At 44.2% G+C, this 71,565-nt stretch overlaps 2 protein-coding genes across 3 annotated transcripts; one reads left to right on the plus strand and one right to left on the minus strand.

Annotated features, from left to right (window-relative positions):
* Window positions 1–1,958: 1,958 nt before the first annotated feature.
* USO1 (USO1 vesicle transport factor) lies at window positions 1,959–27,820 on the minus strand (the record flags this gene model as incomplete). Its single annotated transcript, XM_079534913.1, has 26 exons — window positions 1,959–2,160; window positions 2,525–2,740; window positions 2,914–3,012; window positions 3,692–3,778; window positions 4,302–4,388; window positions 4,681–4,844; window positions 5,131–5,269; window positions 5,850–5,971; window positions 6,240–6,421; window positions 6,912–7,030; window positions 7,248–7,358; window positions 9,416–9,436; window positions 9,734–9,945; window positions 10,203–10,357; window positions 10,609–10,697; window positions 10,833–10,973; window positions 11,412–11,590; window positions 12,525–12,645; window positions 12,860–12,915; window positions 13,067–13,169; window positions 18,513–18,613; window positions 21,263–21,274; window positions 22,302–22,381; window positions 27,279–27,343; window positions 27,588–27,674; window positions 27,755–27,820. 26 exons carry the CDS (start codon window positions 27,818–27,820, stop codon window positions 2,083–2,085), a joined length of 2,892 nt encoding a protein of 963 aa, XP_079391039.1. The 3' UTR covers window positions 1,959–2,082.
* Window positions 27,821–35,315: 7,495 nt separating this feature from the next.
* Window positions 35,316–50,251, plus strand: G3BP2 (G3BP stress granule assembly factor 2; the record flags this gene model as incomplete). Of its 2 annotated transcripts, XM_079534336.1 has the most annotated exons (11): window positions 35,316–35,422; window positions 39,258–39,339; window positions 39,791–39,964; window positions 40,086–40,176; window positions 41,068–41,170; window positions 41,973–42,153; window positions 43,090–43,188; window positions 46,944–47,046; window positions 48,673–48,801; window positions 48,967–49,085; window positions 49,979–50,251. In XM_079534336.1, 11 exons carry the CDS (start codon window positions 35,328–35,330, stop codon window positions 50,249–50,251), a joined length of 1,449 nt encoding a protein of 482 aa, XP_079390462.1. The 2 variants fall into 2 exon arrangements, with proteins under 2 accessions (XP_079390462.1, XP_079390461.1); XM_079534335.1 differs by lacking the exon at window positions 43,090–43,188 and having other exon boundaries at window positions 35,328–35,422.
* Between the last annotated feature and the right edge of the window lie 21,314 nt (window positions 50,252–71,565).

Genomic DNA, 71,565 nt, shown 5'->3' on the forward strand with positions numbered 1-71,565 from the left:
ACAGCAATAAATGTTAATTAGAGACAGATTAAAGGTGCAGTCATAGATATATGTATCCACACACACACAAAATCATCTCTGAGGTGCAGTGTTTTAGTCACATCCCATAAATGTCGTAAGCGCATCTCCAGGACACAGCACACACTGCAGCTCTTTGCTATAAAAATACAGTTCTACCTGGACTTATGTAAGGCCTTTGATGCAGTCCTGCATGACACTGTGTTCTCAGAGCCGCCAGTAGTGCCTCTATTGGAGCAACAGCAGAGATCTCCGTCCCATAGGATTTGAAGCTCTCCCTTTCCCGGCCAGAAGCATAGCTCATCCAAATGAGAGCCCTGTAAGATGTGAGTGGAGCTGCACCCAGTGCTGTGCTCAGGGACTGCCTCACTGCAGTCTGTGCTGCAAACAGAGCAGACACTTCTGAGCTCCTCCATATGCACTGGAACCCAGAGATGCCCAAGGTCAGCTGTGCATGCTCCTTATCCTGCCTTGGTCTCAGTTAACAAATCTAGGGTTTAAGTTTGGGATTTTGAGTTGCTTTTGCAGCCAGGCTCTGTTTAAATCTGAAAGTCGACATCGAGCAAGCTCTGGAGTGCTGACATTCATGGAATATTTGGAGCTTCATCTCAGGAGTTCTCAGCCCCAACAGGGGACTCCTCCAGCTGCAGGCATTGCGTTGTGTGCGGGAACACCGAGACCTCTGGTGGCCACGCTGGGTAAACGTTCACCTTTGTGCTACGTACCAGCAGGACTTCGGGGAGCAGCAGCCCCATTCAGAACTCTCAACAGACAGCGGGGATATTGGCCCATCCCCAAGCACACTGCTGGGCCGTAGCTCCTTCAGCATCACTGCTCCCAGAACACTGTCCCACACTGAGCTGCAGCATTGCAGCACCTCCACTGCGGTCCTTCTGCAGCTGTGACGTCTTATGTCACACAAACAGGATGTATTCATAGCAAGTCACACATCTGTCTGTCTCTGTTCTACATCAAATCATCCTATGCTTAAGGAACTGCTGAGTTTCCCAAACAGATGCATGTTTGGCAGCTGCTGAAGTCCACATGGCTGGAAAAAGCCAAAGCTGAGCCATTGCCACTGGGTGCTCATTTGCTGAGAGATACCTCCAGTTCAGTGTATTTTATTACTTTCATGTTAATGCCTGACTGCATCTTAGACTATTTTTATATACATATTACAATATATTTTATTAAAACAGGACAAGAGCATTCAGTGAGCTCCAAGTGGCCATACTGATTGTTGTTACCAAAAATGAAACTCATACGTTTAGTCTATTCAGTATTTTCTTTTTAAATTTCATCTTTTATTCACTCTTGAAGAGTCCGTGAGTTATAGCAATCACAGCATTTCTCATCTCCTTCCTGAAGCAGCCTACTGATGGTTATGCAGATATGGCAGCATATCAGGTCATTAGACAAGTATATTGCTCTTGGTTTTTCCAGAGATTCTCCTTACCAATGCTACTACCTTTCTGGTGTGGATTTCCTCTCCCATACAGGTACCAAACATAGCCATGCCATGTGCCAAGGCACCACACTGTGAGCATTCGTTTGGAGCCACAACCCCGGATCTGCAGGCCCAATCCTGGGGACAGCTGTGGGCAATGTATATTGCAGCTGCCTGATCCTTCCACCTCTTCGAAGGAAGCCATGAACTACTCTGGAACTCCATGCTAAGGGCAGAGGCAATGACTCCAGGGGACAGCAGTTAAACCAAACACTTCTGTATTTAATTAACAGTTCCAGAAGCTCAGAACGCAGACAAACGCACAGAGCTCTGCCCATGACAACTCACTGTGCAGCACCATCGCCATCCCATGCCTCAAGTGCTGCCCACAGCAACTCCTAAACAGGAACAACATGGGGTGCTCATGTAGAACTGAACAGCGGTGTCTATTTGCTTCACTCCGCAGAGGTTCCCAACACCTCGGTAACATCGCTCAGCCCAGCAGTTGCCACTTTCCCTCTGCTCCCTGCATGTAGATTTTTTGCTCTGTACATCAATAACAGATTTCCCCCCACTAATAAAGCCATCCTATGTCCATGGTGACACACACCAGAACATCAGTCCTGCTCCTCTTCATCCCCATCCTCATCTTCATCCGCTTGATCTCCAGATTCAATGTCATCTTCATCCTCCACCTGAAATTAAGGTGATGTGTAGTGAGCAGTGACATCCCCCCTTCTACCCTTCACATGTAACAATGAGCGCCACGAGCACCTCAGCTTTCCATGCAGTTCTGTGCAGTGCTTTGCAATGCCACCAATGGAAGTGTTCAGTGTTTGCTGGGGTGGCTTTCCTCTGTCTGTCCTACATCTGGAAAAATTCCTCAGCTACAGTGATAGCTCTGCACTTGCCACAGATATTCCCCAGACTGACACCTCATTCATACAGCTGGAGACAAAGCAGATCAACTGCTACCTCCCAAAAAGCAAAAGGCACCAAAAAGGACTGGTTAAAGTATTAGGCTGTCTGAGACCTTACTCAACTCTTTGGTTTGCTCACCGGCATCCCCAGGTCCTTCAGCTTGCTCCTGAGGGCAGACAGCTTCTGGTCCTGGTCAGCGAGCAGCACCAGCAGGTCATCCTGTTCCTTCTTGGCCTCAGCCACTTCCTGCTGCAGTTTGCTCTTCTCATCCTGAAGGATGGCCACTGTGCTGCTAGAGGAGTCCAACTGCTGCTGCAGTGACACTTTTTCCTCTGAAAGGGCTTTGACTTCACTCTGGCAATAGGAGAACCCCCATGTTGAAATTTTCCAGAGAGGAGAGGAGTACACCTCCCGTGCATAGCCCTAAGCTTACACAATGGTGGTAGTACAACCCACCAGCCCCCCCTTCTGCATGGCCATGGCTGTGGGCTGAGGCCCAAGGATGGCTCTGTGCTCACATGACTGACCTGCAGCTCCCCCAGCTCTTGCAGCAGCCGGCCCTCCTTCTCTGAGCTCCTTGATGCCACTGCACCACTCGCACCCAATGCAGGATCTACAGCTGTGTTCTGCAGAAAGGAAGATGGGATCAGAAGAACCCTCACATTGTGCTTGAGCACAACCACCACACAATGCTGTCCTTCCAGTTGTGCACATGCCCATGGATCTGCAGCTGATCTGCTGAGAACCATGGCAGCAGTGTGTTCATGCAGTGTGCTAATGAGTGTTCAGCTTGAACACTGACCTTCTAATGCCATGAGCTGGTGCTAAGGACACAGCCACTTTGTTCTAAGTTACTCTCAAAGGCTTTAGTGGGAAATCTTTTCAATAAATGAACAACTAAAGAAGTTCTGAAGCAGTTGCAGGTTAGCACAGACAGATTTAGCTGCTGTTGGCCAAACTGTCGTGTGTCCATTTCCAAACTCATATTCTCAGATATTTGAGAGAATAACCATACGAAAATGTAATGGGAGAATTTTGGTGTTTTGGTCATGGTATAAGCTCAAAGCACAGAATAATAGATACCTGTGTTAAAACCACTATGAGCAATGTCCTCACAGAGCACTGACTGAAGTCAGATCTCCTCCTGCCTTAGAAAGGATTTCTCTAGATCACCCCTTGTTTCATTTAACGCTGCTGAAATGCCTTGCTGATGTGTGTTGTCTCAAGTCTGATATAGGAAGAGAGCTACCAAGAGCTCAGCAAGAAGGTTTTGTCCCCAAAGGAAAGATAAGGTGTCACCAGTACCATGGTTTGCAGCTTCTGGTTCTCAGCCTGAAGCTTCGAGATCTCTGCTGCCTGCAATTGGATCTGAGTCCTAAGCAGCTCCAATTCCTTTGGGAAACAAAAAGAAATGCATGTTTCATTTGAGACAGTAGTTCTTCACACTGGGCTCCTGTTAATTTAAATCTACCAGGCCATTTGCTTCCCAGCCTGTTTCCCAATCACAATGTCCAGTCTGCTTTTGAAACACTGCCAGGTATTTGTTGAGGAGCAGCCACCTGAAATCATGGAGCCCACAGGCATGCAGGCACTTACTCTGTACTGTGAATCTCTCACTTGGAAACTTTCCTATAAATACTTGACAATATTTTGCAATAGAAAATGAAAGATTCCCCTGAGTCCTGTGTGCAAGCTGAATTTCTGTTGTTGGCATGAAGCTGCTTGGCAAAGGTAGCTGATTTGTTTTTAGGTACACCATCTCAATGCTCTGAGATTGGCATCACCACCAAAACCAGGGCCATCAGTGAGACTACGGTGCTCAGCACTCCATCCTCAGCTCTGTAGCCAGACACAACTTCTGTCCAATCCTGAACTACTGCTGCTCATATAGCTCTGCTGAAAGCATATTGCTCACCTTTTGCAGTTCAGCACTGTGTTCCATGCCTCCAGAGCTGCTCTGCTGTGAGGATTGTTCTGTCCCCGTTTCCAACTGCAAGGACTTCTGTAATAGCAACAGGAATATTAAACATTAAGCTATCCAGAGTAAACACAGCTCTGTGGTATGAAAACAAAGTGACATCCTACAGCACCACAGCTCACAGCTACACAGGCTACTCCCAGGAACAGTGTGAAGCAAAAAAGAAGTCTCTGCTTAAGCCATCCCTCACCATTTTTGTTATCATCAGCTATGGCTGCATGATGCCATTACAGGGATGACCTTCACTGTATAAGGCAAAAAAAAAAAAAAAGAGATGGAAAAAACATCAACATCTGGACAGCTTTTTGGCTCTCACCAGGTTCTCAATCACAGCATCCTTCTCCTTGAGCTGCCCCTGCAGCTGCTCATGCCTGTTCCTCCAGTCCTCCAGCTCCTCTCGCAGTTTGCTCACTTCTTCCACCTGAATGCCATTCACCTGCAGTGTGTCACCATGGGAATTGTGGTGTTGCGTGTCTTTTCCTAGCAGACAGTTTATAACAAAGGTCAGTGACGTCATTTAAACTGTTTATCCCAAAAATGAATGGACTCATTTCCCTCTTCTTTCCCCTTCACAGAGCCATACAAGCCATTCTAACTATAGAACCCAGCTACAGGGAATTGTTCAGTGCTTCCAGAAGCCCTGTACAGAGCTCTCACTTGTCACTGTTAACCCTTGATGGATGTATTTCTTCCATAGCTTGCCACAACCTACACAAGATCTCCAGTACCACTGAGGCCACTGTTCATTATTCCTCCTGAAGCATACCTAGCTGCACTTTAAGGAGGTTGTATTGATCCTTATGCTGCTGGATCTGCGACACTTGCTGTGTGACTGTCACCTGAAGCTGCTCGTTTTGAGATTTTAATGTGCTAACTTGTTGTTTTAACTCCTCAAGCTCCTGATCCTGGAAAAGAAAAAGAGAGCACTTGCAGTAATACTAGAACTGTAGGAAGGAAAAGAAGAGCAAACCCTTTCCCAGAATGCAAAACACTGTTCAGTGAGGCTGTCAGTGCTGCCTGCGATGAAAAGGAGGACTCCATACCAATATAGACAAGATTCTTGGGTCAAAGGGCTGGGGGGAGACACAGCAGTTTGGTACAGAGCCCAACTTCTTCCAGACCTTTGGAAGAGAGTTCCAGCATCCCCACACCAGGGACAGGGAGAGAAGGAGATAGGAAATCTTTCCCTTGGGTTTTTCTTTGCACCCACAGCAGCCTACACACGTGTTTGGCTCACAAAGCCTTGGAAGCAGCAGAGGTATCTGCAGTTAGAACACACTCAATAAACCTCACTGGAGGTCTGAAGGTGTTACTTAACCGCACTGGTTTGTAGCCATGTCAGACCCCTGAGCTATGGGGTGCTATTGCATTCCCCATTAGAGAAGTCACTCAGCTCTACTTCTCCACTATTTCCTCTTTCAGGCACATCTCAGCCATCACCTTTCAAAAGGTGAGAGCAGAGAGCATGGTGCCACTGCTCCTCACCTGTTCTCTGATGACCTTTTTGTAGTGAGTCACTATGTTGTCATGTTGCTCCAGGGTCTTCTTGACCTCCTCCTCTTTTTTATCTTCTTCACTGGACTTGTAGATAGCTTTACTTATGACACCTGCCAACAACAGCTGCTGTCAGCCACAGCCTGCTTCATTCATCTGTTCTGTCCTCATAGCAGTTCCATCCTCCCCCCAGTGTAACTCAGTGCAGGAAACGATAAACACAGTATGTACTTTGGAGAAAATACAGTGGTCACACACAGTCTTAAAAAACAGAAGAGAAGGTACTGCATTTTAACTCCATCACACCGCTGTTAATGGGACATTCAGCAGTTCAGCCATCAGCTCATAACAAGGAATATAAAAATAAGCAACGTCTCTCACCCTCCAGTTCCTTCACCAGCTTAGTGAATTCATGATCAAACATCATGTGCTCAGGGCTGGAAAAGCCAGGCTGTGGCTTCTGTGCAGCTCTGGAATACAGTTCGTGCTTGCTGATGAAGCCAAGCTTCTCAACAAAGTTCTCCCGCCCAATCCTCTTCTCAATGAGCTGCTTCAGCTTCTCTCTGAAAGGAGGAGATACATCACAGTGATGAGGCATTGGCACAGGCTGCACAGGGAGGTGGTGCATCACTGTCCCTGGAGGTGTTCAAGAACCATGGAGATGTGTACTGAGGGACATGGTTAGTAGGCAAGGTGGGGATGGGTTGGTGATTGGACTTGATGATCTTAGAGGTCTTTTCAAACCTTTTTATGGAGTCTATGATTCTATTCTATAATGCCATGCTTGAGAGAAACAATAGAACAGTTGCTTCCCCAGTTCAACTGTGATTGTCCACAGTAGCATTCAACAGCCAATATCACTCAGTGTGCCATTTGCTCACAGCTGAAGAGCACACAGCTATGAGGCAGAGCAGTGATCTCTCCCCAGTTGTGCCCACTAATTTGCACTCTGGAAGGAATGCACATGGCAAACAGTCACTCAAACATTCCCAACCCTTAAAGCCCCATCTGCCCCTCACTGACAGCTCACTCTTATTCTCACATCACACTCACTTCCTGTAGTTTTCCAGAGAGTTGTCGTTGTAGTAGATGGAGATGCCAAGCAACAGTGCGCAGAGGCCCTGAACCAGCTGTTCCTCCTCTCCCAGGTTCTCAGCAATCTGTCCTGTCAGCTGCAGCTCTCGTTAAGGACACTGGAGATATTCCATAAGCACAGTGCATACGCAGTCCTTTGTTCCGAAGTTTTCTTTTATTTCCTGCCCCAGTGTGTTTGCTTTTATATCGACAAGTATCCCTGCAAACTGACTGACTTAAACATTTGATTTCAACAGGAATAATTCAAGTGACTTCCAGGCAAGTGATGTTAACCTGCAAACAGGTCAAGGATACAAAGGGCACATTGGCTGGGTTGTGCAGGAAGTGTGTGACAGCAATGGAGCAGTTGCTTAGCCACGTGCAGAGCAGCATCAGCAGTCCAACTCGGGTCTGCACTTTGCTGCCCTGAAAGAAACAAAATCCCCATCACTCTCTTCCCACAACGAAAGGCTTTCATAGCCCAAAGAGTTGCACCAATTCACAACTCACCTTTTCACTCGTGTAAAAAAACACAAGTCACACCTTTGACAATCCCCATTTGTTAGTTCTGCTGAGCACAGCTCTACGACACAAGTAGGAACCCATTCATTTTAGCTGTTCTCAGTGCAAACCAACAAGCAACACAGATGTCAAATGTGACTCAATGCAAATTAGCATCAATAGAAAACCATAACCAATTAGTTCTGTATTTATATTAATATCAGAGTAACATGAAGGAACACACACACAGCTCTGTAAGAAAGGAACAAGGTGCAAAACCTCAGCTGAGGATTCCCTTTAAGAAGCACACTGTTATAACACCTCCATGTACTGCTGCCTAAGAACTGTCATGCATTCCTAATGCTCTGTACTAGGTAAATAAACACTGAAATACCTTTCTATTCAGACAAAATAACGTTTACATTACACCAGAAAAGGGAGTGCTAATTGCAGTGTTGAGTGCCAACTATTGAAACTTGCAGCATGTCATGAGCACTTGGAAAAACAATATTTTCCAAGAAGGCAAAAAATAATCCACCACTGAATTACACTCAGACTGTCACACTAACCCTAACACTGTGTACGAGGGCAGGAGAGCATTTGGAGCTGTCTTCATCATCTTCCCACTGACTTCCAGAGGTACAGGTGAGCCACATCAGAACAGCACAGAATGCAGCCACTGACACTGCAGCATTGCACAGCACTCGCCTGCTTGCTTGGTGTGCAGAATAAGCACTGCATACTGTGTTAGCAATTATTGCTCAGGGTTTGTCCACAGCTTTCCTGCAATCCATTTTCCTCATCCACTTGACTACTGCATTCTAAATATTTATAAACAGCAAAAAGATCCCCTCTCAGTTTTCTCCAGGCTGAACAGCCACAGGTCTCTCAGCCTTTCCTCATAAGAGTGATGCTCCAGGCCCCTAACCATCTTTGTGGCCCTCTGCTCAAGCAGTTCTTTCTTTCTAGAACTAGGGAACCCATAACTGGACACAATATTCCAGCTTTAGCCTCACAGAGCAGTGCAGAGGGGGAAGATCACCTCCCTCAACCCACTGGCAACTCTTTGCAATGTGTCCCAGGGTCTCATTGGCTTTCTTGGCCGCAAGGGCACACTGCTGGCTCATGGTAAACTGCTGGTCAGCTGTCAGTCAACCAAGATACTACTGGCATTGTTGGCCACAAGGCCATACTGTTGGCTCATGGTCACCCTGTTGGCCATCAGGACCCCAAGGTCCTTCTCCACAGAGCTCCTTTTCATCATCTCAGCCCCCAGCCTGTACTGATACATACCGATTAGATGCATAACAGCCCCATGGCACAGCCAACTGTGTAACTCAGCATGGTACAGAAACCCCTGTGAAGAACATGCCCTGATGCTCTCAACCTGCAAGTGCCACCAACTAACGGAGATGCAGACTGCTCTTTTTTCCCGATTAAGTTTCTTTACATCTCAGACTGGCCCTAAACCACTGGTAACCCCCCTCCCCAGAGCTCCTGCCCTACAGACAACACTACAGCATATATGTATGTACAACATAGGAATTGGATTCAGTGCAGGTTCAACACAAGTTTGCTTCAGAAGCCCAGAGATTAGCAGCACATTTCCAATTTGGATGGCACTAACTGTTGGCTGCAGGCAGCCTGAGCACACAGCATTTCTGACTGTAATTTGTGTAATAGCTGCAATTTGTCTTACATGTCCATCTATGAGGTGGATAGGTGGTGAATGAGTACGCCCCATGGAAAGAAAGCACCCGTGTATCCCAAGATCCTTATCCCAGAGTGTTGTGGAGCACCCCCAGAAGACACAGAAAGAAGTGGTTATGGCTGTGCCAGGAAAAACCAAATCCAACTGCAACACAGAGCTGTGAGTGGGAACACATGGAGGAGCAGTTAGGGAAACCTCCCAGCAAACCCAAGGCAAAAGAAAAGGCCACTTTGGGCAAGGAAGTGCCGCAGTTGTGCCAACAGATACATACCCGTCTGTCGATCTTATCGCCCTGCAAGTTACACATGTGTTACTCAGGAACTAGGAGCAGAACACATTGCAGAAACATTCCCCAAAGTCTGAATCCCCTGCACCACCAACCAGGCTCTGCTGATGGAAAAGCAGAATACGCCTCTTCTCCCCACCCACGAGAGTAGGGGGCTTTAAGCAAGTCCTAAAATCAGAAGGAGAGAGCCCTCCCTCTCATCAGGCTGACACTAATCCTTCCTGCAATGCACCTGCTCAGGAAGAATGCTTTTCCCGAACACGTGGATTTTCAGCCCGAGGCCAGGCTGGAGAGTTGCTGTACCTGTGAGAGTATGTTGGTGCACTGTTGCAGCAGTGACACGGGTGGGTTGCCAATGCTCGTCGCCAGCTGCACCCGCAGGAGCTGCTCCTTCAGAGCGGCATTCTCCTGCAGTGCGTGGGCCAGGGCCACAGCAGCACACCAGTTGGAGAGCGAGTCCGTGGAGAAGAGGCCCCCGCAGAGCAGTTGCCCGGCCGACACAGAGCTCCCTGTGGCTGCCAGAGAGGCCAAAGGCACACAGCAGATTAGGACAAGACAGACAATCAGCTAAATATGTACGAAGTAAGCCTATGGTTTACTTTTAATTTACTGAAGACCATCTATTTCAAGTTTTAGAGAAATCATAACCCAATCATTGCACTTGGATCTGACACTCAATTGCAGGGAAATAATTCTGCACAACATAACAGCTGATGCAGTAAGAAATTCTTCTAGATCAGAGCTCTCACTGCAGAGGTGATTGTCTGCATACCGTCAATGGTCGATGGCAGAAGTGTTGAGACAATTTCCCCTTGTCCTTTGTGGTTTTTGTACAAAAAGCACTGGAAGCAATAGAGCACGGCACAGCGGAGCACAAAGGGCTGCCTCTCGTTCACCATAGACATCAGCAGCACCACGATGGCAGGCCTGTTGGTAAGGGAAAAGAAAACCATCAGGACAGAACTGTGTGTGGAAACAATGGCTGATAAAAAACAAGTATCTTAGAATTATAGAACAGCTCAAGTTGGAAGTTGGAAGTGACCTTAAAGATTATCCAGTTCTAGCCCCCAAACGACCTGGCTATTGTCTTGTCTTGAATGTACAAGTCCTTTACAGGACACTGCCTCTGCCTGTGCAACACATCATTACCCAACAGTTATACACTTCTACTCCCCTACCTCGGTGGATTTGAAGGTGCATTCACAGAAGCAAAGTAATCCTGGTTCATCTGGCACCCTCGGATGACCTCTGACACAGTGTTAATGGTCTGCAAAGAGGACAGAGAAAAAAATGCAACAAGTCAATAGCTATACATTTTGCAGTTCAGTAAGAGCAATGATCTACACACCACACAATTATTCAGTCTGACATTTTGATATGGGAAAAATTTGCTCCCTGCTACCTCTGTCAGGATATCAGCAGGAACTCCGGTTGCCATCAGGATGGTACAGAGTTGTTGTAGCAACCCACAGTGAAACATGGCCTTCTGGCAGCTGGTGGTAGCACCTGGGGGGTTCGTGGGGGACACAAGCACTCGGACAAGCTGGGGGGAAAAAGAAAGGTGCATATGTGAGGAGAACCCAAGAGCTTCCAAAACACAGAACTAAATTCACCCATCTGATTCTGAGTTTGGTGTAGCTCTCCAAAATTCTGAAGTATGTGACCCCAGTGCTGATGCTGCAACTCAGTAATAAGAAATGAGGCTGTAACTCTTTTACTACTTAGCTCACCATAATTGCATACAAACTCATAAAGGCAGATTCTGTATAAAACATCCCTGGTGATATACTTAATTCCAATCACTGTTATATTGTAAGTTACAGGTAATGAAGTTGTTTGACATGCCACCCACTGCAAGGTCACAATTTGGAAACAGCTCCTGCAGCAGGAGGGGTATCTCACTGATACGGGTACACTGTCATTGAAATGCAGAGAAGACACCTACTGATATTGTTAACAGAAGTGAGGTGCCATGTTTTACCTGCAGCATGAGATGGAGATTTGTTACTTTCTGTGCAGACCAGCCGCAGTTGTCATCCCCAACTTCAAACCATGGCTTCATGCGCTGAATGTAGGAACCTTCTTTAAAAAAATTCTGATTGGAATTGTTATTCTTCAGCAAGTTTTGTAGGAGGAGGAGACAGTCTTCCACCACTATTCCTGGTGAGACAACAAAGGAAAACATTAATCCGAAATGAAGCAGAGCAATGACTTGTTTCTCTACTTGTTGGTATGTTTCAGAAGGAACAGAGCCCACACTTCTGAACTTTTCATTCTCAGGAGCATCATATTTTGATTAAGAACTGAATCTCATGCATGAACAAATAATCAAAGATCACTAACTGAAATACATCAACGTTGATCTGGCATATTTCACACGAAACCATAACTACGGCTCTTCCACAAGTCTGAAGCAAAAAATTGTTTTTCCAAAGAGCATACATTGTCAGAGACAAGCCTCAGATAATTGTGTCTGGAAGACAACACTAATAGAGGCAGTCCGCTGCTAGGATGCCTTCCAGTCTGGACTTTATAGAAAGGACAAAGGTTTGGCCTTCGCACGTATTAGAGCACATGGCAGTATCAGACCTAAGAGAGGGTGACAAAGAGCAGCTGCCACATTCCCCCATCCCACTGCTGTCACAGAGCACAGCTGGGAATCTGCTCTCAGCAAGGCACAGGCAGCAGGAACACACGTGGGAGGGGGAAAGCAGCAAGCTCTCAGCACACAGGAGTTGACATACCAAGTTTCTTACAATTAGCTGCCCAGAAATAGCAACTTTGATTTGTTCAATCCTTCCTTGCCAACATAGCTGTGATACTTCAGACGGGAGAGAAGAGGTATACTAACTTCTCCTGCAGAGTATCAATGAGCAGACATATAGCTTTGTAATGAAATAGATCCTGCAGCAAATTACAATCTGTGGCAAACTCACACATTAAGAAAAACAAAGCAGTACCCATGTGCTGCATCTCTGCTGCTCATTCTTCTAATCCTTTTTTTCTCTCCCCCTACACCAACATGTAATAGATTTGGCTGTGAACTCAGGCACAGAAACACAGGCCTGTGGAAAAGCTTCAGATATTTCTATACCTCCATCACTGTTTCCTTCTTCCGTTACAATATCCAGGAGTCTCTCAAAGGCATTTTCAAAGGCAACAATCTTCTGTATGGCCGCATTGCTCTTTGTCAGCTGCTGTAACAACAAGACTCCCTTGGCGGGCAGAGGGGAGAAGTGATTACACTGAAGTTTTACCAAGTTTACTATAGAACATCACTTTTTATAAGTCACAGCTCTCAGAAGAATGCTAAACAAGCAGCCTAAGCCTTGGCCAGAATCACAAGAGACAACTGCATCCCACCCACCATGGCCATCCAATTGACAGTCTCTGATGATAAAGGCTAAATGACTGCTGCTCTGTACTTACATCATTACGTATAACCTCCCTGGAGTCTGCTAGTAAATCCATCAGTCTGGACACACCTGCAAGAAACACATTAGAAATGAGTGCAAAAGATGCAGATTTTTCTTGCTAAAGGTCTTTAGCACACCATGCTCCAGATTCCTCCAACCCTTTACCACATTTACTGAGTTTTCAGCTTAAAGCTCAGCAATAGAACGCTGCAGCACTCACCCATGGGACTGACGAGGATGATCTGCTGTACCTGAGGCCCTTGCTGCTTTAGGAGAGATGTGAGGAGCTTCACTCCAGGCCAACGGACATGGAAATCAAATTCCTTTGCAGATTGAGAAGAGTACATTATGTCAAAGCTGGGTCTAATCAAAACAAGAAAGCTCAAGAACTAAGGAGTGCTCTAACCACCACCACAACGCTGGCCTCCCCAGGTCAACTCACACCACCACAGCCAGTGACCAGCCCTACACTCCAATGGGTCACCCCACTGAGCCTGTTGTGCTTCTCTGCTAGTGTTACAACTTCAACTTATGGTCAGGCACTGGATCACTAATTGAGACAAGCCTTATTTTGTCAGCACAACACTGCTAATAAAGAGGATGCTCAACAACAACAACAGCTACAGAGAAATACAATTGTTTACTGAAACCTAATGCCAATTTCCAGATCTCCACCATCATACTATGTATTTTTACCATGCCATAGCTGTATGTGTCATTGTAAACCACGCTAATCGAAACAGGCACAGCTCTATCTATAACCTTTATCTATGTGGTTTTATTTCTCTTTTTTTTGAACAGCAGTCCTGGTCAACCAGAGAGGTTCCAGACAACTAGAGACTTGCTAATGTGATGCCCATCTATAAGAAGGTCAGAAGGAGGATCTGGGAATCTACAGGCCTGTTCACCTGACCTCAGTACTGGGAAAGGTCACAGAAAAGATCGTCTTGAGTGCAACCATGCAGCATATGCAGGACAGCGAGGGGGTCATAAAGGGCAAGTCCTGCTTGACCAGCCCCATCTCTTTCCATGAACAGGTGACTCGCTTGGTGGATGAGGGAAAGGCTGTTGAAATAGTCTACCTAGACTTCAGCAAAGCCTTTGACACTGACTCCCACAGCATTCTTCTGGAGAAACTGGCAGCCTACGGCTTGGACAGGTACACTCTTTGCTGGATACAAAACTGGCTGGAAGGCTAGGCCCAGAGAGCGGTGGTGAAACAGATTTAAATCCAGCTGGCATTAGTGGTGTTCTCTGGGAATCAGTATTGAGCCTCGTACTTTATTAATGATCTGGACTGGGGGATCGAGTGCACCCTCATAAATTCGCAGATACCAAACTAGGATTGTTCAGTCTGTAGAAGACGGAGCTCAGGGGAGACGTTATTGCTCTCTACAGCTCTCCAAAAGGAGGCTGTAGCAAGGTGGAAGTCAGCCTCTTCTCTCAAACAACAGCAATCAGACAAGAGGTGATGACTTTAAGTTATGCCAGGGGAGGCTGAGTTGGTGAATTATAAAAAAATTTTTCTCAGAAAGTGGTGAAACATTGGAATGGGCTTCCCAGGGAGGTGATGGAGTCACAATCCCTGGATGTAACAGAAATGCTAAGTCACAGACTAAAGCAGTGATTGAGCACCTGGTGGGAAGGCAGGGCCAAACCAGGGAAACTCAGGTGCATGCAATCCACCAGAGTGACCGGGAGGGGTGAAGCCAGGATCCATCCCTTCCCAGACCTCTTTTAAGGGCTGGCAGTAACAGCAGTGGTATCTCTTTGGTAGTTCCTGTGTTTTTGAGGCCTTCTAAAGGTAAGCAGCTTCTTTCATTTATTTCTCTGACCATGTTTGGATTTGCTTAAATGTAGCAGCCTTGTTGCAGCCTAGGGTCTTGCTTCTCTGCTGTCATTGCTGTGCTTTCTGTTGTATTACACTGGAGGTGTTCAAGAATCTTGTAGATGTGGCAACAAGAGACATGACCAGTGGTCATGGTGGGGATGAGCAAGAGTTGGACTTAGTGATCTTAGAAGTCTTTTCCAACCTAAGTGATTCTAATAATGTCAACAGTGTTCCTGGTGTAGATTAAGGCCTCAGTCCAAGTGACAACAGAAATGAATCTACTGTATCAATTTTTCTATAGTGACTGCATTGCGTGCCTCAGGAATATGTTTATAACTCTAGGTTTTATACTCAAAGTAGTTTTATAGTACTGAAAACCACAAAGAGAAGTTCCAAAAAACTAACTCTATTAATTCGCTATTCACAGCACCCAAAAACACGCTCCTGATTTGTATTTGCATTCATTGAGACTAAAGTTCAGCCTTCAGGGATCAAGGCTCAGATATGCTGAGAATGCTTAATGCCACTGAGTTCACACAGTTCCATGTAGCAACAGCAGGACACCTTTTGTTCGTGTTTTTGCTGTCAACTGAGCTCTTTTTCTTCCTCATGGCATTGTCATAAAAATTTTTCTCAAAGGGGAAAAAAGATAATTGCCCAGGAGCTGGCAGGGCTTGTAAAGAGGGCTTTAAACAAGATATGAATGAGGTAGGGAATAAAACCAGGCCTGCTAGAGATGAGCCTAGAGGAGCGGTAAGAAGACAGGACATGAGGCAAGGGGCTCAGCTGAAGTGCATCTACATCAATGCAAGCAGCGTGGGCAACAAACAGGAGGAGCTGGAAGCCATTGTATGGCAGGCAAACTATGACTTAGCTGCCATTACAGAAACATGGTGGGATCACTCCCATGACTAGAGTGTTGCAATAGATGGCTACAAGCTCTTCAGAAAGGATAGGCACAGAAGGAGGGGTGGTGGTGTGGCATTTTATGTTAATGTTTTGATATTACTGGCTTTTGGCTGGGGATGATACGATTGAATCTCTGTGGGCAAGGATGAGGGGAAGGGCCAACAAGGCAGTTGTCGTGGTGGGGGTCTGTTATAGACTGCCTAACCAGGATGAGGAAACAGATAAGGTGTTCTACAAGCAGCTGGTGGAAGTTGTGTGGCCGCCAGCACTTGTTTTCACAGTGGATTTTAACTTCCTGATATATGCTGGGAATACAATACAACACAGAAGAAGCAGACTAGGAAGTTTCTAGAGTGTATGGAAGATAAATTCTTTCTGTAGTTGGTGAGAGAGCCTATGAGGGGAGGTGCCCTGCTAGACATGATATTCACAAACAGAAGATCTGGTGAGAGATGCCTTGGACAGAGTGACCATGAAATGGTAGAGTTCTTGATTCTTAGTAGAGTGGGGAGAGGGGACAGCAAAACTGTTACCTTGGACTTCTGGAGGGCAGATGTTGAATTGCTCAGGAGACTAGTAGGAAGTGTCCCTTGGGATTCAGTCTTGGAGGATAAAGGGGTCCAGGAAGGCTGGCTGCCCCTTGTGAAGGAAGTCTTAAAGTCACAGGAACAGGCTATCCCCTGAGCCTCAAGATGAGCTGGCAGGGAAGAAGATCAGCATGGATGAAAAGGGAGCTTCTTCTGAGGCTACAGAGAAAAGAATCTACCTCCTGTGGAAGAAGGGATGGGCAACTCAGAGTACAAAGAAGCTGTTAGGATGTGCAGGGAGAAAACTAGAAAGGCAAAAGCCCAGCCTAAACTCAATTTGGCCAATGGGATATAAAGGAACAAGAAACTCTCCTATAGCTATATTAACAGTAAGAGGAGGACTGAGGAGAATTGACATTCTTTACTAGATGTGGCTGGAAACAGGACCACTGAGGAGAAGGAAGAGGCTGAAGTTCTCAATGCCTTTTGTACATCTTTAAAAGTCAAGCCAGTTATCCTCAGGGTACTCTGCTCTCTGACTTAGATGTCTTGGATGGGGAGCAGAATAAACCCCCCATGATTTAGGACGAAACAGTTAAAGACCTTCTACTCCCACTGGACTGCCACAGGTCCATAGGGACAGATGAGATCCACCCAAGACTGCTGAGAGAGCTGGTGGAGCTGACAGCTTTTCATCATCTATCAGTGTTCTTAGTCAACTGGCAAGGTTCCAGAAGACTGGAGACTTGCCAGTGTAACTCCCATCTACAAGAAAGGTCTCCTATTATCTAGTGACCTGCCTGGTGGATGAGGGAAAGGCTGTTGATGTGTTCTACCTTGACTTCAGCCAAAACTTTTGACACAGTCTCCCACAGTATTCTCCTGCAGAACCTAGCAGCCCATGGCTTGGACAGGCACACTGTTTGCTGGGTAAAGAACTGGCTGGAGGGCTGGGCCCAGAGAGTGACAATGAGTGGAGTTGAATCCAGCCAGACACCAGTCTGAAGTGGTGTTCCCCAGAGGTTGGTGCTGGAGCCTGTCCTCTTCAATATCTTTGTTGATGACCTGGACGAGGGCATTGAGTATGCTCTCAGTAAGTTTGCAGATGACACCAAGTTGGCTGGGAGTGTTGATCTGCCTGGGGGTAGGAAGGCCCCAAAGAGGGGTATGGGCAGGCTGGACTGCTGGGCTGAAGCCAATGGGATGAGGTTCAGCAAGACCAAATGCTGGGTCCTGCACTTTATCCACAGAGACCCCAGACAGTGTTACAGGCTTGGGTCAGAGTAGCTGGAAGACTCTATAGAGGAAACAGACCTGGGCTAATGGTCGATGCTTGGCTGAACATAAGCCAGCAGTGCCCAGGTAGCTAAGAAGGTCAATGGTATCCTGGTTTGTGTCAGAAACAGTGTTGCCAGTAGGAGCAGGGCATTGATCATTCCACTGTATTCAGCACTGGGAAGGCCACATCTCAAGTACTCTGTTCAATTTTGGGCCTCTCACTGCAAGAAACACATCCTGTGGATTTTGCCCTGGAGTGTGTCTAGAGAAGGGAAATGAAGCTGGTGAGGAGTCTGGAGCACAGGCCTTACAAGGAGTGGCTAAGAGAGCTGGAGAAAGGGAGGTTCACAGGAGACCTTACTGCTCTCTATAACTACCTGAAGGGAGGCTGTGGTTAGCTGGGGGTTGGCCTCTTCTCTTGTGTAACCAGTGATAGGAGTAGAGGGAATGGCTTCAAGTTGCACTAAGAAGATTCAGGTTGGACACTGGAAAATACTACTTTTCCAAAAGAACGGGCTGCCCAGGGAGGTGGTGAAGTCATCAACTCTGGAGGTGTTCAAGGAACATGTAGACTTTGTGTTGAGGGACATGGTTTAGTGAAAATTATTGGTGATAGGTGGAGGGTTGGGCTGGATGATTGTCTAAGTCTTCTCCAATCTTTGTTATACTATGATAAACTTAGTTTAGAACTTTTTTAAACAATTAGGAGTAATGAAGCAGACCCTGAGCATGAATTCAGTGGGACACAAGTTGGAACCGCATCCCAGCACTCATAGCCATCAACTCGTGGTTATTTACTGATCAGCTCAAATAATATCCTGGCACAAGCAACAGCAGCAGCTGGTTGTGGACCAACAGTTTTTATTACTTCTCATCAAATAATTAAAATTCTTTCCATGTTATCAGTCTCAAAAAAAAAAAAAAAAATCATTCCAGATTTAATTTGGGTCACAGATCTTGCTCATCTCCATCCCTTCATTTGTTGTAAGGTCAGACAACGCTGTACACTTAACACAAAGGCTTCATCAAAAGGGCAAAGCCATGTTCATGAAGATGACAGAACACACCTCTCTGTGCAATACCACATCCCTCAGCATCCCAAAAGCAGTGTTGTCACTCACCTCTACGAGTGTCAGCAGCAGTGTGACATTCTCCGGCTGCTTAATGAAGATCTCTGTGAACTGACTCCCCAAGTCATCACCTTGTTTTGGCGAGTTCTCCTCTGCAATCACCAACAGTGCATTACAACACACAATTAGAGGAACTTCAACTAGCTGTGGATTTCGTCCTGGCTAAAAAATAGGGCCATGAACCACAAACAAGGCTTTGAGTCAGGGCTCTAATTTTAATGGTGGTACGTTTAAGTAACTTTCCAAGCAGACAGAGCAACAACTGTGCATAAAAAGAGATAGGGCCTGTCCTGTTCTCAACAAGTTTTGAGAGCTATTTTGTTTTTAAGCAGGGAAGAAAGCAGTCTACCAAAAAGTAACTTATTTCAGTAGAAAGATGGGAGGGGGGGAAAAAAATCCCATTTCCACTTATCCAAATTCACAGTTCTCAGCCCCACAGTCCCCTGATAGAGATAAAACCAAACAGTTCTGAGTGCCCTGAGAATTTGGACACACAATTCTAAGAGCAGATAGGGAAAATGAAGTGCCAGTGGTTCCACAAGGCTCCACTAATCTGGGAGAAGATTCCTCATAGGGATCTTTCAGCATTGAGTGGGAAAGGCAAAGCATATGTCATATGGAGAGGATTCTAGACAGTGCGGAGAATGTCATCTATCCAAAAACATTATTATGGTGCTGCTGGTGAGCAACATTCAGCAGTTTCCACTGACAAATGTGGGAACTGCAGTTCAAATTCAAAGATAATTTTAGATTCTCTGGGCTGCATTTAAAAAATGGGTGGCCAGCAGGGAGAGGGAGGTAACTGTCCTCCTCTGCTTAGCTCTTGTGAGGCCCTATCTGGAGTACTGCGTCCAGGTCTGGGGCACCCAGCACAGGAAGGATGTGGAGCTCTTGCAGTGGGTCCAGAGGAGGGCCACTAAGATGATCAGAGGGCTGGAGCACCTCTCTTATGAAGAAATGCTGAAGGAACTGGGCTTTTTCAACTTGGAGAAGTTAGAGAGAGACCACACTGTGGCCTTCCAGTACTTGAAGGGAGCGCACGAACAAGAGGGGGAATGGCTGTTACAAGGGTAGATAGTGATAGAACAAGGGGGAATGTTTTAAACTGAGACAGGAGGTTTAGGTTAGATATTAGGAGGAAGTCTTTCACTCAGAGGGTGGTGATACACTGGAACAGACTGTCCAAGGATGTTGTGGATGCCCCATCCCTGAAGGCATTCAAGGCCAGGTTGGATGTGGCTCTGAGCAGCCTGAAATAGTGGTTGGTGACCCTGCACATAGCAGGGGGGTTGAAACTGGATGATCCTTTTCAACCCGGGCATTCTCTGATTCTGTTTTCATTTTAGGAGGAAAATCTATCTCATGCAACTCCAATAGTTTCTTGGACTTCAGCTTTCTAGTGAAGACAATTGAACAACCCAGCAGTAGTCACACCAAAAAGGGATGGGCATTCAGCTCTATGGGACACGAGGAGCCACCTCTAAGAAATGAACACTGTGTTCAGCAAGGGCTCTTTGCTTGTTGCACTCTCAGAATAGAAATCTCAGGGGCTAAACACACATGAAGTAACTGCTAGGGAGCAACACAGGGACACCTCCGCATACAATCCCAACTCAGGCTAAGCAAAGGCACTGCTACTCAACTCTTGTATGTTTTACCCCAAAAACATACTGCTTTGCATCCTGCACTATAGCACTACCCTGTGCCTGTGAATGGAACCATGGCACAGCACAGCTGGAAGCAGCGAGCACAGATATGCAGTAAAGCCACCGCATTTCTGACCAAATCTAAAGGGCTGATTGAGGTAACTGATGGCAAAGGGAGGATTTCTTTCCTCTCTCATTTCAGCTGTAGAATGCATAGCTGCAAATAAACTGTTAGCAGCTGAGTGGCTATATATAGGGTCAAAGACTGTAGCTGACCTTGGAACTCTGCAGCTCATTAGGGGTACAGCAAAGCAGAAACCAGAAAACTGACAACATTTTTCTACTGGTGCCTAGAAAATAATTTTAATCCAGCTGACCCCATTTCCTTCGGGTTGAAACAGTGATTCATGATACTGACACTAACACCTACTCCTATGGACTCCAGGACAGGTAAGAGATTCTTATTTAGTCTATCATTAGGCTGGAGCTGACCATTTTTCTGATGTAGTTTAGCTGTATTCTTACCAGGAAGCAGATACAGGCAAGTTGCTTACAGCAGGGAGAGAGAAGCATCAACACTACTGCACATTTTGGAGTGGACGAATGATGGGTTACTAACAGAAAGTAACAAAAAGGAGGACAGACTGCATGCAGAAATACCTCCAGCCCAGATATGTAGCACCCAGCAAAACCCAGGTGCATCTAACAAAGTGTTAGAGGCCAGCTTATGACAGGTGAGCACAATTTTACCATGCATCACTTAAAAGGGACACTGGGAAGGATCTGTGCTAAACTTTGGGGCTTCCTGGAAAAAGAAACTGCGTATCTGTGCACTTTTGTGACATCCTCAATGATAATTTGCTGTTATTCCAATCTCAAGAAGTCTGCTGGCATTTGACATGCCCCAGTCACATGAGTAACTGAACAGGGAACTTGCTCTAAGGCAAGCTTGTGTTGCAGAGCAACATGCAAAAAGCACCAAACCTCAAAGCAGGTCCTTGCAGTGTCCTTTCTAACAGCAGAGAGCATTATGTTGTGAGCAGCACTACAGCTACAAAACAAGCACTATGCTTATAGAAGTAAGGGTTCCTTTACCTTCAGAATCATCTGTCAGTGCAGATAAAGGAAAAAGAGAGAGAGGTTCACAAGTTGAGCAGCGTTCTAACAGCACAACACTGATGTTTGGAATAGTCCCTCCCTCCTACATCAGAAATGAATGATCCAGGAATGCTCCTAGCAGGGGTTGAAGAGAACCATCCCAAACTCCTTCCAATACTGATATTTCCACCCACAAAACTCAAACTTGTTAGTTTTTCTCTCTTACTGAGACTGCTGTGATGTTCTCCTAAGGAGCCCAGCAGCAAGGCACTACCAGGAGCAGGAAAAGAAGGGTGAGAAAGTAAAGAAAACTGACTATTGGAGAGAGAGTTTGCAATGTGTTGCATGAAATATCTACTCATCTACTTCCATCAGAATATTTATCACTTGGTAAAAGATCCTTTGAAGAAATAACTTAGAGTGAATGCAGCAGACAGGTGACCAGAACCCAAATGCAGGGCTACCTGCATTGTGCCCATTCACAGGAGCACACGTGTTCTACCTCATTTGACAGAAAATGAAAAAATGCAATTCCTGCAGCTGTCAGGGACTAAGGGGGCTGTGGCAAATGCAGATGTTACAAACCATCTGGCTCTTCCTCATTCTGGGCACTCATAGCTCCAGTATATGTATTTAATTTTATGATGATTTTTTTTCTACCACTATCACCTTTTGCAGTGATGATTCTGTAGAATGAGGAATTACTTTCCACAGCTACTAGCCTCACAGCTTTGTCAGCTGATCAAGAAAGGCCTCTGAAAATGAACTCTGGATAGACAGTACTGCAGCCTTGGCCAACTCTGCAGGCCCATTCCAAACTGGCTGGTGTTTACATAACATTAATTTTAAAATTAATCAGCAGGAAATCCAATGTTACTTTTAATGCAAGCCCTGCTCAAAGATGTTTTGCATTGCCTTAACAGCTACACAGTAAGTATGAGTGTTACTAACTGTACAGTATTATCGTTTGTGATTAAACACAGCCATCAAGAACAGCACCCTCAGAGTGACTACAGCTGTTACTGCCACAGCTTACCTTGTTCTTCCTCTTCTAGATCATTCGATATGACATTGTAGAGCGTGTCCAAGGCATAGCCAATTATTTCAGAATCTGAACTGGGAAGAAAAGAACCACTTTTCTTTAATGACTTACTCATTTCCAACTTCTCTTACTGTTTTTCTCTACAACATTGTTTTTCTGCTCAGGCAGTCTCCCTCACAGCATCAGTGCAAGTGAGAAGAGCTGATGATGACAGCATTTTATAATACTGCATTTTTACCAACCATGAGCTGCACAGCCCCTGTGTGGAGTCAAACCCCTTTTGCCAGTTCCACTCCCTGGGGCAGCCCTATCCAGAAAAGCCAGTGATGCAGGACAATCACAGAAGATGTCACTAGGAGCACATACTCCATCCTGAGCCTCCCTTCCAACTCACTCCTCTGTACAGCAGGAGAGACCTCCAGTATGAATTCATGGAATCACAGAATGGAAACAAGGAATAGCTTGGTTTGGAAGGGACCTTAAAGATCATTTGGTTCCAAGCATCTCCCAAACAGGCTGGTCCAGGGTCACCAACTCTGCTCACACCCAGTCATTACAGGTCTGCAAGCTCTTAGCGTGCTCAGGAAGCTGCTGGCTGCCCATCCAACTTCTCCAGCATCAGCTCACTTTCTGACACCATGTTTTTCTTACTAAGTCCTCCTTTAACAGAGTCCTTTTTCTTCTGCATCCAAACAATCTGTAAATCCAGTGCTAAAACAAACATGATACCAGAATTGAGGGGCAGGAGAGCGTGTAACCATTTTTTGCCATTTGCTTTGTTGCTCATACAGTCAAACAGCATTGAAGCATAGCTGGTCCAAACAAACAGAAGCACTGCCACGCACAGGAGGGCACTTGATGGTAAATCAGTACAAACAAGAGCTATTTCCGTATCTTACACAAGAATCAGGAGAGTACTGTCACAACATGACCTCATTCAAACGTTCACATATTGATTTCACTAATTTGCAAAACATACAACAGTAGACTTTTTGCACCAAGGAGCTATCTGCGCTTTAAGAAGCTGCAATACCAGCTTGCAGCAAACCCTACAACCTGTCCAACCAGCAGCCTTAAAAGCCAGTCCTAATTGAGGTCAGCTATCTTTGCTAGGCCTCTAATTAAGGATGACATTTACAGCACACCTAAGGTGACCCATCAGCTGTGAGAAGATGAAATGGAGCAATCCATGACTACACTTCTTGCATCACTACAGCAAGGGCTTTAGCGGGCTCTCAAAGAGACAAATCACCTCCCTTTACATGACACTCACACTAAACCAAAATCTAGGAACCATCAGCTCTCAGCCCTGTTTGTCCCATGACATTAGGTTGTGACTGAAACCTTTCCCTGCTGCCGTCTTCAGGTGACGCGTGCAATTCTGGCTTGTCACCGGTGTCATGCAACTCACACTACCAGTATTTAAGCTGGGCTGCAGTGGAAACAAGGAGAGAAACAGCAGCAGCATCTCCTCTACCAAGATGTGAGTCAGGGCATATATATAGGAAGGTCTGGTCTGTGTAAGCAGCCTCAACCAGCAGGTACGCTTCCATTGCCTGGCTGTTTGTTTCTTCTTTTACATTTTACCTTTTGCCATTTCAGCTGAACACAGTACTACAAAGCCTATGGTTTCTTTTTCATGTGACTGAAACAATTCCACATTACAAAAAAAAACATGGAAATGACTTCCTGGAGATTCACGGGGCAGTAAAAAGCAGTCTCAGCCTTGCTTTTGCTTTTCTTTTTGCTCACAGGAGAGAGAACTCAGCAACTACAAAAGAATAATCAAATATCATATAGATATGGAAGAAGTTGGCCTCATTTTTCTTGTTGGAAGAACAAAACCAGGATATCTTTCCATCATATCTTTGCTATTCACTGCCTTGCTTCCATCTGCTGTTCGTTACATATCACTATTCCCTTGATTGTTCTGCTCAGACTGAAACTGCAGTTTTTGCACTGCAGTGAAAATCTTCAGTCAATAAACTGACCTTCACTGTCTCAAGCATCCACGGAAGACACAGGCTTTCTGCAAAGCACCAATCCAGAATGAGCCACTGGTAACTTTCCCTCTGTTCTTGGGGCTCCTCCATAGCACTTGACTACAATGTCAGCTCAGTACCCCTTGAATTTGCAAAAGCAAAGAACCATATGGCAATGCAGGTGTCCATGTGCTGTGCCACCAATGGAGAGTACCTCCAAAAGCTTTTACTTCCTCTTCTAAAACAAAGGCATTTCATTTCATGAATTTCCACCCTGTCTTGTAGAGTAGGAGGAAGGAGAGCGTTTCTATCATGTCATCGATGACAGTGTGCCTGGAAAGGACTAACAACAAACACATTCCTTCTTACAGCAGCTTTAATAAAATGTATAACAACTCTGAATATTAGGAAATTAAAGCACATAAATAATTGAGGTTTGTACCCTATGCAGATAGGGAATGCTTTCTGCTCCATATTAGGTTTCAACCTGTTAGAATTGTCATGGTGAATTTTAAAAAATAAGATTTTGTATTAAAGAACAAAAAGAGTAAAATGCCAAGTTAATTTTGTGCTCTGCTGCCCTCTTTAACACCAGCAGTTAAGTGGAGCTTTTCTGCTCAACAGTCAGTGCCAGTTCTTTCCTAACAGTCCCTGGTGGGAAGTGGCAATGCCCAGACTGGCAGCCAGGAGAAGGTTCTCCAGCCAACCGTACCTCCCAACTCACACTGCAAAAAGAACGCTCATTTGTGTAGGAGCCTGGAACATTTAAAGCTGCCTTAAGCATTATCAGGCTCCCACGTGGCCAACGCACAAAGCTGAAGAACCAGCCCAAGAAGTCTGTTTCCTACAGAATGAGTTTAAACGTCAGATCTCAGCCCAAGCAGGAGACAGAGCTTAAGGCAATCTACAAGGGAACTGTGTAACAAGTAGAACAAGACATCCATTAAAAAAGGAAAGTGGTGCAAGATCTACTCCAGGATAAAGGCTGTGAAACAATGGAAGCTGCCAACAGCTGCAAATGAAAGAGAAAACTACAGAGAACTGACTTAGTCCCCACTTCATGTTTCAAGGGAAGGAGCAACTGAGTAAGCACAAACAAGAGGTGCACTGAAGATTAAAAATGGCTCCTTTTTCACTCCAGATCCACATAAATAGCAGCGAGCTACTGTGTTGCCACAGTTGACTGAGGTGGTCTGTAGTACAAATGACTTTGTGATTAGATGGCACTTTCAATCAGCTCATTTGCATTAGCAAATAATTAGTAGCAAAGTTGTTTCTATTTTTTACATTGCTATGATATATGCCAGCAAAATAAATGCTGCTGGCAATAGAGCAGTTGTGCATCTTCAACCACTCATTCTTTGTAAACATCCAATAGGAAACCACAGGCACACCTGTCACTGTTCTCACATTGCAGCACTCTGCAGATCAGCTCTACACTGCACACATCCCAGGGCCCTGCTGCATTCCTACTGCACGTTCAATCAAAGTTCTGCGGAAACCATTCTGCGGAAGCATTTTTTTTCCCATCTAAAAACCCCAAAAATGAACATATTCACTGCTTTTTAAACTGCTGTCTGAGTCACACAATGCATCCCAGCAGAAATCTAACAAGCACTGTTCCTGGAGGAGCAACTGGAGCCCAACAAAGTCCAGACAATCTCCACATCTGTACCCAGCAAGGTTCTGTCCAACACCTTCACAGCAAGGAGCTCAGCAGCGTTCTGACTCCCTCTCACAGCTCAGATCCAGCCTGATGAGCAGCTCAGGGGATGAAGGCAGCTCCTTGGCCTCATTTTCTGAAGGGCTTCTCCTCCGTGGGACTGCTGCTCTCGTGATCTCTGCTGGTACTGCCCTGATCCTATGAGCTGTAGAGCTAAAGCTGAAGGCACGAGCTGTAGACAGCCAAGGGATCAGCAATAGCATGGCATCATTCTTACACCAGCCCACAGCTTCTTTCCAGCTGGTGAAACCAGCCAGGTGAGCCTGGCTGCCAGCAGCCCTCAGAGAGCACTGGAGGGTTTCTACTTCTGAACACTTAAGCAGAGCAGGATGCCCCTGTGATGTAGGTCCTTGAGGATTTCTTTCAGATATCAAATCACTGCTTTCCTAATTTGTTTGTTGTACCACTCCTGCTTTTCATGCATATGCATGCAAGTATCCCATATACGCCTTTATGACATTTTAAAAACAAATAAATGAAAAAAAGAAAAGCTTAATGCTCAAGTTCAGACTGACAGTGTCACAGTACAGCCAGCTGAACACCCTAAGTATTCAACAGTTGAGGCCCCAACCAGAGTACCACAGAGAGCTCTGAAGTTATACCATGTGGGTGATGTCACATACAACAGCGGTGCAAACAACTGAGAGATGGACAGTAAAAGAAATTAAGTTCTATATAGCATATTCTCTTCCACAAAGCTACATTCTAGACTACCTCTGATATTTACACTAAAAAATATATATTAGTAGCAGATCCTTCTATGTGAAAGGGGCACAGATTTCTTATTTGAACCCTTCCAGATAACATTCCTTCTAACAGAATCGTTCTAGCAATTCATTTAATAACATGTATCTGAGGAAAAGTAAAAACACATCTGCTGACATTGTTATTCACTCTTAAATTCTACCATCTATCCAAGAACAGGATGGTTTGGGCTGTTTCAAATCACTTAATTAATACTGTAACTTTAGTTTTACTCTTCACTTATCCCTTTTATAGAGAAAGATAACCACCTATGAAACACAGAGATGCAGTTTGCTGTTGTTTGATCCAGAACTGCTCCTCCCATCCCTAACAATTACACCCCTTTCATTCCGACCATCTCCAAGTACACTCTCATCACACTGTTCAGGACAGGCAGTCACCACAAAGTCCCCAAAAGCCCAGTTCCCTTCCAGCTCTGTAACCATGCAGAGAGAGGACTGAATTTATCTATATTAGTGGAAGGAAGGCACCCAATGGGAGCCCTGTCCGCAGCAGACTTACCGATCTGTCTGCAGGACGTGTACCAGGTGCTCCATGGCTTGGATGCCCACCTCCAGCCGGTATTTCTGTGAGGAGAAAACATGGAGTTGACAACAAGCAGCTCCAATCCCAAACAATGCTATCAGCAGCACATCCAACCATCCCTGTAAACAGCGCAGGTTTCCCTTAGGAAGCTCCTCCCAGGAGTCTGCCAAGAGCCCCAGGAATCCCCAGGGACCTCTCAAAGAGCTCCTCCGAAAAAAAAACAGAAACCCTCTCAGGAACGCCCACAAGGAACTCCAGGAAAGCCTTAAGATCCCCGGTGCTCACCTTTGACAGCGCCTTCAAAGCACGTACGGCGTCCCGGCGGTCATCTAGGAGCGTGGAGGAGGCCACCCGGTCGCAAAGCTTCTGGATCTGGAAAGCACCGGGCGTAGGTCACAGCGCGGCCCCGCCAGGCCCGGTCCCCGTCCCCGCCCGCTTCCCTTGTCCCTCACCGTATCGGCGCCAGAGGGCTGCGGCCCGGCGCTGGGCCCCCCCATGACGCCCCGCAGGAAGTTCATGGCAGTTCCGCTGCGCGCCCACCGGCTCCGCACACCGCCGGCCCCGTTCTACCGCTCCCGGCCCCGCCGTCACCCCCGTGCCGGAAGCGGCCACTGCGCATGCGTCGCGACGTGGCGCCGACGTGGCCTCCGGCGGGGGCGTCATCACGATGGCGGCGGGACTTAGCGTGAGCCACGCCTCTCCCCCCTCTGGTCGATACCCGTGGGCCGCGAAAGGGCCGTCCCTGTGGCCGGGGTCGCACATTCACAACAACAGCAACGTGGTTCCTTATGCTGCTGCAATTCCCAGCCGGCGTCAGTGGGTCACGGTGTACTGTGAGAGGGGGGTCTCCTCCCCTCAGCGACTGCGAAGAGAAACTCAGCATTTTCAGTCAAGTTTTATTTTCCATTCGGCTGTTACAAAATAGATGATAGAAAACAAGCATTATGCTAACGTAAGATAAAAACGTAAGCATCCCTCAGCCGAGCACCGACCCTAAACGCGACGACTGGCACCACACCCATCCGCGCCAGCGCCGACTCCCCCTAAGGGCACTTCCGCCGGAAGCTGACCTCTCAGCCGAAGGGACTTCCTCCGGAAGTACAGCACCACCCGTGGCGTAAGTGACCTCAGTGCAAAGACTTCCGCCGGAAGCGGAGAGTAGACTCGCGCCCCGCGGACGTCACCTCGCACGGCCCCTCCCTCCGCCCTGTGACACCGCTGCCGGCCCCGAGCAGGCCCCGGGGGCAGCGCCGCGGCCCCGCGCACGCCGAGTCTCTTTCCCCGGGTGAGCGCTGTGGCAGGAGGGGATGAGGGGAGCGCGGGGTCCGCATCGACTCGGGGTCCGCTCTGTCCTTCGCGCTGCAACGCCTTCGGGCCTTGGCCGTGCGGCGGGGTTGGGGCTTTTGCTCCTGGCGGCCGGAGGGTCCCTGTCTCTTCTGTAGCCTTATGGGCTGCCTTCAGGGGAAGAACTCTACGCGCCGAGCGGGTTTCTGCGAGCCTCTCATTTTGTTCCTAAGCAGGGCGCGGGGTGTTCTCGGGTTTTGCTGCCCTTCACCTCGGAGGGCTGCATCATGCAGCGTCGAGGTGCGCAGCAGCAGCATCCCCAGAACGGGGATTTTGCGTTGCTACGGTGGTGGGGTGCCGTTGGGCGCTGAGCTCTGCGCCAGGCAACGGAAGAGCCAGTGCAGTGGGGGGGAGGGAGGAAAGATGCGGCCGTGGCTTCATTTCACTCAGAAAACATTACTTCATTTTCTAGTTTTTATGATTGTTGTGTGATTTTTTTTTTGCAATCTTTGAGCCTTCTATAGATACAATTCAGTGTGCCAGTATTCTGCTTTCTTACAAAGTGAAGTGTGAAGATGCTTGAAGGGGTTCTGATCTGCAAAGACACAGGGTGCAGTACTTTTTTCTTAGGTCAGTTGTTGTGCATGCTCTGGATGTGAAACCTACATCCTTAAAGACAGTGTTCTGCTCTCTAACCTGTAGTGGTAGAGGGATGTGAAGGTGGAGAGAACTCCTAGTATGTTTTTCTTGTTCATAGAAGGTGCTTTCAGCTGTCTCAGGGTCTTCCTCTTTTTCTTCTGTATGCTGTAAATTTGTGAGCAGGAGCAGAATAAGGTCACTGCAGCTCAGTGGCAGCGGTTTCTCTGCAGCGTAGCTATGCTGCCCTGCTCAGTGCTGTGTGGCACAATGCAATGCAGTCATGGAGTGAGCCCTCCTATGGACGTGCACGTCTCTTTCAGGAGAGCTATGTTAGTGAAGCAAATCCCTGGCAGAAGATCTGTGTTATGCTGTGATGAGCAGGTACCACATTCTTAACCTTACATTTCCAGCTCAGAAGATGTTACTGCCGAGCTGGTCTTGCTTTAACTGCTGGAGTTAATGAATCGTTAGAAAGGTGTTCTGTGTTCATTGTGACCATACACATGCCTGCAGAGTCATACCTGTCTTGAGAAAGCTTTCTTATTCCTAAGGGAACACCATCCTGCTTCCAGACTTGTTCAGGGCTCTGGTTGCTTGGGTTTAATCCTTGTTTACCATGAAAAATGTTCTTGTAATATTCCAATTGGCAGATTTTGTTTCACTGTAGGGAACTATGATCTGTATTGTATGAATTTTTCATTAGCAGAATAAAATCTCTTCTGCATTAGCACAGCTTAAACTGGAGAGAGAGCACGGGGAGCCAACCATCCAATGTACTGATCTGCTACTGTTTTTCTGGATTTTATGTTCTGCATAAAACTGAGGTTTCAAATTATACATCTACATTTGGGCTGAGAGAGTATAGTAGGATGCTGAGCATACACTGACCACACATAGTGTCTTAACACAATGTTGAATTGGATTCTTTCTTTTCCGTGTAGCAATTGTGATACTGGATGTCAGTTTTTTTGAGGGCATATGGCAAGCGAAGACCTTCTTTGCAACTCGGGGAATATGTAAGAAGAGCAGTGTATCAGGCTGGTGGGTACATTTGGTGACAGGAGAAAGGCACAGAAACTATTGCTGAATGGCAGGGTCCAGGGAGAGGGAGCTGAAAGGGGCTTCCTGGGAGGAGGTGGCAGTGACTGCAGGTGTTGTTGCTGCTTTTATTCAGGTGAGTGTTGGCTCTTTTGGATGGTCCCTATCAATAGTCTTATGCCTAAAATACACAGTGCCATTAAGCTCCTCAAAAAAAAAAAAAAAAAAAAAAAAAAAAAAAAAAAAAAGGGCAGCATAAAACAAAACCTATCACAGAACAGCTTTATTGGAAAGAGCCATCTGTCTTGCCCTGGTGCTCAGCCAGTTCAGATCCTATTGGATTTAATAAAGGAGATCATAAAGCGAAGTAATTCTCTGAGATATTATTGAGGTTCACGGGCTCTTACTTGCTGATGTAGGATGATATGAATGCTTACCTTGCAGAGCAAGGAAGGGAGAAGTTGCTTTCAGGAATGAACAGGGCTGTCAGGGACTTTCAGTTGTGCTCTCAATATTGTTTCAGTTTGGTCAGTGCTTATTCTGCTTTTGCCTGCAATATTACCAGTGTGGCAGGGCTGTGTTACAGCTTGTGCCAGCTGGACTGACCATTGCAGCAAAGTTTTTGCTTTATTCAAGGTGTGGTTACTCACGCACTGTATTGCAGCAGTGAGATCTCACATAGATCACAGCAGCAAGCATGTTCTTTAAGGCATTATTTGGTTGTCTGTGTTAGGAAAAGCAATTCAAGTGTGGTCGGTTCTTGGCCTTCTGGAAGCCCCAATTTTACCTCTTGTGATAGTCTGGGTTTAGGAGAATCCTGTCCAAGATGGAGAAAACCACTTTCTCCATTTTTTTTTTTCCTCCACTGCTGCTAGATAGGAAGCAGCATGATATCTGCTGGGACTTCACTCTGTGTGCTCAGTGCATGGGTAACATCTTCTGATTTTTCAAGAGTGTTTTGCCAAATTTTATTTTGAATTTAAATGGTATATTCCATCCTGGTAATCAATCTTGGCACAAGCTGTGGACATCTGAATGCAAGAACAAACCACACTGCTGCAGATATTTGTGAAGCAGTAGCTCCTTAGCCATGTTCCTTTAGTCATGGAAGAATTGCAGTCAGAGTGTGAAGGATGAAACTTGCCTGTCAATACATCAGAAGCATTAATTTGCTTATATATTTTTAAATAAAGCAAAGCCTGCTTGTCCTTGCCATGTGACCTCCATAACCTACCCCCAGTGCCTTGTCACATGTGACTGGTCACACTGCTGCTTCTACATGCTAAGGAAAATTGTATCAGAAACTTTGTTTTGAGGAAAAATGAAAGCTTCTGTAATGTGAAAGATCTGATAGGTAAGATGTGTGTTGGTGGATGTTGTGACTGCTCTGCACTTTGTGCTCCTCTGTACCTTTTTAGGAACAAATTGCTGCTGTCTTCCTTTGCAAACTGATGGATTGGTAGGGTTTTTGTTTTGATGTTTTCCCTTCCTACATGAAGAATTAACAAACACAATTTAATAAATGGAAGTTTAGTGCATAAAGATTATTACAGGCTGAATGCATGGCATTATTAATTCTCTTGAGCGATTATTGCTACAGTTGATAACCAAGCACTTGAACACAGTTGTCCTAACTCAGCTATGTCTCATTGTTTTGTCTCTTAACAGTATCATCAAAGGGCGTTTTTTTGCAGAGCTGAGAGAAGTCTGCAATAACCCCGTACAGGAATGTTATTTGATGTAGCTTTGCTGCTGTCACGAAGATAATACTTATTTCATTGTTGTCCTTCATTTGTAGTTGGTGTTCCCTTTCAGAAGAAAATATCTTTTGTTTTCTTGGGTCCTCATCCTGCAGTCTGATACAAGGTCTGTTAGTGTGGGTGTGGTTTTCTTCAGCGCAGGAATGCACTGTGAATTCAGCGTGCCTTGCTGATAGCACAGGAAATGGCAGCACTGCACGAGTGCAGCAAGTTGGCTCTACTTGGTTAGCTGCTGGGGCAGCTTGCCTGCAAGCAGTTCCTGGGGGTGGTTGTGCTGCTCCAGCTGTGTGGCTTTTGTCAGGTATGTGGCATAAGGGGCTTCTGAAACACAGTAGTTGCACTGTAATGAAACCAATAGATAAATGTTATTTCTTCTGTTGGCTATCTCTGTGACAGTGTTTTGTTTCTGGCCGGTATAGGCTCCAGCATCTTTAGTGATAAGTTCTTACAGAGACATTTTCCCAAATACTGTGGAGGCTTATCTAAAAAAAAAAAAAAAAAAGTGATTCCTTTTATTCCACTGAGAAATTGCTCAGATGGTTACTCTTTGTCTTGCAAGTATCTATCTGAAAACTGGAAAAAGAGCTCCTGTAGGGTATGTCTACATATGGGGCTTCTGCTAGTGTGTGGCAGAACATAGAGATAACAGCTGGTTTCAGTCCTGACTGTTCACGTTGGTGCAGATCAGCAATCACCTTTGTTGGCACTCAGGCAGTTTATATTTTGGCTTAAATGTCCCAGGTACATTCAGCTCCCAAATCACCAGGCCAGCTGGGACTTGGGTCCTGGGCCTTGAGGAGGTGCAGCACTGCCTGGAACAACCAAGGCGTAAATGTACAGTAAACCTGAGTTCTCGGGACGCATGTTGATTGGTAACAAGCAGTGCTTGCCTTTTTATTTAGTTGCCTTCTAATGACTTAGAGGTTCAGTAAGCCTCTTCTAACTCTGTAAGAATATTTGAAGAGATGGTGCAGAGAATAATGTTGGAAAGGCGAAGAGTTATACAGATACATCCTGTTAAACAGTGGTATTCTCTGAGGTAATGGTCCTTTCACTTGAAACACGGGCAGAGGTGGACTGTACACATCTCTCTCAGCAGCACGTGAACCCATTTCTCTGTGTTGTACAGGAAGAGTTAGCTGTGTGTGATTATTGTGCACTTGTCTTTCTTGGGTTTTCGGGAAGGTTTCAGTGGCCTTTGCTGAAATAGCACTTCTAATGAAAAACTTGTGTGCAATACGGCTCTGGTGTGGGGTAATAACTCCCTCATAGGTTATTGTGTTTTGTACCCGGAGGCGTTTTCAGTGCTCCATGCGGTATGCAGCAATTTGTTAACATGTGTACTGTGTTTAATGCTATAGGGATGTGTGCTGGCTGTGATTGGCTCTTTAACAAGTTCTGATTTAAAAAAGAAAAGAAATTAGGAAGATCTGTCCCTGTGTTTTCTCCCAAGTGCTTGTGGTGATCATGGTGCTGTGTTCTCCTTGGGGACAGGGCAGCAGAGAAGTGTTGTGTCACCTGTTTCTTTAATTTTTATTTACTCTTTTAAGGTTGGCTTATGAGTACCATTTGCCTGTGCACACCATTGTTATAGTATAGTATAGTCAGGTCAGGAAGATCCTCCCATGGTTTGCATTGAGTTTCTCAGCAGATGCTACTTTGAGCATGGGCATGGCTCAAGTCTGGTGTTCTGTCGTATTCTTGGAAATAATTTTGGTAATTATACCTAAAAAATAAATGTCATTTGGGAGTTTCCACAAGTCCCAGTTAATTCAGTGTTCCCAAGTCTTGGAGGGTTGTCTTTAAAATTCTGGATAAGCCCATATATGTTTTCTAATTTCTTATCTCCAGTTTTGGAACTTGTGTTCAAGACCTTGCCTGCTGGCTGCTTTTGAGACCATTGCTTTGAGGGCATTTCTGACTCATGGTGTTTGATAATAGTTTGAGGTACTGTTTGTGGCTTGGTTGGGTTTATTATTAATAGTACATGAGCAAAAGTACTTGGGTGTTTTGTTTTCATCAGGTCTTGTTGATGCCAGATCTGATGTGTTTGTGATACTCCTGTATGCATTTCACCTTTAATTACAGGCTCTTTTGAGCTGAAGTTAATTTCTAAATTTCTCCTTGTGTGCTTTCTGTCTTTGGAAAGCTGTGATGGGAGCAGCCTTTTACATGGCCCATAGTTTTGATTGCTGAGCTGAGGTTATTTTCGTAAGAAAACAGAAATATTATTTTAGGTTGTTGGAGACTGGGATGTCTTGAGAGAGAGGACTGAGAGTGCTGGACTCTGAAGCCTGGAGTGCAGAGGACTGGCGTGGGAGATGCATTGCTACTGCATACCTTGATGAGATCATGCTTCCAGGTAGACTATGTGAAAACAGGAGCCAGTGTGCAAAATTGTGGGTGGAAGGTCTACTCACGTGGGTCCTAGTTTCAACTGGGACAGAGATGATTTTCTCTATAGTATCTGGTAGGATGCTCTGTTGCGGTTTTAGGAGAAAAACAGTGTTGATAACACAGTGATGTTTTGGTCATTGCAGAGCTGTGCTAGAGAGAGGCAAGGACATTTTGGCTACTTGTACTGTCCTGTCCAGTGAGGTAACTGGGAGGCACAAGGAGCTGGGAGGGATCAGAATTAGAATGGCTGACTCAGGCTAGCCAAAGGGATATTCCATGGTGCATGATGTGTTGCAGAAAATGCTTGAAAACAGTGGGGAGTTGGTCAGGGGGTGCTGTCACTGCTTGAAGACTGGCTGTGCATTGGTTGGCAGGTGCTGAGCAATTGCCTGTGCGTTGCTTGTTTTGTTTATATAAAATTATCATTACTGCTATTTCTTTTTTCCTTTTCTAAATAGCTTTTATCTCAACCCACGAATTCTATTTCACTGTTGGTTTGTTTGTTTTTATCCTCAATTCTCCTCCATCCCATTAGGATCTATTCCAACCTTTTAATTATTCGTCAGTTTAATTGCCAAAAGTCAAATAAATAGTGCTAGACACTCTTAATAATCTCTTTTGTCTTAGAGCAGGGTAGAAAGTGCCCCATTTTCAAGGGACTGAGTAAAGTTCATTTGTTTTCCCTGTTTCTTTTCAGTCAGAATGGGATGTTAACAGGAAGAAATCTTTGTATTTACTCCAAGGAACGTTGGGGATGGATCTTGAATTCAAGTTCCTGTTTGTGTAATTGTTTCACTTCTAATATCACTATACTAATCCTTTTATTAGGACATTGTGATACATAGGGTTGTCTTCGAACTAACAGGAATATTTTTAATTGCAGCATTCGACCCTGTGTACCAAAGAAATGGTGATGGAGAAGCCCAGTCCCCTGCTTGTAGGGCGGGAGTTCGTCAGACAGTACTACACTCTGCTCAATAAAGCTCCTGACTTCCTGCACAGGTAACGCTGGCACAACAGTAACCAATGGTTTTGAACAGAAACACATGTTCTTTATCAAAAATCAGATACTCAGTAGTTTCTGAGTGTGGCAGGAAATTGACCTGATTAACTTTTGGGTTCTTGGAAAACATGTTACAGAAAAAGCCGTTAGATTCCAGAACCAGATGTATTTATAGGATGTATGGCTGTTCTTAAGATATTTCCTGCCTGGAAAAGTGAGCTGTTTCTCACAGGTAGGATGGTAATCTGGAAGCATCAGAGAAACAATGTTATTTAAAAAAAATAAAAAAATTTAAAAAATTAAAAAAAAAAATAAAAAGAATAAAAATAAAAAAGGAAGGAAAGTTGCGGATGAGGCACCTACGTGCTGCACCGGAGACAAGCGTGCTGACTTTCAGTATACTGAATTTTGTATTTTGAGTTGCTTTTGTCTAGGTCATGACTGGAGATCTAAGTATAGAAGTCAGGGCCTGGACAAGGCATTGGCACATACACAGGTTTTATTTACCTGTGCCTGCTGTTTCACTGCAGCTCTGGATGTGTTCCATCTTTTTATGGTTCTGATTGCCTACATACCATTTGTCACTTAAGATACTGTATTTCCACATTTGGATTCAGAGCAACACAGATTTTTGATAAAGGTGAAGTTGGCTTTGCAAGTGTTTCTTGTTGCTGCTGTTTTTAGAGCCATTGCTTGTTGGATCTCTTCTCTCAGAACTTGACATCAGGTTGATTGTGCAGAAATGGAATTGTTGAAGTTAGAGCTCCTTGATGGGAAGCTGAGGACTTCAGCCTTGTGAATAATGTCTCTTTTCATCTGGAGCCGTGAGATAGGGAAAATGGATGGTATCGTTTTTGCTTAAATCACTGAGCTGCTGTGGAACAATGTTTGTTTTTCTTTTCTGACTTTAAATGTAGATCTTAAGGGGTAGGGTTGCCTGAGCAGCATGTTTCCAGGCACTATGCTTTGTAGTCTAGCTGGAGACACAAGCAGCATTTTCAAAATTGCAGATTTGTTCCTTGCCCCAACACTTCAACAAAAGAGTTAGGTCCAACAAGCAACTAATAAGTATATCCATGTAACACGCTGGTACCTGTGTGTAAACTTGCAGTTTTCTCTTATCCAAGAGTTGTGTTCCGTACATATCATTTCTGGGGCATCTCCCCAGATGGCCTGGGAAAGGGCTTGTGTCTTCTTGTTGGTTTCAGATGCAGCTCTCAGATAGATTTGTTACCTGCTCTGTCAATAGTTAGTATCTTGTCCATATAGCTAACCATCCATTGCCTGTGAAGACTGGGAAGTTGAAATTCTTCTATGACTTACAAAGGGTGTGACAGCACCAACAATTATACCTGAGCAAAGGACGCAGTGGAATTCCTGATAGCCAAACAACCATGTAATTGCTGAAGGATAGAAAAGCCCAAGTTGATAAGGCAAGTTTATTGTGAAGTGTGCTGTCATTTCACTTTAAACCCAAAAAGTATTTGCATGAAGAGAGGAAAAGAGCTGATGAGGTGTTTATGCAGTGCTTTAAAGCTTAGTATGAAAGGTATAAGGGGAATTCTATTACTTTTGCTGGGAGATTGCCCTTTTCTTTCTGTAACATTTTTGTTTCAATGACAGTTGAATATAGGGATAAATCACCCATACCTCAAAATCACTATTGAAAGCAGTCTGTTTTGTTTGCAAGAGCATTTACCTGTAATGATGGCAATTGTAACCTTGGCAGGACTTGGAGGAGGAGAACATGTGTTTTGATTTAGAAAGCAAAATACTGCTGGAATGTTTTTCCTTTCTGTCTGCTTCAGCCAAAGAGCAAGCAGCTATTTCAGGTTTGCCTCGCCCCTGCTTCCCCTTTAATGCAATATTAATTCCATTGCATTGATGTTGACACCTGCTACATGAGCATCATGGAGTTGGCATTCCCTGGTGCATTATGGATGTGGGCTGATGCTTCCAGTTTAGGGTGGCATAAAATTTATAGCAGGCTGCACAGGAGGCAAAAGGGTGCCTGTAGAAACACTCAGCACGTTGAGGGCATTTGCCTTTGTGTTCATTGGCCACACCTTGTGTGTGTGTGATGCTCTTCTGAGAGGGCGCCTTCTCTCTGATCTTCCTCCTGCTGTGACTTCAAGCAACAACTTGCACATTGCCATAGAAACATTTTGAATTCTTGGCTTCCCAGAACCTGACGGTGAAAGAAAAGGATTAATTTTTGCAGTGAGCAAGAGATTTTGGCAGCAAGTGCTAATGCTCTTGGTTTATTCTTCAAGGGAAATGCACCAAGTGTCTGTCACCTGTTGTTTTCCAAAGCTTATCGAGGGACATGCAGAGATTTTAAAAGTTTGCCTCAAAATGGGTCCTTCTTGGTATCATTTGTATAGTATTACTGCCTCTTATTTTACAGTGCATATTTCCATGTATGTGAGGACTCAGTAGAGCCTCCTTTCCTGATCTGCAGTTCCCATTTGTTATGTTTTCTGCCTGATAGAGAGTTTGAACAGTTCCTTGAAAGCAAGCTAAAACTACTGGTCTCCCTGTGGGAAGTACTTGATGGGATGCGCTGACCATCAGAGAGCTAAAGGGTGGTTTCCCACCTGCCTACATGCTGGTTTAGCTGAACCTTGATTTTTATGTTAGAAAGTCCTAGAGCATGCTCAAAGCCACCATTATGTAGCTGGTACCAAAGAAAATAGTTTAATTTATAATTTCTTGTTGGAAACTAAGGGCAGTTATAATCTTGGCCTGGTATTTGTAGGAAATTGGAGCTGGAAGGAGTTTCTTGGTCTAGTGGGATAAAACAAGAAATGGCAAATGCACATGTTCTCATGTGATTCCTCATCTTAATGCTTATGTTGTGCACTGCTTGTTTAGCCAGAGACAAACATTCTGTATCCTTGCTGTGTGATAAATAGTTCATGAAAATACCAAAAGGAAATGTTATTTCATACATCAAACACCATCAAGGGGTGGACACTAGCAGAATTCTTTGGAAGTGGTGAAATATTGGAATTAAGACCTCATGGCGGTCATTCCTGAGGCAAAGCTTGATTTGAAATGAAATGCAACATTATGTTGTTGCCTTCTTTGCTATTAATGTAAATTTACAAAGTATTAAGCATTTGTTACATGCTTTATAAGCTGGTAGTAAAAATACAAAATGTGACTTAGGCATTTCAAGACTCAGAACTTGGAAGTGGAAAGAGGGTACAGAAATATCCCTGAAATGTAAGAAAAATATTGAAAGCAAGTATGTGATGCAGAGGGTAGGGGGAAGTGGTTTTGAAAACAAATCCAAAATTGGGTCAAGAAATGGTTTTCATTTTTGTTTTTTATTGGTTTAAGAGCTCAGTAGGCGTGTGCTCTGTGCAAGATGAAAAAAGCCACTGCTGCTAGCTGGCTGTCACAAATACAAAATGTGAGCTTTGTGCTGAAAGTTAAACAGTAGAGGTGGTAAGAAGTGGTGCTTCAGTTATTGTAGATTATTGTGCAATGAGTGCAAATAATATAACATTTGCTATCTAATTGTAAGAATTGTAGAGATTAGATTGACTTTACCACAGGCAGATGGTTTTAATGTTCAGGAAACCCCAAGACCAAATAGCCAGCTCAGTTAGAGTGGGTAAATCAGACTGCTGAATGTTAAACATCTTTCCTTCTGTATTCTTGGAATCTTAGAATTGATCTTGAATTGTTTGTGCTGAAACTCCAAATACCTTGATATCTGTAACTGGTGGCTAAAATATTGTTGGTTTTGGCTCTTGGTTTTTTTTTCTTTTTTTTTTTTTTTTTTTTTTTTCATGGATATTATCTTTACTATCTTTTCATTTGCAGGTTTTATGGCAGGAATTCTTCTTATGTCCATGGAGGACTGGATGCTAGTGGGAAGCCACAAGAAGCAGTGTATGGCCAAGCTGTATGTATCAACGTTGGGCCTGAAGTCCTTATTAATCTTCAGAGCTTAATGTAGTTTTTCATTTTTAAACAAATTGTTTGACTTTCCTATCTGGGAAATAGCACATTGCTATAGTGCCTCCTATTCAGACACCTATATAAATATTTTATGGCTTTTTTGTCTTGATTGCTGCTGCTGTTACTGTGGGTTATGTTTGATATATCAGCTTTGCATCCAAATAGAGAAAATATATTTAGGAAGGGTAACCTTTTTGACTGTTCTGAACGGTATTTGAATCATGATGAAAAACTAATTCCCTAAACTCAGATAGACTCTTCTTAGTGAAAGATGTTCCTGGGTTCCTGCATTTTCCTTTTGAGCTTCAGTGGGGGGCTTTTTCTGTTTGTTGAGACTTAGGCGTGAAGCTGTGTATAAAACTCAGTGTAGCTGAAATATAACTGTGTGTTTCCAGGAGATACACAAGAAAGTGATGTCGCTGCAGTTCAGTGAGTGCCACACCAAGATTCGCCATGTGGATGCTCATGCCACTCTGAGCGATGGGGTGGTGGTGCAAGTCATGGGGGAGCTGTCTAACAATGGACAGCCCATGAGGAAGTTCATGCAGACCTTTGTACTTGCTCCAGAGGTAAGTAGCTCTAAGATCATGTTGAACTTCAAATGGCCCAAAGCTTACATCTCCAATCCATACGTACTGATGAGTTCTAATGTATCATATATACAACCAAGTGTGTGTTGCTCTTCTACAGGGGTCTGTTCCAAACAAGTTCTATGTACATAACGATATCTTCAGGTATGAAGATGAAGTATTTGGGGATTCTGAAGGAGAACTTGATGAAGGTGAGAAGAACTGTACTTGTGGTGTAGAGTTGGTTTTATTCCTCTGATGGTACCAATCTTTCAGAGTGTTTGGAGGACATGGAAAGATGCAAACTGTTCCATTCTCATGTAGTGTAGTATGTGGCTAAGGGAGAGTGTAGGTCAGAATATTGGGACTATGTGCTGTCTTCAGCATTGGAAAATGCACTGCCTTTTCAGGTGGATGAGACTTGGTGAAGACGGGTTGTAGTGAGCAGTAGTAGTTTTGCTACATCTGAGTGTTGTTTAGTAGACTAGATTTCTGTGGTCAGTCAAATAAAATGTAACTGTTTTTTCAAATATGAAGTGTCATTCACTCCCATATCATCATCATGTTCAGGGGTTCGTTTCTGTCCCTGAGCTGAACTTTATTGTTCTGGATGATTTTTCTCTTGCCCAGTCTATTGAGCCAAAGCAAATCAAAGGAGAGTACAGCTGGGATGTACTGGGTAACTTCAGGGATTTATTTAATCTCAACAGCATGGAACAAAACATTTTAGACAAATGATTCTTCTTGTGTTTGAGGTTTACTTTGTTAATGTTAGGTACTGTGATTTTAAGAGCTAATAATGTTTATTTTACGTGGACAACATATGAAAGTGTCCTGCTGCTTCAAAAGATCCTTCACTCTTCCTCACAATAGTAGTAGTAATGGTAGTAGGTATATCTCTGGGGTGTCATTTTTGTGAAAACAGTAGGAAGCAAAGCCTTTGAAAAGAATAGAAGGGGCTCTCACTTTCTTCTCAGCTCATTTTGCCTTATTTTGTTGATGACGTGTGATTTTGTTATACTACTAGTTCTGCGTGCTTGTACTGTAGGTGAGGCTTGTGTATGCTTGCAGAGGTGCTCAAGGAATTGTTTCTTTCATGGCAGAGTCTGAAGAGGAGGTGGAGGAAGAACAAGAGGAAAGACAACCATCACCTGAACCTGTGCAAGAAAATGCAAGCAGTACCTACTATGAGAATCATCCTGTCACGTAAGAAGGCCATTTCATTACAGCATTGCTTTCTAAAATAAAAACAGAATTGCTTTGGGTTTAGGCTTTGGATGTGATTTAGCAGTTAATCTAGGAAATTACACTTAAACTGATATGGATCTATGCTGTGTCAACATCACATTTGAAATATTGATTTCGTGACTGGAGAAAGAAAGGAGGGGAGGTTTCATGTCCACTATTGTTTTCACTTCTAGTTTCAAATATGAGATAAAAAGGCAGTAAGTGTGCTTGTATACATACTTAATGCAGTCTTCATTATGTAAGCTCACAGTAGTGATATGTTATAATAATCTGTATGAACAGGTATTTTAATGAGAGAGTGGTTAATCGTGTTACTCCTCAATTTAGCTGGTGCTTGAAGCTGGAAGGTAGAGGTAATTTTTAAGAAGTTGCCTTGGAAAAATAGACTTTTTTTTAAGTGCTTTTTAAAACACATTGGGCATTGCTTTTAAAGAGCCAGATCTGACTGTCTGGTTTCCTTATGAACAGAAACAGTTCTTGAGTTCATCATCTATTCCTTCAAGGGTTTCTACATCTAATTTTCAGATTTTTTGCTAAAAACTGTAAAACGTCCTCACATTAGCAGAAATAAAATCTGGCTTAGTGTGCAGCTATAAGAGCACAGCTTAACTTAATATGATATCATATACAAAGGTACCATATGGTAACAACTAGGAAACCAATCATTACAAAATCAATCATTCCCACTGTATAACTTTAAGAAAAAGCCATAAGAAGGAAGCAATTGAAAAGCTGCATAAAATGCATTTGACTATTGTAGCAATGGTATAGAGGAGGCACTGGAAGAATCGTCTCATGAGCCTGAGCCAGAATTGGAATCAGAAACAAAACCTGAGGAGCTGAAGACTGAGGTAGAAGAAAAGGCTCTTGAGGAGCTGGAAGAGAAGTCTCCTTCTCCACCTCCTGTAGAACCTGTTTCACTACCCCAAGAACCACCAAAGGTCAGTTAAAATACGTATCCGTGCTTCTTGGTGCAGATGGTAAACCAAAAGGTTTGGATCTGATCTTAGTCATTTTGAGTGGCCAAACTCTTTTCAGTATCTGACACTGTCTAGATTTAAACCTTCAACTTAAAAAAAAAAAAAAAAAAAAAAAAAAAAAAAAAGAATTGTGAAATGTCACCAAAAAAGTTGTTCTTCAATGCTATTCAAGTTATGTATTGTAGATGTAATGCTCTGTAAAGTGTGTGTGTGGTTTTATGCATGTGTTAACCTTTTTAAATGTGTAGTTAAGGTATATTAAAAAAACAATCCAGACCATCACCAACGAAAAACTCATGCAATGGGAACCACTGCTCTTCCTTTAAAAAATAAAAAACAAACGCATGATGCGTTGGCACTTGAAAAATGATCCATAGTATAGGTTAAAAAAAAGTCTGGAGGCTTTGATTGTCTCCCTTAGAAGCAGGATGCCTAATTTTAAAAAGTGCCATGCGTCATCTGATACAGTAACGTGGAGGTAGCTGAAAGAGATGGGAGGAGTGGATGACAGCTGGAGAGAGGTCGTTCTCTAGCTCCGACATCAGTCTCCCGTATCTTTTCAATCCTGTTCCTCTTTGCTGTTTTTATTTCTAACTTCTGGCATCCACTCTCTTCCTTTGTGCAGAAGACACTGAGCACTGCAGGATTGTCAGTGCTAGGGAAGCAGTGAGCTGGGGATGCTGAGCGAGCCCAGCTTGTTTCAGTAGTGGCAGTAAGAGCTGCACACCCTGCTCTGTACCGTTGGAGTCTACAAATGGCTTGAACTGCAAATCCTGCTGTATCTTTGTAACGTTAAGTAGTCAGCTATGAACCAAAAGTATATTTTCAGCAGACAAGTTTCCCTGTATGTCAGTGGTTTTCATGATGAGTAGCCTAGGTTTGTTGCATTTCCTGCAGGCTTTCTCTTGGGCTTCAGTGACCAGTAAAAACCTGCCTCCTAGTGGTACTGTTTCCTCCTCTGGAATTCCGCCCCATGTTAAAGCACCGGTCTCACAGGTAACCCATCTGTGAACACCTTGGATTGTCTCATTACTTCTGCAAACTGCTTCCGTTTTTCAATTAACAGATCAATTTGTTTGACTTTCATTGCACAAATTAATTGTCTTAAATGTGAATGCGTTCACCTTGTTGTAAGTGTAAGGCACATACACATAGCAGGTGTAACTTTGGGTGTGATCGTGGTAACGTTAAAAACTGCTCATGTGAAAACAGGAAATCACTGATTTTTCTTTGTTTTTTTTTGACCTATCTTGCTGGGATATGATTTGAAAACAAACAAACAAAAAACCCTCAAGCAACTACTCCCATAGCAGTTATTTCCTAAAGTGTGTGTGAAAGGGGAATTTCTTTGGCAGAAGTGCCCCAGCAGTCAAACAGAGTGCATCCTTGTTGAGAAGGTGCAAGTTTGCTTTGAAGAGATATTGTCTACAGAAGTATGTTGGACTCCATTATCCATACATATTTAATTTGTCTCAGAACCCTGTACCAACTTATGACTGTGTGGGGGATGGAAGGGTTCACATGTCCTGGTCAGGACAATGCTGTCTTCCCATTCCTAGGCTGATGTGGAAAGGAGGGGAGAGAAAAGAGAAAGTTTGAAAAGACTGGGCAATAGCTTATGTTCTGCACGTGCCAAGTTGGTGAGATGCTTTGAGACTCTGAGCTGCTTTCATGCATACAAAATTCTCCAAATAAACAACATGCTTTAATCTTTCCTACCAGTGCCATACTCCAGCAGCACTGTGTGTTGTGGTACTCATGTCCAATGCTTTACAAAGACTGTAATTTCAGTAGAGCAGCTGGTTTGTTTTATGGCAGCTGCTGTTTTAGCTTTGCGTTCTTCTCTGTTACTGATATAGAAGGACCTTTCTAGGAGTACCCTTAAGCTAAGTGCATGTTTAAAACAAAAAAACACAAAACCAAGCCCCTGCTTCTGTGGTCCTGCTTCTGCTCCTCCGGGGGTTGTTGTGGAAAACGAGTGATGTGTGTCACTATGCAGTGAGTAGGGAAATGTGTCTCATCAACTTCAGCAGAGCTTTGAGTTGTTCAAGTGATATTGGAATAGTAAAAGCAGTGTTTGTTCTTATACAGAATGGATTTGCCTTAAGCAAAACCAGATGTGTTTTTTGTAACAGTGACTTATTTGCAGTAGAGAGGGTAGTTTTTTTTATATTCATAATTAAAATGCAAGAAGCATTTTAAAATACCAGTGTAAGAAACTAGAGTACAAATCACAGACGTCCCCTAGATCTTTCTGCTCCCTCTGCAATTTGTCACGTTCTGCACCTTTTTGTTACTTTAGTTCTGACCTCATGTTGAAGGAGGTCTGCATGAAAGTTTCTGAAGAAATTTCTCAGCTCTTCTGGAGGTGGAATGAGTCTGCTCTTAGCTCATTGGTTTGCATGCTTTTCAGGTATGGTATCCAGAAGGATGGTGGAAAGACATTTTAAATTTCTGCAAGGAGTTACAAATCAATGGTAGTACTTCCCCATCCTATCACATTCTCTCGTGTCAGATGCTTTGCACAAAACAGTGGCGTAGATTGCAGCAGTGGGTGGGTGGCTCCTTTGGGTTGCTGTTCTTACCAGCATCAATGATACCACAAAGCAATTTGAACTGTTCCTTCTATTGCTTTCTCCAGCATCACTCCACTTCATTCCTCACTGCTGAACCTTTATGGCAGTTTCAGCTATTTTGCCTCTCTGTGTGCATTAGTTCATTGACTGTGCTGGAGGGTGGTGCAGGCAGGGTGCTCTCTGGTTCTTTCTTGTGGCTGGGAAATGAGAGCAAGGAAGGATCTGTTTAGGGGCTACATTCCTTCATCACCTTGAAAGTGTTCAGACTTTGGATAGACTTTCCTGCAGCAGGGTTTGTGTGTTAAACAGAGCTGGGCTTCAAGTCTTGTGTATTTTAAGGCTAATGTGAGTTTTCTGGGCCCAGATTCAAGGGAGAAGAGGGAGCTGAAAGCTGCTCTGTCTTTCCGTGTTTTGGAATGGTTAGCATGTTTATAGTAGCAACTCTATAATATCTTTAGGGCAGTGATGAATGATTGATCTTCAGTGCATTCTGCTGTCCATGTTCACCTTGGAGATGGTGCAGCAGCAGTCAGAAGTATGCTTCTAAACCAGCTGTTGTGATGGAAGTGAGGTGATGGACATTTGATTGGATCTCATTTAGTGTTTTTCCTTTGTTTGGCTGGTTGCTTCTTTGTGTGCGTGCACTTCTGTTGTAGAAGGCAGCTCACTGCAGAAAAGCTTTTAAACCTCATAAGATATTAAAAATGGCATTGTCCAAGCCTACAGAGCCTCCTCTTCTCTTGCTCTGTCTGCCTCTTCCTCATCTCCATCACAGCTGGTCTAACTATTGTTGCCAGTAGCATGTGCAAAGCATAGCCATAGTCTCTTCCCTCCCTGTGTGAGCTCCCGCAGATAATGGAGTCATCTTTTACTTCACTGTTCTCAAAGGCCCAGAAGCTGAGGTTGGTGGTTCCTTTTTTCCTGATTGTCTGTTGAAATCCTTATTCTGTGGCTTTGTGTGCAGAGTTGCAAATTGCCATTGCTTGCTTCTTCCCCTTAAGGCAGTGCCAGAGAACTCTGTAAAAACCGATAGTACCAATTATAGAGGACCAAATGACTTGCATGGCTTAGTTAGGAGTGAGCGAATGTGTGATAGATGAGAAGTTGGGTGAAATGCAGGACTGGTGAGTACAGGTTGGCTATATGTGGGATTTAGTGGAAGGACATTGGTGACGTAGCCAATGTTCTGTGTCCTCAAAGGAAAATAAGGGAGATTCATGACATAAACTCCTTTCCTGCAGCAGTCAGGGCCTTACAGCCATTGTCCTTGACTTTAATCATCTTCTCAGAAGCCAGTGCTTGTCCTCACATTCCGAAGGATGAATTTGCTTCTCCAAGACCCCAATAGAGCTGCAGCTGCTGTGCGCAAACTGAAAATAAATGCTGTACGTTGTTTCAGTATCCAGCGGTCTGCACAGAAACATTTTTATGCAGGAGGTTTTGTCTCTCTTTCTCAAATTGTCTTTGAAAGTATTTTTGCTTGTGAAAATGTGTGTTCTAGTTCCTGAAAATTGAAAGGGTGTGCTTTGTACATCATGGTTTCAAAATTAGGAAAGTTGAAGAACATCCTCAGCAGCTGAGGAACTAAGTCTGAACTAATTACTATCAAATGGCCATATTGCATCATAAATCCTTACTGTACTTCACAAGGTGCTCTTTTTGTTTCCTTTTATTCTTTTCCCTCTTCTTTCTTTTGGTAGTTTTCTTAATCATTTTTCTGCACTCTAGGGAGAGTCCCTCAGAGATGCAGACAGTTGTCCATCTCTCAGTGTCCATCTTGAGATACCTCCCAGCCCATGATGTGTGAGCTTGACATGAGGACGCTGTATCTGATCTATTCCAGTTAGGTTGAGAGATTTGTGAATCACGGAGTGGTCTGAGTGCCTGGTCACACGTGGAAAGTAAATGTCAGATGTGCTTTGGGGAGACGTTCTGATTGAGAGATGTTTGCTTTGAACCTTTTAGCAGAGATATTGACCACTGCAGTCCTGGATTGGTACAGAGGAATTTATAGAGATGAAAAAATGTATTTCCCAACACATTTACTTGGATGTATATCTTCCAGAGTTCATATTCTGCATGCCACTATGTCTTGTGTTGCTTTTTGGTTTTGTTTTTTTGCTGGGCCTTTTCTTTAATAGACGGTACTGAATAATAGCTGTTCTCCTGTTTCAGCCAAGAGTTGAAACAAAACCCGAAGCTCAATCTCAGCCTCCTCGCGTGCGTGAGCAGCGCCCAAGGGAACGACCAGGATTTCCACCCCGTGGACCTCGACCAGGTCAGCTCATGGGGCTTTGTGGGGTTGGGTAGGAGTGGTGACTCCTTGAGGGATCTTGCTGTAACTGTACTGTATTTGACTGATCGTGAGCTGCCCACTCGTACCGTCTTCAACTGGAAGTGTAGAAAATGATACTGAATCTGAACTGGGAATTGATCTGATACAGAGTTGAGGTATTTCCAGTCCTCTGTTCTACTGAATTCTTTTTTAATAGCCAGACCACTTGCTTATGTGCCGGAATACCTTCTGTGTGATTCAGTACAATTCCAAAAAGGTACTCCAGAAATATTTTTTTTCCATGTACCTTGATTTTTGTTGAATGATGAAAGTAAAAGCTCTTAAGTGGCTGTAGTGCTCATTATTTTAGAAGAAAACCTTAGTTAATAATTATACACATTTTTCCATCCTGCTTAACTGCCTGTTCTGGGTTTGGCTGCCTTGTATTTGTACTCACCTATGAGCAGCCACACTTCAACATTCCCTGACTGATACAGAGTACCCAAATCCATGGGGTGGCTTTGCTAGCAAAGTTGCCTATGACTTGACAGGTATTAGAAGTGGTGTTGGAACATGAAAGTGCTCTGAGTGGCATTCATCAGTCTGACCTGGTCAATTGGTAGCCTCTGCTCAGTGGTGGACAAAAAGTACTCAGCCCAAGGCTATAATCACTGATCGTTGAATAGCTAACGAAGGTACGAACCATGCATATGAGTCATGAGTTGCAAGGAAGAGAGTGATGTTTGCGACGGTTCCAAGTGCTAGCAAAAAGTTGTCAGGAGCTTGCAAAGTGCTGCATGCAGCAGTGGTTAAGTCTCAGCAGCTGTGAGCTTCTCTACCAGCTCTGATTCATTTGGTCTGATAGAAGTGTTCAGTGAGATCGAGGTCAGCCTTAAAAGTGCTGTTTGCTTTTGGCTTTGATCAATGCAGGCATTTCCTCACATGGGAGCAATACTGAACTGAAAAGACTTAAGGTACCAAGAACTATAACATGTGCTACAAGTTAACATTCCTTTTTTTCTTCCCCCCCCCTCAGTGTGTAATATGCAACAGGGGGTGGAAGATGCAACTTGTGGCTAAATCAAGTTGCACATCTCCATTTTTCCTACTCTTGAATGTAAATACAACAAAACCATAACATAAATCATACAGACAATGTGTACCAGAGCCCGAGTCCTTTGATTGTGATCTTATTGGGTGGGTGGCAGGGGACAGAGATGAAATCTCCATTAACCAATGGTAGAGATCCTACTCTATCATCTCCTCTTCAAAGTAAGTCTGTGAACAGCCTTTGCTGCTGTTAAAAGTGCTTCAGCTGAGATGAAGAGGTTACAAACTTTCACTTCTGCTTGGAATAAAAAGGTTGGAAGACAAAAGATAGGGGACTAGAAGCATGACTGTTCAGTACAAAATAAAGATGGTGTTGTTATGTGAAGGAATAGATAAAGTGGTGACTTATATCTAATTTTTTTTTTTTTAATACATTGTGATAAGCACAAAGCTCCTCTTCTTTATAAGGTACTGGAGGTTTGAGCGCACATGTTTGGTGCTAATCACAGGTGGATGTGTTGGAGCCTATGCACTAATTCTAATTGCAGTGTCTCTGCTTTCTTCTTTCCCCTGACACAGGGAGAGGGGATGTGGAGCAAAATGAGTCGGACAATCGCCGAATAATCCGCTACCCAGACAGCCATCAGCTGTTTGTTGGGAACCTGCCGCATGACATCGACGAGAGTGAACTGAAAGAGTTCTTCATGAGTAAGTACCAACTTCAGACTAAGGAACGAAACAGATGTGCTGTGTCAGAGACGTGTGTGACATTCACGTATGGTCTCACAGAGGAATTCGTATGTGGTGTTGGCTGAGAAGAAGCAGAAGGTGGTAAATTATGGTTTTTGTTCATATGGCTTTTTCCTTCCACAGGCTTTGGAAATGTGGTTGAACTCCGCATCAACACAAAGGGAGTTGGAGGAAAACTGCCCAACTTCGGATTTGTGGTATTTGATGATTCTGAGCCAGTCCAGAGAATTTTGGTTGCAAAAGTAAGTATTGGCATCCATCAAAGGATAGGCTGAATGCCCTGAAGCCCATGTGGTGTAGTCTGTTCCAGTTTGTTCCTGAGGCTGAGAAAAAGGAGCATGGTTACTTGCAGGTGTGACTTGAGGAACTGGTGAAGAGAACGCAGCAGTTCTCCTTTCTAGCATTTGGGAGCTAAACTGCTCTACCAGGTTCTTGAGCTTTGAGATGGAAAGACAAAAGCCAGAAGTTAAAAGACCAAAGACAACCCCTGTTCTTATTTAGAAACATTTGAATTCTTTGCGTGCCAATGAATTAAAAACAGTATTCCATTTCATAGAATCATAGAATGGCCTGAGTTGATCATCTAGTTTCAACCGCTCTGCTATGTGCAGGGTCACCAACCACCAGACCAGGCTGCCCAGAGCCACATCCAGCCTGGCCTTGAATGCTTCCAGGGATGGAGCATCCACAACATCCTTGGGCAACCTGTTTCAGTGTGTCATCACCCTCTGTGTGAAAAGCTTCCTCCTAATATCTAACCTAAACCTCCCCTGTCTCAGTTTAAAACTATTTCCCCTTGTCCTGTCACTATCCACCCTTGTATACAGTCCTCCTCCCTCTTGTTTATATGCCCTTTCAAATATTGGAAGGTCACAGTGAGGTCTTCCTGGAGCCTTCTCTTCTCCAAGCTAAAAAAGCCCGGTTCCCTCAGTGTTTTTTCGTAGGAGAGGTGCTCCAGCCCTCTGATCATTTTAGTGACATTTAGGGCTGAGGTTATGTGTTGCAGGAAACAGTTTTTCTGTCCAACATGTAAGGGTAGCCAGAGGCATGCAGTGAATGTGGTGTTTTCTGTTCGTTGTATAAATGGATGTTTGAACTGGTGACTAATGTGTGCCTTGACTATTTTCCCTGTAAGCCCATTATGTTCCGGGGTGAGGTGCGCTTGAACGTAGAAGAGAAAAAAACAAGAGCTGCTCGTGAGAGAGAGACCCGAGGCGGAGGTGATGACCGTAGGGATATTCGGCGCAATGATAGAGGCCCCGGGGGTCCCCGTGGAATAGTGGGTGGTGGCATGATGCGCGACCGCGACGGCCGAGGACCCCCTCCAAGGGGAGGCATGGCGCAGAAGCTCGGCTCTGGACGAGGCAGTGGGCAGATGGAAGGGCGCTTCACGGGACAGCGTCGCTGAACTCCACCGCAGGCAGACGGTCCTGGCAGTGGTACATCATCCATCGTGTTTGCATTCTTGTTCATTTCTTTTGGCTTTGGAATGTGACACCGCCCTTCTGATCATTTCTTTGATGTGAAAGCATCCTTTGGTTTCCGGTTTAAATTAAAGTGGACATTCTTTCCCCAGTTTCACAACAGAAGTCACACTGTTAATTTATAAATGTTGACTTGGAGAATTGAGGACTGGAAAGATTAAAAAAAAAAAAAAAAAAAAGAAAAAACACAACAACAGAAACAACAAAACAGTAAACTGTCTGCAACAAAAGTGAACTGAAGGACATGCCCAATAAAATTCAGGTCCTTACAGTCAAAGCCCTCTGCTGCACATTTTGTGTAAGTGTTACTGTTTCTGCCTGTTACTGTTGGAAACACAGTGCAATTTGTGCAATCGGAGAAGCTTGCCTTTTTGTTTTCTTTTGTTTTTTTTAGAACACTTGGCTCCAAACAAACTCTTGTTTACGCACTCATCAAAATGCACTACTGGGTACTTTGAACTCGTGTATTGACATCTGCAGGAGGCATCGGAGGAAAAAACCCTTCTTTCTCTTACTCAGACAGAATAGCTTGTGAAATGGTGCGGGCATCCAACCTGCTTGCTGTGACCAACATGTGCACACACACAAACCTTAACAAGACTATGAGTTCATTCCAGAAGGAATCCATTTAGCCGTTAACTAAACAGAACCTAGAGTTTCGAAGCCGTAGTCCTGAGTCCTTAATGAGTTTGATAGCTCACGTCAGATTTTTCTATCTGCCCCTCTTCATACAGGGATGGCTGCTCAACACACTCCTTCCCCTCTCCCCTTCGATAAGCATTGTACGGTGAAAATTGTCTTGACTGTATTTGAGTTCTCTGGTAATGTAACAAGCATGATGGTGCCTTCTATGAATACATCATTCCAGTCTTGCTGGTGATTTTGTACAGTGTAGTGTATGAACTACTGTCCTGCAAAGCCAATTGGCTGCAACGCATCTGAAAAAATCACGGAAAAAATGTATTAAAAATTGCAGTATCTGTCAATCAGTAAACGTTGCTGAAATTATCATCCACCTTGCTCTTCAATTAACAAGTTCGTCTGTTCTTTTGCAGCGGGGGGGAAGGGAGGAAGAAGGCATCTAATAGTCTCCAGGTTGTCTCTTCTCTTTAATCATTGTCAAACTTAAGGAAAACGGAGCGAGATCTCTCTGGGATGTTTCAGAAGCCAGTTTGGAACGATGAACACTTTTGGCCAGCTCGTGATCAGTAGAACTGAGTGTCCCTTGTGCTGGTGAGCATATCAATGTGGATACTGCAATTTTCAGAGAACAACACAGCAGCTCTTGAGTATTTGCATTTTTCAGTTGCGCTTTTTTTAAAACTCATTTTGCACATAACTCTTAGCTGAAGTTGACACCATGGCTCTGGACTAAATGATAGGAAAGAGACGTCGTCTTCTTCAGTTTCAAGTGTGAGTTTTCCAGGTTGAGAGGTCTGTTTCTGGATGGCATTCTGGAGCACGTTCCCATCAGCTGCAGCAGGCAGTGTGTTTGGGCTTGGTGCTGGGGCGGGCAGTGAGCACTAAGCTCCGGTGCATCAGAGTGAAAGAGGGGTGTGTGTTTGATGTGAGTCTGTGTGACAGTGTGACTGCTTAAAGCTGCTTCTAAACATGGAAGACCTCAAAAAACAGCAATCTGAAGCAAAAGCAGACAGGACATAGCATTAGTCTGTCTCTGGATTATGCATTCCCTTGCTGTTTTCAAGTCAGCTGGGAGATTTTGCACATACTTTACTTCTACATCTGGCAAAGTGAAGAGGCATCTGTTTTCTCCCAGAGGCAGGGTCTTCTGTGCATGATGATAAGTCTTGCACTGTGTTCATAAACATTTTTTTTTCTGAAGGACGTTTCTTCTTGTCTCCTTTTTTTTTATGTTTCAGTTTTTCATTGAAAGTCTTTAACATGTTCAGCTGTTACCTGGAAACCTGTAGTACTTGAACTGCTCAACACACAGCTCTACTTGTGTTCGAAGCCTTTGGACAAATTGCTGCCTTCAATTAGCAGTTTGTCAACGCTGTGTTTTGTGTAGGGATTTTTTTCTTCTTTTTTTTTTTTTTTCCTTTTGTAGTGGAATGGCGTTTTGTTACCACCCGTTTCATTTGTATGGCAAAGAGCACTGGGGATAATCTGAACGACAACAAAAAGGAGCATTAAGAGCCATTCCATTTTCTGGCTTGCTTCTTGCATAAGTGACATGAGAATGATTGGAACGTCATCTGGAGAAGTTTACATGGTAACTGTTCATCGCTGGACTCTTACGTGTTCTTGACCCTCTTAGTAAATGTACCTCATTGAGCAAAGGAAGGGATTTGCTGACCGTTGCTGTTTGTTGCTGGTTTGTGGGTAGTGGGAGTGTTTTGTCATTACGGTTCTATTTTGACCAACTTGGCTGACCATTCTGGCTTCATAGTTCTACAACAGTGGATTACCATCCTTTTTGCTGTAATGTGTCAAGCACTATATGCTCGTAGATTCTAGTTTAATTGTTGCAGGTGGAAAGTATTTTTAAGTTTCCATTCTGAATGTGTTTTGACTGAACATACCAATAAACTACTGATGTCTGCAGCATTGACCCATGTCCCGAGTTCTCTTGAAGATTCTCTTGTAGGTTGCCATGGAACGCTGCTTCAATCCTTGCTAAACAGAAAATACCTTCTTGAGAGGAACGGGAGCTGCATGTCTTCAAGGAACAAATCTGTAGTTGCTGTTCTGGTCCACAGCGTTACTTATTCATGACACCGAGGAACTGATTCTTCTGCTGAAAGCAATCTGTTAAACCCTTTCTTGTGTTAAGTGGCTTGGTCATGCCAGCGTTTGCCCAGAAAGGCTGGTGAAAAGGTTGTTCTCACAGTGCTGTAGGGAAACAGTGTCCAAGCCGTAGGACCCCTGTGGAGCAGCTGTGGTCTGGATGAGGTTCTGATAGCTGCTGTGTGCCATATCCTCTGCCAAGTACATGTCTTGGTGGAATATTGCCTACCTATAGTAGCTCTGAGGCTTTATAAGTGTTACACAGTTGCATGAGTTGCAGTAGCAGAATGAGAAAGGGGAACCTGAAGAGAACACCAGTTCACATCTCTAGAACATCTGAGAGCAGCCTTAACCACCTAAGGAGCTGCTGGGCCAGAGATGGTCAAAGAGACATAGTCCTTTCCGTGCTGCCTCCTAAGGCCCAGAACGACCTGGACCTCCACTCTGGATTATAAAATACACTGCAGAAACTTGAGAAGGAGCTGATAGAGAGGGTGGTACCTGGAAATCAACGAGAATAACCAGGGGCTGATTGCATCTGTGACAGGTACATATGCACTCACCACTGTTTTGGTATTTGTGTGGCTGAATTGAAGTTACAAATCTGCATGCATCTCATGGTCAAGGAAGCGTACAAAGTATCTGTGTGAAGGCATTTGTAGGAGAGTCCTGGGTGGTGCTGCTCTGAGGGAGTGTAGGAGCAGTTGATGGCTGTCAAAGGCAGAACACAATCAGCACTAGTGTGGCACCCTGGTGGTTCCCTAGGCACGGACACATGGTGCCACTGCTATAAGCTGCATGGATGTGCTCCTTACTGGCCCTCACAGACAATTATGCTGGGTGGCTTCTGCATTTCTTGTAGAAATATGCAGCTTGGGAAGGTCAGTCTGAAATGATGGAAGAAGCCAAGGCTGCTGCAGAACCTGGGGAAATCCCCACTGCATGCTTGTAGTTACAGTTTGGCTTCCTGCAAAGGGAGGAATAGCCACCTGGGGTGTACCTTGCACTTGTTCTGAGTGGCTGGAGCAACAAGAGGCATGTGTGTGTACAGGACGTATAGATGAGGATGGCTTCTGCAGGTGCTGACAATGCTCTCAGCTGCTGTCTCTTAATTCAGTTTCAGCTGCAGACGTTTTGATAGCCTTGAATTGCCTTCAGAGATAAGGAGTAGGAGCTCAACTCCCAAGGGGAAATCAGTTAAGTGAAACCTTTCTCCGCTATTGTTAATGGATTGCTTTTATTTTCTCTGAAATGTTCTTTGCCAGCTCCATGCAGAGTTTTTTTTTTAGGCTACATAAAACTCCAACAGATTTATTTCAGTTTCTACAATGTGAGCTTCTATGGGGATCCTTTCCCTCAATATTGGGACCAAACCAAAATAGTTTTCCTTCAGAGAATAACAGCCTGAGACAAGAAATGCTTCCCCGTGGGTCCTTCTTATTCCTGTAAAACACAAACCACGGAACTCTGAATGGTTGCTGCACTCATGTAAAGCCTTTCTGTTGCCCACATTGCAGGGCAGAGTGGGTGAGCATCCAAAAGTGGACAAACATCCTCTGAAGATGTACAGGTATAGGTAAATGGGGCCTGAGCAGGAAGAAATACTGTTGTAACATACAGAGACTTTGGAACGGACCTTACATAGCAAAACTTGGCCTTTGAACAGCTTCAGAATATACCAAGAGCATGGAACTTTTTCTTTTTTTTTTCTTTTCTTCCCCTTATTGCTAGCAGAGAGTCAGACAAATGCTAGAGAGAATAAAGGGTTCCAGTACCCATTAAGTTGCATGAAATTTCCAGGTCTGAATGTTCAGACACACACACAAACGTTTTTAACTGCCTAGGAGGAAAGCTGTCTTTACACTGTACTTTCCCTTAGCTAAATAATGCATCGATGTTGTCCATATATATAAAAATTCCTATTTAGAAGTGGGATGTTGAGCTAATGAGGATCACAAACACGATACATCTTCAAAGCTTCTCAAAACTTAATAGTAATGCTTCTTCTGGAGCAGTGCCTGCAGTTCCCAGCAGATGCTGCACTCAGCTTCACTTGGCTCTGCTGCAGGCAGAGGGGTTTTTTTTGAAGTCCATATTTGAGGGAGTACCAGGGACCCTGAGGGCTCTCCCCTAGAAATAATTGAGGTGAAGCATGAGCAGATCTTCTGTTTCTTGCACACGTAGTATATTCATACCCAAACTGTGATTCCTTCTGGTTTCACTGGAATTCATTTAAATATATTCTGCCCATGTAAAATTGTATCTTTCATAATACAGACATTCACACTCCGTTCATAGTCATGGAATGGGAAAATTCCCACAATACAGAAAAACATAAAACTCTTTTTCTTGTTCTTCACCACATACTAGACCTCATCAAACACCAACATGTGGGTGAACTCTGCATTTTTGTAATGACTCATGCCAAGATGAAAAATGCAAAGCAGGGACAGCTTTGAGTCTAAAACAATTGCTTGATTCGTTGAAAAACAAAACCAAAACATGCCACCCAGCAGATAGGTATCTTAATCCCATTTTTCTGAGTGGGTTTTATCGGCAGATTACCTAAACCCTGCGTTCTTTTCCAAGAAACGCATTAAAATTGAATGTTTGCATCTCCCTTTCTGTGTCACTATCACCTTCATGCCAATAAGCTCCAGCCACAGAGGTTACAATCCTGCAGGAAGCAATCAGATGATTTGAAGCTATGTTTTAGGGCTGTTCCAGTAACTTTTAACAAAGCAAAAAAGAGATGGTGGTCCTTTTAAAGCGATTTTAGCTAGAAGTTCTGAAACTGAAAGTAGAACTTACTGGTCAGCACGCAGTGATCATTTCTCTGGCCAGTACTGTTTTTTTTTTACTATTGTCAAAAGCCAACTCTAAACAAAGCTACCATTGCATTGGGTATCAGAAGAACAAATACTTAGTATCCTTAACCAGGGACATTCATCCCAGAGCCAATAGACTGAGCTACCATTGTATTAGGTGTCAGAACAATAAATTCGTTGTTTCCTTAACCAACGATTCCCCAGAGCCAGTAGGCCTTGAAGGGAAATTAAACAGGATGCTTTGTGGATGTTGCCTACTTGGCAATATTATGGGAGAAAGCAGAGCTCATGATGCTTTGTCTGGCATTTTCTGCTGGAATTTTAGTGGCAGATGGTTGTAGCGACAGGAAGAGAAGCAGCAGCTCTGCAGGCTGGCAGCAGGTGGTGTCACCTTCCTAGGAAATGCAGCAAGAGGAAACCATCGGGCTGCCATAGCTGCCTGGCAGTGCAATCACTCCTAGCTGCAAATTCCAGTTCTCTTCTAAGAGAGCTGCTCCCAAGGACATGTGCCTGTCCTTCACTTCAGGTAGGAAAACACATCAGCACAGTCATGATTTGCCAACTCAAAGAAAAAGCCAAAGCAATGACACTGAAACCAGGGCATGGATGCCCCACATCACAGTTTAAGAACATATTCTCAGCTGAAGGCTCGCTGACGCAGGTTTCTGTTTTGAAATTCTTCCATGCTGCTAGAAAATTGCATTAGAGAGAAGACATCTTTATGCCTATATATAAGGTATTGGGCCTACAGCACACTTTCCGGTTGTGTACCTTCCTTGTTCAGACTGCTGTCCTCTAAATTCAGCTGAGGAACCACAGGAGATGATACTAATGAAAGCTACATTATCCATGCAGCAGTTTTGTAAGCCTGTGTGGAGGGCTGTTGGCAGTTCTCCCTCTGGGGCACCATTTGTGGCTATCAGCGGTGGCAGTCTCTGGCCTCAGAGCCAGAGAGGAGATTGTTAAGCTCAGAAAGGAGACAGGAAGGGGAGCTGTGCACTCAGCTGCAGGGAAAACAAGGAGTCAATTTAAAAATAGCTGCACAGCAAGTTTCAGACTACTTCAGAAATCTCCCACTCCTTCAGAAATCCCAGCGCTCCTGCTGGCCTCCAGCATGTGACCACTGGCAAATTTACGACCTCTCACAGAGAATCACCCTAAGTTGCATCCTGCTGAGTGCATGCACGAGAAAAATTTCGTAATGTCGAGGGATTCCAAACTGCCCTTTTCCCACACCATGAATACTTGGCACAAGCAAAGCCTGATGTCACTGCTGGGTGGGTGTCAGCAGCTCTAAGGGAGCTGTTTGATAAGATGTGGAACTTCCTGCAGAATCGCTACTGTTTGGGGTATTATGTTCCTTCCTTGCAAAACGGATCTGGGGAATTTAGCATCCAGAAGACCAGAGGGTTGTTCTGCCTAGTCAGTGCTTCTGCTTGAAGGCCGGCATCTGGATGGAGTTTTCATGTAAACCAGACAGCTTTGCAAATTCTGTCTAAGGAAAAAGCAAGGAATGACCAGACAGATATATTTTACAATCCCAGGCTACTGAGTCAACCTCAAAGCTGTGCAAATCATTCTTTGAACTGTTTGAGAATATCCTGGAGAACTTCAAAATAGGCAGCATCATTCATTTTCCATTAAACCTTTCTTCCAAGCAAGTCATCCACTTTTTATACACTGCTGAGGAAAATAGAGGCTATCAGTGAACAGAACAAGCCGGGGCCATTCACTCACAGCACCAAAGGGCAAAGTCTGACAGTTCTGAAGTGTTGCAAACACAGCAGGTCCAATGGCAGCAATCACCCTCAGCCCAACCCAACCTTTGCGAGATGGCCCTACAGAAATGACAAAAGTATGACATCCAAAGCACCAGGATAGCTGGAGAACCAAGCACCATGGAAACAAATGGAATACCTTCTTTCATCCCTTCCCAGTGGGAAATAGTGATACGTTTAACACCTGTCAAGTTTCTACCACTTAATATACTTAGTAACTTGTGGTTTTTCAGAAAAAAAAATAGGAAAAAAAAACACATGAAAATATCATAATGTGCCTTTGTAACTTCACTAAGCTGCTGCATTTAGAGAGGAATTTCTCCTAAGCACCTCAGAGGACTAGGACGTTCCATTTCTGTTTGTTTAATTGAACAGTCAAATCCCAGGTTGCCTCTGGAAATTGTACCTTTGTTTCAGGCACAGATGACTCTCAGCTCCAAAAAGGACATTTTCTCAGTTTTTAAGGAGCAGTTACCCAGTGCAAAACTTGCAGGCAGTCTCCTGGGGTGGAAGAGGAAGCATAGACATGAGAAAGAGAAGTGGGAATATCAAGGTGAAGACCGGCACAAATCACAGATGTCAGAGCACAGCAACAATAGATTTATATTTGAGATCTACAAGTGTAATGTGTTTCTGTGGCACTCAAGTCTCCTTCATGAGCACCCTGTTCTGGTGCACAGATTCTGTCACATAAATGGAGCAAAACCAGTTTCTGGGCTTCCCTGTTATCTTCTTGCTTTAAACATGCGGAGGCTTTTTACAGGAAAGCCTTCAAGGTAGCTCAAGAAACTACTGCAGAAGTGAGGGGCGTTGTGTACTGGGGCACCTCTTCGGAGCTGAGCAGTTGCATGCTCCCAAGCAGCAGCCATAACACTGCTGTGAAAAGTCACCTCCTTCAAACAATCATGTTCCCTTGTGAAAATGGATACTCACAGATCTCCTTGGGCCACTGTTGAGATAGAGTCCCTCTATAGAAGCTGATCACTACCGAAAGGCTGAATGGCCCATACCAGAACCAGGGGGTGGATGGACTACCATGCCACTTCTGTGCTGTCTACTCTCACTGCCTCCCAGAAATTCCCCTTAGACTCTGATTTTACATAGGGGAACTTTTCTGTGACTAACACAATGTTCTTTCACTTCCTTTCTTAAAAAAAAAACACTCGCTGTCAATACGTAAGCAGTCTGACGGGGCCTCAGCTTGAGCTGGCCAACTGCTTTGCAGCACAACATCACATTTGTTGGCTCCGCAGAGCCTGCCCAGGCCCCTGTGTGTTATTTTTTGTGCCATTTCGTGGCTAATTTCTCCTAGATGGGGTTCCTTCCAACACCGAATCATTGCCATCAAGCTTTACAAGGCTCTGCATTCCAAGGGATGTGAATTTTCTAGCCCTGGCAGATATTTGAACCTTTCTGCAGGCTCCAGAGATGCCAGTAATGTAGGACATGGGAAGATTTTCTGTTGCAGTGGATCCTGTTCTGCCTGTGCAGTCACTTGTCAAGGACAATGGCCGTTGGCAGAGCATTAATATGACAGAATTGGGCGTGCTGCCAAGGAAAGCAAACTCTTTTGTGGCTCATGCAGTGTTTTGCTGGCCCGTCAGTTTGAGATCACCACTGATGGCCATCTGAAAACTGCCTTTCACCAGCAGTGGAACAACCATCCACTCAGCAAAATGGATAATGGACTTCGCTGAAGCCCTACAGCAACAGAAGCAGGTTGGCTGGATCATGCGTGTGTGTATGTGAGCTGTTTGTGTCCTACAACAACCACGCTGTGTGCTGGAAGAGCCCCACATGTTGGACAAGGAAGGTTAACGCTCAGTGAGATGGAGGCTGCCTTGAGGTCTTCTCTGCATTGGCTCTAAGGAAACTTAGAGATGATGCTGATTGCATGAAACAAAGAGTCTTTCAGCTTCAGAGCTTTTGACTACAGGGCCATCTTTGTGCTTGGAAATATGGCCTCTTTGTTGTTGCAGAGATCATGGGATTATCCAAATTAGCTTTACAAAGGCAACTTGCTTTTGCACTAGAGTTCCCTTGGCACTGAGCAAACAAAATGGACACTTGCAACTGAGGCCCACTAAGCTTCAATTACTTCTTCAGTTGTTTGAGTTAGAAAGTGCTTATTGATCCTCCCCGTCATTCATTCATAGTCAGTAGCCATGAATGCTTAAAGAAAAGCTACAGTTAAATGTCTGTCATGATTTTATTTCACAGAGGGAAGAAGTCATGTGCCCGTGATTACTCCAGGTTATTAGTGCCTTGGGCATGAGGTGGAAGGAGCTGTGCAGTGGGGCATGTTTTCAAGAGTGCCTCAGTCCCTGCAGTGGCACAGAGCTGCTGCACGCAGTGGCTGCTCACTGGGAAAAGATGTGAGAGCTTATGCACTGCAGAACATGGGCTTAGGTCGCTGACTCAGCAGAAAACTGCCTTTGTTTCACCTCTTAACTGCCCAAACTTTCACAGAAAAAATAATTGTAAGACAACGTTCCAGTATTTCCTCTTTGGCGGAGCTTCCTGTTCTGCGTCTGTCTCTGTGCTTTGCACTTCCCCCTCCTTCCTTTCTCTAAGTGAAGCAGCTCTTGCTTTTTGCACCTCTGGTATCAATGTACTGAGCGCAAGAAGAGAACTGCACCTTCCTCTCCATTACCTAAGAATTAAACCTTTCAACCACTGCATTCTCTGCATGGCTGAATATCAAGGTTATTTCAAAGGATTATTTTGTTGTTTATTTGTTTGTTTGTTTGTTAACAAACTTCCAGTCTCTGCCAAACTATTGGCAATGGGAGGTCTTTGAGTCTTCTGGGTAGAGCAGCATGGAGTAACTTTTAGCTCAGGAAGTACGAAACATCTTTCATCCTTGCTTCAGGCTGGCTTCTTACATGGGTGACTTGGCTTTTAGAGTAATAAAGCTTGCACAACATGGGATGATGCATATCATTCAACCTGCATGACCAGGAGACGCCACCAGCTCTGCCACCTGAGGTTGGACAGATCAGCTTGTTTAATTAGCCATGGTCTGTTCAGAAAGCATATCAAGGCTAGAGAAGGGAAGACTTGCTAATAGCTGCAAAATGACTCTGCTGCTCAGACTGAACCTCTGGCACAAAAGATGGGGCTCAGTGACATGATTCTGTCCAGATCTATTTTATCAAAAAATACTGTTTGGTATAGATTGAGCCTGTGTGGCACAGAGTATGAGAATGGAGATAACACCATTTGGTTTGAGCTTCCAAATGGGAAGTGTGTAGGATTCCACTCTTTTTCAACTGGCGTGCCAGAGTAGATGTGGCAGTGAGGGACATGGCTAGTGGTGTGGTGGGGAGGGGTCATGGTTGGCCTTGGTGATCTTAGTGGTCTTTTCAACCTTGATGCTTCTATGATTCTATGAAATCAACATTACAGTAACTGCAATATAATGGTGTGAGTGTCTCTTTAATGCCCATCTTCCTCTAGGGCAATGATCTATCATGACCCATGGGTTCTCACAGCAGGTGTATCCCATCTGACTGTGAACAGCATAAAAAGGCAAAGGACAGCTAGCTGTGTTTGATCTCCAGAGATAGAAGATTATGTGTTTTTGTGGCCTCAGTTATGCTGTTCTCCTTCAAGGTAATTGTATTACCTAATGTATTCTTTTATGCAGATGTATGCTAATTGATGTTCCTAGGCTGTGTGTTAATGTTTGCTGCTTTGTACTTTGAATCTGCTTGTAAGAAAAAATTACTTCTTTTGAACTTGAAGTAGCATAAGTGCTGGTAAATCTATGCCACAGTCCTCAAGTCCTATACTTTCTTCAGGAGCAAATCCAGGTAGGAGCTGTTTCTGTCACTGATGGCAGCTGGTGCTCATTGTCCTTCTCATTGAGCTGATATCTGAGTGAACTTATGAGCAATGGGAGGTAAAGGAATTGGGCGGTTTGGCTTGCCCTACTTGCACTCAGCCCTTGAGAAGTCCTGCCTTTCATCCTGCAACAGCTGATGTTTGTGTGCAGTGTTCTGTTTTTATGAAAGGATGAGGAGGGTGGCCTTCAGCAGAGGTAATAAAATGCATGAATAAACAGAAAGCTCTGGGGCACATTACCTACAGCAGATGTTTGCTTAAGCTCTCGCGGTGTTTGTTGGGGCATTGTACCTGTCTCATGGGGTGACTTGAGCCTCAGAGAGGTACAGCTGTTGGTGCTGCTGAGCCACTGTGGCATGTACAAGTCGTGCTGGTGCAGTACCTTATCTCTGGAACAGGCATGGATAAAGGCATGTAACACAAGGTGGAGATTTCCCTGAAGGACTTCTGTAAGTACCTGTACTTCAAAGTTCCAGGGACAAGGCCAAAGGAGCATGGAGAGGCTGTTGGCAGTGAGTCACACCTTTGATGTACCTTTATCTTATCAGAATGTTTAAATGTGAAGGGTCTCATCAGGCAATAAGTGGCTGGTTGTGTGAAGTTGGTCAATTAGCATGAGTTCCTTAAGGTGAGTGAGTCCCAGAGAACTTCAACCCTGTAGCATTAAGAAAGTAAAATAATGCTAATTAAAAAAAAAAAAAAAAAAAAAAAAAAAAAAAAAAACAGGTAAATCATGAGCTGCAGCTCCCACCAAGAAAACAGCAGATATAAGTGAATAAAGAAAAGGTCTGGTCTGGGATACACAGAAAGTATTGCCCTGTCATTTGCTTTCCTTTTTTTTTCCTTTCCCTTCTCCCCTATATCTTTTGCTTAATGGCTGATCCTGCTCTGGCTTCCTGATCTTGATCCCTCAACACTTTATAGGTGGTATCTGTGCTGTGTCCAACAGTGTGCAGAGGTGAAGTCCCTTGTCTGGAGCCCAAGGTGTGCCTGTGGAGCCTGGGAACCCTGAGCATGGGGCAGAGGGAAGTGATAAGGACCACTGGCTCCTACCTTCTTCCATACTGGAATCACTTAGGAGGAGCAATATTTTGTTGGTTTCTGTTCCTCTTGCTTTAGGGTCTAGATATGCAGAAACTTCAGCACTGAAGTTCAGTGAGGACACTTTCCTACTGGAAAAGATATCACTGATCTCTTCAGATAAGGTCTTGGTATGTTTGCTTAGTCTCACTGAGCCTAAGTTTTCCCCCAGAAAGAAACACTGCATTGGTTTGAAGCCACTTCTGAGCAGGTGGCCAAGCTTAGGGATAGCCTTTTGATGGCCTGATCAGACCAGTGGCTATTGGCTCTGATAGGCACTGTGTCCTTGGCTGACTGCTGTGCCCAAGTGCAGTGCACAATTAAGGTTATGTTGGAAGCCAAGGGCAGAAGGAAGGGCTTGGTACCTGCCACACTGAGGTACAAAATCCATGCCTCAGATTTCAGGGGCTTCTCATTGCTGTTAGCTCAGTGCATTGGAGAGCTTCCATTGTTTTCTCTATTGAAAGGGAAGGCCTTTTTCCTTACCATTACATTGACTGAGGTAGAGAACCTAGCACAGGCAGAATGAGTGGTGCAGCACTTAGAGGGTTAACAGCCTTGTTTTCCCATCTTCATGGGAAGAGAACTGTTCCTCTAGAGCTGTTTCTCTGTGCAATAGGCTGCTGTCCTTCCTGACTCTGCATCCGGCAGTAACTTCCTCCCTTCAAATCAGCTGAAGCTTATCTATAATGTTTCTTGCTAAATGGAGGAAAAAGCAGAGAGGGCAGACCCTGCTGGTGTGAGCGAGCCTCATCTCCAGGTTGTGCTTGCCATCCCTTCTCAGCACAAACAGGGAAAAGAGAAGAGGAATGGATTTCTGGGTCACAAAACTTCTGCTCACAAAATGCAGGGCATTATAAGCCTGTTTTCTCTGACTTGATTTGAAAAACGATGCAGGAGTGAAGATAGTAGGCGAGAAACTCAAGGACATTTGTTGTGTTTGTTGGTTTGGATTCTGTAATATGCTTGTAGTCCTGGAAATGTGCTTCCTTAGCCACATCTGTAAGCTCGATCTGTATGTATGTGAGCCATGCACTCAGTTTCCAGTCCTATTGTGTGACCAGGAACCAAAAGTCAAGGTTCAGGGTGGTAGCACGAACTGAGCTTTAATCCACACTCTGCAAAGCCTCTGTGTGTCTCTGGCTCTCTGGAGACACTTTGGTAGGGAGAAACCAATTACAGACAAGGGATGAATGAAAAAAGTTGTAAAAATGCTATATGACAAAATGAAGATTATTTGGAAAATGGATTTCGGAGTGTGGTTCTGGTGAGGTGGACTGTCTGTGCTCTCAGGATTCTGGGTGTGCCTTTGGGGATAGATTTCTGAAACCAATTGTTGGTTCTCTACGCATGGGTCTTTTTCCCCAGGGATATTTTCTGCTCTTGCCTTTTTTTTTTTTTTTTTTTCCAGTCCTTTTGATTTCACTACAGTTAGGAGGTCCTGAACTCCTGAAGGGCAATGGGAAGAGTCAGTTGCCAATGAACTTAGGATCACAAATGGCACTGAGCGGTATGAATTCCATTCTAGCTGTGGTCACATTAACTGAATCTACCAAAAGGAACTGATGGCTGATCTCAGCCCTTGAAGAAGATGATGAAAGCACTGTGGTTAGTGGGAGAGATTCTGAAACTGCCACCTTGACAGAACAGTGCAGTTAATGAGAAATGGTTGTGATGGAAGTACTCTCCCAGTCATCTTCTGAGACAGGCATTGAGTGGCGAGTGGCTGATCACTACTTATTCCTCAGATGCTGTAAAGTACAAAAATGGGTGTTATTTAATAGCTCTGAGATTTGTGTAGCCGTGCTCCAACAGTATCAAACCACTGTATGAGCAGTGCTATCTGGGAGCACTTTGGTGGGGATTTTGAAAGGGCATTGCACTTTCCGCTGCTCCTAATGTTGCAGAGAAGAAGGCCCTTAATGGCTTTGACTCAGTCAATTCTGAGTTGACCTTTCAAGATATACTTCATAAAGCATATCAGCTTTACTTGAAATAGAGGCACAGACTTGTTAGTTCAGCATCAATACGAAGTGGGGAAAGAAGCAATGACAAGCTGCCATTGACTTTGTTTTTCCTGGATCCATAGGTTATTGAGGAGGGAGGGGGAAGAGGTAAGGAGTGAAAACAGCTCTGACCAGCTGGAACTAGATCTCCTGGCTGGACAGTTACAGTTTGTCCAACAGAAACAATGCTGAAGTGTTTGCCCTGCAAGTAAACACAAGCAGAACAAAGCCTCAGCTGTGCCTCTGTGCTTGCGGACCTCCTTGCACTTAACTTTACAGCTGTCCATGTGCTGGTCTCTGTGTGGTTTGGATCTTTCCTTAAAGGCAGAAGGAGAGGAGCAGGTAAATATCCCCTTCTGTACACTGGGAGACCTGTAGTTTGTCTGTGCTGGGTCTGTGCTATGTTTCTAGTGTGTCTGGAAGATTTCTGTGGGTAGTTCTGCATCTTTCTGTTTCTGCTCTGACTGTGAAAGGCTGTGCTGAATGGCAGTACAAACTGATCCCTGGTTCACAGCACTTGGTAAAGCAGCCCTGCAACTGATTAGCTTTAACTTCTCTTACCTGCGTAACAGCCCAGACCTGAACTAAGAGATTGGCACCAGTGCCTACGTACTTGGGAAGGTCACACCATATTGGCTGACACTGAGTCCATACCCAAGTTTCCCATACAGAGGTATAAAGCACTTCAATACTGTAGATTTCAGGAGATGCAGGCGCTGTGCTTATAGAGCTAAGGAGGAGCTGTCACTCCATCTGATATGGTCCCTCTGTTTATCTGCCCCACTTCCCCTTGGGTCAGCCCTATCTTTAAGGCACTTGCATTGTTTTTCCAACCTGCGCATGCAAGTTTGCGTTGGTGTGGGTTTGGGGTTTTGCTCAGCAGCTTGCTGTGGAAAAAGCAAAAATCTTTTGAGAACTCTCAAATCAAAAGACGTTATTGTGTCAGGAAGGAGAAGTGGGGCATTGCCAGGCTCCTGTCACTGAGAGAGCAGGAGGGGGACAGGGAAAGCACAATGGCAGTTAAAGGCAAGCCCTGGTGCAGAGCAAGGCTGTCTCCTGGCAACCTCCCACAATTGGTGGATGGAGCAAAAGGAGCCTGGATGAGGCGCCAGGGTCTATTTGGAGTGTTCCAGAGAACTTTGGCTACGCACTCACTGCAGACCTGCCCAGGTTATTAATAATGCTTCCTTATGATGTCATCCTCACTCATAGAAAAGCACTGACAGAATTGTATGTAGGGCATGGGTCTGCCTGCAAAGAACTAGGCAATGCTTTTATTTGGCCAAGTTCTGGGCCTGTTCTTTGGCCATGATAGTTGGTTGCCAAGCATTTGGTTGCCATACCAACTTTTCAGCATTAAATCATACTTTAAGCACAGCAGGAGGTCAAAAGCCTTACCAGACCTCTGCTGATCCTATCACTGGTTGTGTGCAAGGAAGTGGCTGAGTGCTTGATTCCTTGTCTGCAGCAGCCCAGATGAACGCTTAGCAGCAGGGAAATGACAGTTCACTTTGGAAATACTCAGAAGTTAATTAAGAGTTATGCCTGGAAGATTTGGGGTTTCTCAGCTCTGCCACCTGTCTGAAATTAAGCCCTGCATCATGCAGCTTGTAGTGCTCCACTGATGTGAGCTGCTCCAGAGAACTGAAGGAGCACTATTGCTGACTTCCTGCTCTGGTGCTGTGGAGCAGAGCAAGGCTCCTATTTTCCACTTCAGCATACATGCCCAGCATTCAGTTGCTGCTGAGATCTACTCACAGTAAGCTTCTGCTCTGCTGGAAACATGCTTCAGATCTTCAAGATTAAGGTTTTAAAGCATGCAGTGTGCAGAAGATAGTGGTGTGATTTAATGGATCTGATTGTATAGCTTATGTGTGCTTTCCTTCCACAATGAATAAACAACAGCAACAAAATTTTTGCAACTCTGAAATTGCTAAAAGTGAAGAATCTGCTCTGGGACAAAATAATTGAAAATATGTTTTCTGGGAAGAAATAATGTGTACTCTTAGCCAGGCAAGATTTCATGGGCCTGTTGTATGAGGACAGCTGAGCATATGCCTTGCTTTTACTCTGCTTTTAAGAGCAAGCTGCTTAACAAATAAGGTATAAATTTTAAAGAAGGGTTGAAAGGATAACTCAGGGAACTATTGACCTGTTAGCCTCACCTGAGTGCTGGGAAGATCATGAAACAGATCTTCCTGGAAGCTGTGCTAAGGCATATGGAAGTGATATGAGACAACTAACATGAGTTCACCAAGGACAGATGATAAACCCTGTCACTTGTTATGGTAGCATAACTGTGTCAGTGGACAAGGGAAGAGCTGCTGGTGTCAGTCATCTATCTGGATCTCAGTAAGGCCTTTGACATGGACTCCCACATCCTTCTCCAAATTGGAAAGTTATGTGAACAGAAGGCTTCCCTTTATCTCCTTCTGCTATGAAAGCATTGGTGTGAAGAGCATCCCAACATGAAAATGATATTAGACATCTAATTTCACTATTGAAATTCCTGTTACTCAAATATGAGATGGACTGTTCCTTTACCTGCAATGTTGGGGGTGGAGGGGGGAGGACAGAGCAGCTCTTTTTGTCTCCTCTGCTTCTCGTTGTCATGTAGTTAAATATTGAACAACACTTGATCTCCTTGTCAATCTACTCAGTGTTTGTCCACATTCAGAGGGCAGATGTGCTCACTGCAGTCCAGTTGATGGCATTTCTATCCAGCTATAGACTATGTTGTATGCTAGAGCTTCCACTGCACCTCATGCTGTTACTTCAACCAGGATTGTAATGCTGTGGGGCTGCTTTATGTTCCCCTTAGCTATATAACAAATGAAAACAGTAAAAAAAAAAAATATATATATATATGTGTGTATGTATGTGTATATGTATATATATATATATATATATATATATATATATATATATACACAGATAGCAATGGGAATCCTGGTTGTTGAGGTCACATGCAAAGCAATAACTTCTAGACTTAATTTGTGATATGTTTACAGTGAATTCTGTAAGTAGCTTGCTCTCATTCATTTCTGTTAAAGAACATGTGGCCAACTTCTATCCTGGAAAACAAAACTACCACTGACATCGAGTACAAGGGAGCCTAATGCTGTCTCTTCTCTAAATGCTGTCTTTTAAATATTGCTAGGCAGAGAGGCTTTGTTTATCCATAAGAAAGGGATACTTAGAGTCACATAAAATGTGCTATCAACTAAGGGATGCATTCCCACGCAAGTAAAAAACAATGAAAGAGTTTGGTTTGTTTGATGACAAATCCTGTGGCAGTTACAGGAGGGAGCTCTGGTTGTCCTAGAACCCCTTGTGCTGGCTGCTATACCAACACAGAACAAAGGCATTTCTTTGTGTGGCCAAACTGTTTTTGAAGCTAAAAATACCTATTCAGAAGTTCCAAAGATGCTCCCACTTAAAAACACATGTCCTTAAAGAAAGGGCTAATTATGTGGTGGATGTTAACTGTAAGGTTTCATGTTGGGAAGCTTTGATTTTGTGTTCTCCAGATAAGTATAGCTCAGTAGTTTGAACATTGCTTTTCCTTTTAAAAATTGTTTAGAGAAGCATAAGTAACAAGATAATTTCTTATTTTTTTCAGCTGTTGTGCAGTGTCATACAGTACTGAAAATACTGTGAGCAATAAGAGGAAATACCTGTGATGAGGCATGGAGCAACCAGTGTCTGCTCTGGTGCATGTACATTGGAAATGGAATGTTGCTGTTTACCTGCAGCCTTTGTTTTAATGAAGTCCTGGAGATATGCAGTGGTAGAGATTGCAGCAGGAGATGCAGGGCTGTTCTTGCTGTATGAAATGTCACCAAACAAAATAAATAAATCCAATGCAGTCAAAAAGGAAGTGAGAAAGAGATTGCCCTTATGCAGCAGCTCTGCTCTGTTTTGCAGAGATGTTGGCATCCTTGCACAGGCTAAGGAGGATCAAAGAGGTAGTCTGGCAGATGACAAAGCTGTTGCCAAATCCCTGTTCCTTATAGCCCTTGCTGTAGGGAGCTCTGACAGCAGTGGTGAAGCTCTCCACTTACTGGGTAGTGGGTTAAAGGAAAACCTGTCTTGCAGGCTTCATGCTTGCAAATCCAAGTGCTTTCTTTGTCTGGAGAGTGCATTCTCTGCCTTAAAGGTAATATATCCTTATGCACCTATTAGCAGGGTCAATTTATTTTTTTCCTAGAGGATTAGGATTCCCAAATCTGAAATTTCAAGGAGAAACAAGACCAGAAACAACAGAATGATTTGATGGAACTGGCAGATTTGCATGTTTGGTTACTGGTAATCCATCAGTTAAGCTAGCTTCAAAACAAGTTTCCAAATCTTGTGGGGACAGAAAGTCTCTAGCTGGGTACAGGGTATTTACTATACATTCTGCCCCAGAAAGCAGCTGGTTGAAAACACACATTTTGTTCATGTGCTTCCTCCTGCTCCTGTAGCAGCCGTCTCTGAGGCTGTTATGAGGCATCAGGCACAGCCCAACCGCAGACTGCTGAGGAAGGGCTACTTCCAAAGCAGGAACAGAAATGCTGCAAACTGCCAACTGACAATAATGCAACTCGCTTAGTAAAGAGGAAGCTGCCCTTGAGCAAAGCTCTGCACTTCAGCTCTTGTCTCCTAGGCAAAAAAAAACATCTGCTTCCCAATCCCTTTTATTTTTATTTTTTATTTTTAAAAAAAACAGCTGTGTGGCATTTGACCTGATTGTGGTGGGAGTGTCAGTGGGAGGACAGCAGGTAGCCCTGATGGTGCTGATAGGCTGATATCTGGCTGAGCTGTGTGGTGCAGGATAGGTTGCATATTTGTCAGCTAATTTCAGTGGAGAGATATTTCAACTGTCACACACACACAAGGTTTTTCTCCAATCTGAAGTGGAAGCAATAAATGGCAAAACCAAGCAAGCTGCCACTAGTTGTATGGGCTGTGTAACCTGTTGGGATCTCAGATGTGAGCTGATGCGCCTCAGCTGTTAGAGCAGTGTTGGAGTAGCTGTGTTCCAAGGTAAGGAGAAACTGAGCAGTGGGAACAGTAACTATGTGCAGAGTGTGGAAGATCCTAAAATGGTTGTCTGTGGAGACAGTGGAAAGGAGGAGGTTGGATTAAACAGGCAACAGTGGATATGGGGCTGGTGAAAAGAACTATGTTCTAAAAACATAGTTGGGCCCTTTTCTGTTGTAGAAGAAAGGCAGCATTAAAGCTGTTCACCTTCCTTGGTGCTTCCTCCAGACTGCATGATAAGTCTCAGAGGGATATTACAAGCTCAATCCTGTTTCTTCTCCCACCCCAGAGCAGAATTAACTCCGTATGTAAGCCTAACCTGTTCTTAAAGCACAGACACCTCCCCAGGCAGCTCATTTGATACTTCATTATTCTTGCAGCTACAAAATCTGTCTGATGTTCAACCTAAATTTCACTTGCTGTGACTTAGGTGCATCTTTTTCTGCCCCAATTAAAGGGAACGTAAGTGCAGAGGCTGTCCCTGCCCTCTTGCTCTGTGTCACTACAGAGCTGACTCCTGCCTGTCTTCTCTGGACTGAACTTACCCCTCTGTTCCATGCTCACATGCAGTGTGGTTTCCAGACTGATGTTATCATGGATTTCTTCTGGAGTGGATCCTGTCTGTCCACAGCATGTTTTGGAGTGTGGTATGTCAACCTGACACGGCACTCCCGTAGATATGGAACACAAGGGAAAGGTTACTTCACACCTCTGCATCCTTCTCTCTTGCTAAATATACCCTTAATCAGTCCCCACTTGTCCCTGCCCTCCCTGTGGAGTTCCTAGGGCATGAATCAAATCAGCTGCTGTTCTCCAGTTGACACTGCATTGATACACCTTCATGTGCCCATGGACTTTGCTCCTTTGAGGTTTTCTTGAGTTGCAAAAGGAGGGAGACAGCTATTTGAATTCTTGCTGGGCTGTGATGTCAGCATTACTTTTTCTCTAAGGCTTAGAACAAAAAAAAAAAAAAAAAAAAAAAAAAAAAGCACTATGTGGCTGGCCCAATTAAATGACAGCATCATTTTGCTCACAGCATTATTTCAGCAGTGGGATCTGAAACTCAATTCTTCTCATGGCTGCTGATTAATAGGCTTAGTGTCTTACAGAACCCGGGGAGTGTTTCTTCACCAGTGTCTCAAGCTTCTCTGGAAGGGAAGTCTTTCCTAGCAGTCTGTCAGTGAGAGAGAAGACCTTATGAGCATATCTAAAGCAAGGAGATCACAGAAGCCCAAAAACTGGTTTTGCTCCATTTATGTGGTAGAATCTGTGCACCTGGAGAAGGGGAGCCCCATGCCGGTCCCTTTTATCACTGTAGTGGCTCTGATTTCTTCATCATGACTCCCACTGTCTTCTACCAGTTGTGTTCAGAAGAGTTAGCAAGTGGTTATAGACAACTTCTCCATAATTTTTTTTTTTTTTTTTTTAGAAGAAAAATATCTCCAGCCCTTCAGTTTTACTAGTTTTATTTAGGGAACATTTGTATGTGTTTTGTACCCAGTTATTACTGCATTTGCTTTTGCTTGTTTCTGGTCCCAATAAATATGGCTGTAGTTGTCCTAAAACCACTTCAGAACTGGGGTTTCAGGTTGGAAGCATCTTTATGGTATTCTGAAGCACTGAACTCAGAACCCAAATGGAGTATGTATTTCTACAGAAATGTCTCTCTCCATTTTGTAAGAAAGCAATTTGTTACACTTCTGTTTTGTTTCTTTTTTGTGCTGCTTCTGGATTTTATACCTGTATGGTTTATCATAGTCTTGATAGTTTTCTGCATGCACCAGTGTAAAGCAGAGATGCTAATGACATACACTCAGACTTAGAAACTCGCATAGCCCTTGTTAAACAGCTACTTGAATATGTGGATATTTATAAAAGAATGCTCACTTCACTGAAGTGAGGATGTAGGCATTCCAAAATGACAGGA

Source organism: Tetrao urogallus (genome assembly GCF_951394365.1).
Source record: "Tetrao urogallus genome assembly, chromosome: 4".
NCBI lineage: Eukaryota > Metazoa > Chordata > Aves > Galliformes > Phasianidae > Tetrao > Tetrao urogallus.